The sequence below is a fragment of the Salarias fasciatus genome, chromosome 4, assembly GCF_902148845.1.
Source record: "Salarias fasciatus chromosome 4, fSalaFa1.1, whole genome shotgun sequence".
NCBI classification, from domain to species: domain Eukaryota; kingdom Metazoa; phylum Chordata; class Actinopteri; order Blenniiformes; family Blenniidae; genus Salarias; species Salarias fasciatus.
The window spans coordinates 3607231-3668732 of record NC_043748.1 but is presented as its reverse complement, the minus strand read 5'-3'; the positions used below and the strand labels follow the sequence as shown (position 1 = coordinate 3668732).

At 46.9% G+C, this 61502-nt stretch overlaps 3 protein-coding genes and 1 pseudogene across 18 annotated transcripts; 3 read left to right on the top strand and 1 right to left on the bottom strand.

Annotated features, from left to right (window-relative positions):
• The first annotated feature begins 5326 nt into the window (after positions 1-5326).
• On the top strand, positions 5327-8855 carry gosr2 (golgi SNAP receptor complex member 2). Its single transcript, XM_030089656.1, has 6 exons — positions 5327-5498; positions 5722-5786; positions 6811-6919; positions 7362-7494; positions 7581-7721; positions 7993-8855. The coding sequence occupies exons 1-6, from the start codon at positions 5470-5472 to the stop codon at positions 8152-8154; spliced, it is 639 nt and encodes a 212-aa protein (XP_029945516.1). The 5' UTR covers positions 5327-5469; the 3' UTR covers positions 8155-8855.
• A 442-nt stretch (positions 8856-9297) lies between these two features.
• Positions 9298-35344, bottom strand: gpatch8 (G patch domain containing 8). 14 transcript variants are annotated; one of them, XM_030089649.1, is made up of 11 exons: positions 35240-35256; positions 31307-31384; positions 30382-30417; positions 27380-27398; positions 23847-23919; positions 18704-18745; positions 16067-16134; positions 15144-15230; positions 14892-15035; positions 14669-14799; positions 9298-14481 (listed from the first exon to the last, which is right to left on the bottom strand). In XM_030089649.1, exons 7-11 carry the CDS (start codon positions 16091-16093, stop codon positions 10587-10589), a joined length of 4284 nt encoding a protein of 1427 aa, XP_029945509.1. In that variant the 5' UTR covers positions 16094-16134; positions 18704-18745; positions 23847-23919; positions 27380-27398; positions 30382-30417; positions 31307-31384; positions 35240-35256; the 3' UTR covers positions 9298-10586. The 14 variants fall into 14 exon arrangements, with proteins under 14 accessions (XP_029945509.1, XP_029945508.1, XP_029945505.1 ...); XM_030089648.1 differs by having other exon boundaries at positions 30382-31384; positions 35240-35321; XM_030089645.1 differs by lacking the exon at positions 18704-18745.
• A 3448-nt stretch (positions 35345-38792) lies between these two features.
• map3k14a (mitogen-activated protein kinase kinase kinase 14a) lies at positions 38793-51708 on the top strand. Of its 3 annotated transcripts, none has more exons than XM_030089652.1 (16): positions 38793-38839; positions 45485-45751; positions 45843-45924; positions 46076-46301; positions 46526-46912; positions 46996-47130; positions 47219-47348; positions 47653-47781; positions 49400-49504; positions 49586-49743; positions 49842-49992; positions 50333-50626; positions 50709-50818; positions 50918-51056; positions 51143-51243; positions 51330-51708. In XM_030089652.1, the coding sequence occupies exons 2-16, from the start codon at positions 45499-45501 to the stop codon at positions 51546-51548; spliced, it is 2619 nt and encodes an 872-aa protein (XP_029945512.1). In that variant the 5' UTR covers positions 38793-38839; positions 45485-45498; the 3' UTR covers positions 51549-51708. The 3 variants fall into 3 exon arrangements, with proteins under 3 accessions (XP_029945512.1, XP_029945513.1, XP_029945511.1); XM_030089653.1 differs by lacking the exon at positions 38793-38839 and adding an exon at positions 44363-44517 and having other exon boundaries at positions 46529-46912; XM_030089651.1 differs by lacking the exon at positions 38793-38839 and adding an exon at positions 44364-44517.
• A 7940-nt stretch (positions 51709-59648) lies between these two features.
• On the top strand, positions 59649-60589 carry LOC115386663 (ATP-sensitive inward rectifier potassium channel 15-like; annotated as a pseudogene).
• Positions 60590-61502: the final 913 nt, after the last annotated feature.

Here is a 61502-nt window from a genome sequence, read left to right as displayed (position 1 = left end):
CCCGGCTCATTGACACGTACGGCTTAATCACGGTTTGGGATTGGGCGCATGACTGTGGCTCGAAGGCTCCCGGGCAGTGGGGAAGCACCGAGGCCTGGCTCTCCGTGCCGTCGGTGTTTACGCTCCCCGCCGAGCCGTCATCCAGCCACAGGGGTGGACGGCGTCTCTCATCCTCTCAGGCCTGGGTACGGCAGGTGGTGTGTCCGCGGGGAAGAGTGTGTGAGCGCTGGCAGCTGCACGGTGGCTTTGCTCGGCATGCGGTCAAAAAGAAATAAACCAGGACGAAAACAAGAGGCTGGAACAATGAAAAGACACAGAAGTAGGGCAGGTTTTCATCTCCGGACCAGGTAAAATGGAATCATAGCACACGATCAGAGATGATGAGAGAGCGCGTTGCCAAAGATTTACACGAACGAGTTCCGATGTCTGCAGTTTGTTCTGTTCTAATGTCATAAATGAACTGCAGATGAAGAGATGTGGACACTGCTGGATGTTAAAAGAATGAATAAACAGCTGTTTGTTGGAGCGGCTCTCAGCCTGCAGCCATAAACCGATTACGAAACGACGGACATCTGCTGGTCTGCGCCTCGTCACGGTCCTTCTTTATCCGTGCCGCACCTTGTATCCAGTTATTTTATCAATTACAGCAACAGCCACCGGACTGCCCGTCGCCCCCGGACTCCGGTCAGACCAGACCACCCCTCTGGAGCCGGGCCCGGACCCCCGCTTCCCACCGGAGACCCGGGGAGACTGTTCTGAGCTTATGAGTTTCTCCTGTCATCTCTGACAGGCCTTAATTTGCTTTCATTCAGCGTCTCATCACCGCTTCAAAGCCGAAGTGGCTCATCTCCCTCAGGGGAGGAGCGAGAAGATCAGTGTGCCTTCAAAAAATGACTGGTATCCAAAAATTGTTGACCCAAGGGCAATTCTGCTCCTCCATAATTGGCTTCTTCACTCCGTCTGTCTGTCTTGGGCAATCATTGCAAAGTTATGATGCATTTTGCTGCCTGGAAAACATCATTAAATACATTGTGCTCAAGCGGTTCGATAACGTATCATTTTCCTCTGATGAGCAAACACAGAGCTGTCGTGGGGCGGTGGGAGGCTGGTTGGAGGTGGTCTGGGAGAACACTGAGTGCTCTCTTCAAGCTGCAGAACAAAAACCCTGCAGGCATGTCGGACTGATCCAGGTTTAGGTTTGGTTTGGTTCCAGTGAGTCCAGGGCATTCTGGGACGATTCCCTTTAAATCAGCGATCACAGATCTGTTTTTAATAACATTTGTCAGCATTTTGAGAAAAGACCTGGATGATTCAGCTCGGCATTAACGTGTGACTAGCAGGAGAAGACGGTACGGGGTTCTGCTCGGGATCAGATCTGCGTCAGTCCCATCATTCTAGTCCAGTCTGATTCCAATTAGAACAGCAGGAAGATGAAGATCTTCTCCACGGCTGCCTGTACAGCTCATTATTCATACATAGCTCAGCTTTCAAATACTTTGCATATACATCAAGCTCCATCCAGAGCAATGCAGGGTTCAGTGTCTTGCTCAAGGACACCTTAATCCAAGCAAGATAGAGGGCTCCAAACAGGAGCATTGCGATTGATTGTAAGATGTTCGGACAAACAATGCTCTAGCCATAGTTTCAACGATTTGACATGAAAAACTGATCTGTTTTCCAAGGGAAGTAGAAATACAGGTGAACAGAAGGGTCTAGAACTGAACCCTGCATCGTGAATTCAAATCCTGCAAAAAGCTGCAGATTCCCTTTCTCTTACATTACGTCCTTTTTAAGCTCTTTTATTGGGTAAGTCAAGATTCATGACTTCGATTATCTTTATATTTGTCTTTGAGGCATTTAGACTTAAACAATATTGTTTGCTAACCCTGGGAAAACTCTACAATGTGTGACAGAATCCTAACTATGCCCTACAAATTCATGCATGACGGTGACGTCCGTGGACTGACCGACCGACCGAACGGCGTCGTGCGATATCTCGGTCCGTCGGAGTGGCGTGATGGAGCTCCACACCTGGAGTCTGGATTCCAGTTTGTGCCTGTGGTGCTCAGGTGCGGCGGGAAACCAGTAAGCTCATCTCATCCTTTCCTCAGGGCTCGAACATAAAGGACAGACGGAGAGAACCCCACGACCTCCGGGGAGCGGCGGAGGGAGGCAGGGCGCCTCACGTAGGGCTCAGAAATGCTTTCAGGAGGGACTAACTCACTCTCTCTCTCTCTCTCTCTCTCTCTCTCTCTCTCTCTCTGCACATCCAACTGCTGCCCTGGAGTTATGTTATGACAACCAGAAACGGTGAGCAGCCAGAGCAAGAAGTGGCATGAACGGATCTCGAGGCTTCTGACATGTGGGGGTGGGTGGAACAGGACCTCTGCTGAGAAGTCTCTAGCCTGAAGATACAACCATCACCTCTCGCTGCGAGCCGTCTGGGGCCAGCCGGCTTCTGATCGCTCAGTCCCAACAAACTGGAGCGTGTAACTCCTGAGAATTTCCTCCCCGATCATTTTTAAATGAGTAAACAGCACCGGAATGGAGATGACTGAGATCAATCTTCTAATGTAAAATATCTCCTCGTCCTTCTGGGAAGTCCAATCACGCCACTTTTTTTCCCTCCTCTTCTTATCTCACCTGACAGCTAAATCTTTGATACTGTTAGTTTTGGTGTGTCTAACAGCTGGCGGCGAAAAGAAGCATCTGGATGGACAAACAGGGATATCCTGACACCTCTCTGCGGAAAAAAAAAGAAGAAGAGGAAGATGGCCTAATTAGACGGAGTCAGGAGGAGCTGACACAAGCTGGCCTCAGGACATGTTCCTCAGAGTCTTTCCTGTCACACGTCGACATGTCAACAGATTACGTCGTTCGCTCTCCGAGCTCGTCTCGGGAGGAAAAGAGATCCCTGACAGCTCTTAGATGTAAAATAATATCAAATGTAATGGAAAGAGTAGCCTACAGCTCAGATTTAGATGGAGCAAGTTCAGCATCAAGTGTACCACCTGCAGAAAACAGTGATTTATAAGCAGTTTTGAAGCAGTATTCAGTGTCTTACTGACATTTAACTTAAGATCTAGTGTCGTTTTCACCTCAGTGGTTTGTTAAAGTGCTTAGAAATAGAGGAAAATGGGTCAATTATAAAGTAATAGGAACAAAGCACCAAACTTTTTGAACAAGTCTCTTAAATGAAGGTACTCGTGTTGTTAGAAATGTACTTAGGAGTGAATAAATTGTTCAGAAATTATTCACATATTTGTGCTAAACTTAATTTTCTACCTCAGAGATTTTTAAGGTGTGGTTCCTGTGCATTTCTCACAGAGACAATAAGTCTTTTTTTTAGTGACTGCTTTCCTTATTGCTAATATTATCATAGGATCATATTTATAACAACAGTCACTGAAAATCATGATTCTTTTACTGCTTATCACACATTTTTCGTGGAAATATTTTGAAAGTTTTATTCCATAAATAGGCCTCTTTGTCATGCTAATGATTGTAGATGGAAGTTGTTTTTTTCGATTAAGTCGATATTCCATGTATTTTTCTTATCAAGTTTTCTTAAAAAACAAAACAAAAAAAAAACAACAACAGCTGAAAAAAGGGTTAAAAAAGCATGCTGGGAAATGGTAAACACCAGCAGGTAGATTTGTCCTGCTCTGGCACACCCCAAAGGAAGGTCCAGTCCACATTTTGTAAAAGCACTGTCCTGTTCTCTTGATGCAGGACATCAGATTAATGTGTATGAGTATGTGAGCGATTGTGTGTGTCAGCATTATGACGGACTCTCCGAGGAATGACCAGTTCGCCTCATCTGACCTGATGTTGCTGGAAAATCCAGCAACATCAGGTCATGTAGAAAATCCAAGTTACAAGATGGCATAATGTCATCTGGTTTTTTTCCAGGTAAATACCACCAGGCTGACCCACATTTCCTTGACTGCTCATTGTACCCAGTCATTTTTACATTTAACCTCTGCATTTTTGGACATACCATGTTTACACAGATCAACATGTTGTGCTAAAGTACATATTGTCAGTCAATCACAAGACTGACAATAGTTGGTTTTACAAGAAAAAAGAACCAAACCAAAAACATCAAACAAAACAGACAAAACAACAAAAAAACAGCATTTGAAGATTAGCTCCAAACTGCAAATTTAATATCAAACTGATGAAATTAAATTAAAAAAACAAATCGCATCAACAGTAAAAATATTGAAAGGGCATCATGTTTTTCAGTCTATGCAGGAAGATCTCAACTGTCAACATTTAGCGATGCATGCAGCCAGGCTGCTCTCAGACCACCATGGAGGTGGAGATGCTGGATGTGGAGGTGCTGGGCTGGTGAGGCCAGGTGGACATACTACTGCTAAACTTTCTAAACACACCTTTGGATGGAGCTTATGGTGGAGAAATGAGCATTCAATTCACAGGCAACAGCTCTGATAGACATTCCTGCCATCAGCATACCAACTGCACACTCCTTCAAAACTTGCACCATGTGTAGCATTGTACTGTGTGGTAAACAGCACAATTAGAGAGTCTTTTATTGTTGCAAGCCCAAGACACACCTGAGCAATAACCCTGCTGTCTAATCAGCATCTTAATAAGACACACCTGTGAGGTGAAGGGATTATTGGGCAATGGAGACACGCTCACATACCATTTTAGACACATTTGTGAATATTTTAGAAAAATAGGCCCTTAGTGTACATAGAAAACATGTTAGAACTTTGACTTCAGCCCTCTTGTTAATGAATTTATATAAATAAATAAAAACTGTATTTATACACAAAATGAATAAATCTGTACTCAATATACACATGCCTAACTAGACATACATACGAATATACTTTTATAGAAATAAACATGTATATCTGGTTTAACTTGTCTGAAAAAGTTTGTGGGGATGTAAAACTTATTTGAAATGAATTTTACTCCTTTGAAATGAAAATAAACTGTTTATATAAATAGAAATCTGCCATATAGAACAAACCTAGAGTTTGAAATCTCGACCAAAAAAAATCATAAATGTCGCTGATTTTAATAGTATTTACTGAAATGGACCAAACCACTGTGGGGTGTGGGGGGATTGCCATCTCCTTTTTTCTTTTTTAAATAAATGTTATTTAAAATTAAATAGTTGAATATCGACAACTGTTCGGTCAGTATTACCTGTAAATTCCCGCCTTTCCTCAATCTGAGTTTGGAACTACAACAGTATCAAAGACCGCTGCGGAGTGAGCCCTCCTGATTTCCCTCTCCCCTCTCTGCTGGATGATGACGTCGCGTCACTTCCGCTTTCCTATTTCCGTACACAACCGGCTGTTGATGACGTGTAGCTAGCCTGCTAGCCTAGCCACCTGGCTGGATAAAGGTGTCACAGTAGGCTCAGTAAAGGACCATAAAGCCCGGTTACAGAGCGCAGCGGCGCGGGGCGGCACCGTTACACCGACAGACATGGAGACGCTTTACCACCAGACCAACAAGTGAGTGAGAGAGAGTGGAACTGTCTGAGCCCAGCTAATGTTAGCATGTAAAGTTGTTCTATAACTACAGCAAAACTGTTATAATCTGATTGATATAACATGTGGGATTTCACCTGTGGGGTATTTAGTCTACAGATTATGTTGATTCATGGAGGTGGAGGAACGTGAATTTCATTCATTGCTGCTGCTGCTGCTCGGTAACGGTTTGTCTCCTGTGGATCAGACACATCCAGGAGGTTCAGCATCTGATGGGGAACCTGGAGAAGACAGACCGGGAGTCGGTGCACTGTGAGTGGACTGATCTCAACCAGAGCTCCTCCGCGGATCTGACCACACGCTTTAAACTCATGTCTGCTTCTTATTGTTGTGGCTGTTCGCCTGGCTCACTCTGGGATGTATTGACAGAAGGGGAAGCAGGGCTGCTGTCTCCCTGCAGGGTTGTTATGGTGCCAGGGCAGGAAGCGGGAGGGTGGGAGCAGTGACAGAAACTGGGAGGGCTTCTCTCAGATAATGGTGGGAGCCAAACCAGCCTCTTACACCCACTCCGAGAATATGACATCAACTCGTATTTTGACCCCAGAGGAAGGTGATGTAAGGCCACACAGCTGAAAGTGAGATAAGATGCTGGCCAGGCCCACAGGAACAGAGAAAGCTCTGCGATGCATCTTCAGTGATCATGGCAGGGAAATAAAAAAGACTTTTAATAGCTATTGTTCTAAAAAAACTATAGCAAAGGGGAAACATCTTAAGATATTTTAAGGACATTCTGTATGAGGTTTCTCAGTGACGAATGTGAGCATGTTTTTGGATACTCAGGTTTTACTTTTACACAGAACGCAGAGGGAGCTGGTTAATCATTGGACTGAGACTCACACTTTCACATTTGGACCTACCTCCCATTTTAAAGTCACTTAACACATGTTTTTAGACTGAAGAAGCTGAAGTACCCAGAGAAGATCCGCACGCGTACAGGGAGAACATGCAAACTGCACACAGAAACCCAGGCACAGCATGAACACAGTGCCTCCTCTCTTCATGACCTTTGAACTCAAAGTGAGCATTTTGTCACTGTGAAGTGAGAGGATTGACCTCTAACTTGTTTTTTTTTTTCACTTTCTGCTTGTGAGTATGAAACATTTAAGGTTGTGTACAGAATAAGTTCAGTCAGTAAGGACTACGGTCTGTATTTGGGTGGTCAGGATTTGATGTTTCTCAGAGATCTAAAATGAAAACAATTCATTTTGAGTTTTGGATTTTGGGAATAAACCCCTAATCGTTTCTCTGTTTTCTTTTCCCGCCTTCCTCCCCTCAGTGTTGGAGAACGAACTGCAGGCCAGAATCGACCAGATCTTCACTCACTTGGAGCGCCTGGAGATCCTCGCCGGCAAGGAGCCGCCGAACCGCCGGCAGAACGCCAAACTGTGAGTTTTGATGGAGAACCGCATCCCATAACGATCCAGACAGAGGAGGGAGGGGGGAGGTGGGGGGTGAGACAGGCAGCCTCGTCCTGCCCTGTGGCGACGCCGCTCTGTGAAAACATCTCCTCAGAAGCGCCGTCATCGCCGGCATTCCTGCCGCATCGGGCGAAGATTCATTTCTGAGCCGGATAAACCGACCCTAGGGGATGCGGCGTAACCCCCCCCCCCCCCCCTTTCAGCCATGATCTCAGCGGGTGAAGCTGAGGGGCGAGGGCTAAATGTGAGACGCCTCAGCCACAACATGAGGTCAACACGAAACTGTAATCACTTATCAGTGTGTGATGAGGTGTGGTTCAATAATGACGGATGAAAGTTACCACGATTGTGAAGCATTTTTACAGCGGCTGTAAGTGTCTGGTGCTCTCCGCTCTCTCTCTCCTCTCAGACGAGTGGATCAGCTCAAGTACGACGTGCAGCACCTCCGCACCGCCCTGCAGAACTTCCAGCACCGCCGCTACGCCCGGGAGGCCCAGGAGAGGGAGCGGGAGGAGCTGATGAGCCGCACCTTCACCACCAACGTGAGCCACTCCGCCGTCTGTCGCCGGATGCTCCCACTGCACCGCCGCTGCTGAATAACCCCCCCCATCTGCGCCCCCCTCATCAGGACGCAGACACCTCCATCCCCATCGACGAGACCCTGCAGCTGAACTCCAGCCTGCACAGCGCCCACAGAGGCATGGACGACCTGCTGGGCAGCGGCAGCAGCATCCTGAACGGACTGCGAGACCAGAGGTCGACGCTGAAGGTGCGCTCTGATTGGGGGGTGGAATCCGCTGTCTGCGCTGGACGAGGGCGGCGGCTCCTCGTTTCCAGGGTGGAGATGGGCTTCCTGGTTCGACTCCGGCCGTCTCTTATCAGGGCGGTCGTCTTTCCCTCCCCCTCCCCCCCACCCCCACCGTGAGAACCTTGCAGGGAGGGCGTCGGCTCTCTGAAACTCCAGACAGATTGAACAGTGGCTAATCAACGCTCTGTGTGTGTGTGTGTGTGTGTGTGTGCGTGCGTGCGCCGCCCTGCAGGGGACCCACAAGAAGATGCTGGACGTGGCCAACATGCTGGGCCTGTCCAACACGGTGATGAGGCTCATCGAGAGGCGCGCCACGCAGGACAAGTTCATCATGATCGGCGGCATGCTGCTCACCTGCGTCTTCATGTTCCTGGTGATCCGGTACCTCGGCTGACCCCCCCGTCCCCCCTCCCCCACCGGATCCTGGACATTTCTGCGTCACGTCATCCCTCATCATATGAATCTTTTTATAAATCGTGCCATTGCACTTAATTTCTCTTCAAACGGTTCTCAACTGTTTTTTTTTTTTTTTTTATTGCGGGCACTTGTGAAAGATTTAGGACTGACAGGAACTTCAGTAGGGAACAGTGTTCGAGTCCGCCTGAACTTGAACTGGAGGTGGGGGGGCTGATGATCACTGCCACACATCCACTTCTACCAAAACCACTGCAGAGTGAACGGCCTCCTCCTTTTGTCTTGTATTTTTCTGTCAAAGTGTCTTTTTGCATTGTTCTTTACGAATAGTAGAGAAACTCTTGTTCAAAAGGCTTTTACCGCTCAGTGTTTTCGTCACAGGAGAATCTCCTGCACTCTGTTATTGGGCCGACTGGGTCAATAAAAAAATAACAGGCGTCTTTCATCCGGCACAACGCTCCTGATCCTCTCGCCGAATCCTCCCAAAGCATGAAAACGTGCAGCGGGCGGCCTCCAGGAGAATCCAGTCGCGGTAATTTTCATCAAATACAAAAGTAGAGAGGCTGCATCGGCTCCAGCGGAACAAGCAGCAGAAGCAGCGGCTCTTTTCTAAACTGTGTTCGCCCTCTTGTCTCACTGTGTGAGTGATTTCTGAGAAAAATAAAATGTATCATTTCCTTAACAATCTGCGTTTTTCTATTTCATTCAGAGAACTAATAGTTTTAAAAGTAGCACTGGTCACATGAAATCAGTTTTAAGTTGATGTTAGAACTTACTACAGCGCCCTCTGCTGTTTCATTATCTTTTTTTTGTCATTTAAGTATGCCAGTTGAGTTGAAATCAGTGGTGGAAGTAATAGATTATAAATAGATCACTATAATCTGGGTACTTTCAAGACTTTTTGTATTAGTATAATTTTCCTTATAGATCGGTACGTCATTGATATGAAAAGGGTGCTTATTGTATGAATAACAGCTTCAAAGTTTTAAAATATCTACATCACGCTGATGTAGAAAACTTATCAAAGTCAATTCAGGCAAATGAAATGAAATCGTAAGAGTTTTCGGCTCTTTCCACTTTAAATTTCAGCGCTTGTTAGTTTTCACAGCTATAAAATCACAAGTGCGAGATACAAAACGTGGTTTATTAAGCTCATATTTACAAGTTACTGAGCAGAATACAGCACACTGGTGTACCATCCACAGTCCTCTCATCAAATCTAATCCAGGTTCATGAAATCCAACCCGTTAGATAAAGTACCTCGATGTTTCTTTGATCGCCATGTGGGGGAAACAAAGAAAAAAAAATCATGAATTCACGGTTTTATTGGCTGAAACAGAGTTTAGGGTTTTTGAAAAATACAGAGTTGCTCCTTTTGTTGACAGATCGTTACTGTTTTCAGTCTCAGGAGAGACGATTTAGGAACAACTCTGACAAAACACATCATGTGTCCACCCCCCCATCCGATAGTGTGACTCCTCTCCAATGTTAAGGTTAATCTACAGCAGATTTATTTACAAAAATACACAAAAGCCAAAACACCGCCCTTCTCCTGAAGAGCATCTTTTGGAAAATAATTTAAAAACAGAAAAATACAATTATTGCAGTATACTACAATCTTATTGTTAAACGATGCTGAAAGCACCATCTGGATGTACGTAGTTCAGTGCAATTCATTCAGAGGTACCCTCACCGCCGGGAACGCTCACACCCCCAACGTCACATGACCCCCCCCTCGTTCAGGCGGCTGTAATTCTCTCGGATGGTCGCGGGTGGGATTCTTCACATTACACACTGATATATGTACAACTTTACTGCATTACAAACTATTTCGAGACCAATAAAGAGCGAGTAGTCATATGAGAACATAAAGAGAGTATCAGTACAGTTAACGTCACACAGTCCAAACTCTTCATCGCTACAGCGAAAAAAAAAAACCCCAAAAAAACAAACACGTTTTCCTCCTTCACTAACGTGATACATAATTCCTTCTCTCTCCGCTTTGCGTCTCTTTGGCTGCCAGAATGAGCAGAAACTGTAACAATATCATTTCCATGAAGAAATGAGAGGAAAAATAGGGCTCCAGTGCTTCTCTAGACTTCTCTGGCGAGAGGAATATCGAGAGGAAGTCTCTTTAAATCTACACCCTGTTTGAAAAAATTCAGCAAAAACAAAAAACAAAACCTCATCAACTAGAAGAAAACGTTAGTGTCAACTGTGACGCTGGCGCAGGCCGCGGCGCCCTGTGGCTCCGCCTCTCTGCGCCGGGCAGGCTGGGAGGGCGGAGCTGAGGCTTCCCGCCTCGCTGCCCGCGTGCCGCAAAGGCTCCGCCCGAAAGCCCGAACCCGGCAGGTGGAGTCCTTCTTTTCCGGTGGCTGCGCGCTGTGAACTCGTCCTCGTCGCCGCCGCCGCTCAGGATCCGTGGTTCGGCGGATGCTGGAGGTCCTGCCCTGAGAAGATCGGGTGGAGGAGGGGGTGGAGCTGGAGGGCCGCCGCCGCCGCCGCCTGCGAGGGCCGGGGCGTGAAGAGGGTGGGGTAGAGCGCCGTGTGGGGGACGTGGTGGAGGGCGAGCGGCGTGTGGTGCAGCGCGGAGGCGGGGATGATGTGTATGGGCTGGCCGGACAGGAAGGCGGTGGGGTGGGCGGGGATCAGCCCGGCGTGGCCCAGGGAGTGTCCCAGAGAGTGGCCCAGCGACGGGCCCAGCGGCGACAGCGAGATGGGGGTGAGGTGGTGCTGGGGGATGTGGTGCACCTGGGCCAGCTGGGCGTGCGCGGGGTGCGGGTGGTGGGGGTGCGCCGGGTGGATGCCCATGGCGGCGGCGGTGGCGGCGTGGTGCTGGAGGATGGCGTGCTGCACCGTGGTGATGGACGTGCCCGACGCCACCGACACGGTGGGCTGCTGGATGTGGATCTGCTGCAGGGCCGGCGGGGGCGGCGCCGGGGCCAGGTTGGCCGCCGCCGCGGCAGCAGCGGCGGCGGCGGCGGCGGCCGAGGGGAACGTCTTGACCTGCTTGGCCAGGAGCTGCTGCTGGATGTGCTGCTGCGCCGCCTGCTGCAGCTTGCTGTACTTCTCCATCTCCTCGGGGGTGAAGGTGATGGGCTGGCTCTCCAGAGGCGCCAGGCCGTCCTCCTCCGCCTCCAGGCCGTCCTCCTCCATGCTGGGAGGCGGGTAGGCGGGGTAGGCGTGCATCGGGGGCTGCTGCTGCATGTCGGGCATGAGCGGCTCCATCATGGGGTTCTGGGTGGGGTCCTGCCCCGGCTCTCCCTGGTACTGGGGCATCATGATGGCGGGCTCCTGCTCGAACAGAGGCCGGGGTTCTGGGTGCGCCTGCTCCTCCGGGGCGGGCTGCTGCGTCTCCTCGGGGGCCGCCGCGCTCTGAGGGGCCTCCTCCACCTTCTGCACCGGCGGCGCCGGGGGCGGCGGAGGAGGGGGGAACTCCCGGATGGGTTCCACCAGGATGACCTCTCCGTCGGCCTCCGAGTCTTTCCCCGCTCCGGACTTCTCCCCGTCGTCGGGTCTGGTCAGCGGGATCACCGGTTTCTTTCCCGCCTGCAGCTTTCCAAAAAGCGGCAGCATGGCTTTGCTTCCCAGCGCCGGAGGAAGTTTGGGCCCAAAATATCCCTGCGGTGGGTCCTTGATCTTGATCCCGGATTTGCTCCCTGTGCCGGAATCGTCGGAAGTCTTTTTAGACTGAACCCTCTCCAGCAGCTGGCGAGCCGTGAGCGAGTTCTTCTGCTCGCCGGCGTCCCGGGAGCCGCCCGGCCTCAGGCCCAGCGAGCCGGACGAGTGCGCGTTCCGGTTCAGGCCTCGGGACGAGGAGGAGCGCGGCGACTGGGAGCGGTAGATGCGCGAGCGGTTGAAGTCTCTGCGGTGGGCGTCGCCGTCCCCCCGGCTCCGGGGGATCCGGCGGTGGGGGGAGCCCTTGTTGGAGCTGGACGAGCGGCTGGCGGAGCTGTGGCTCCGGCTGTAGCTGCGCCTCCAGGACCGGGCGCTGGTGCTGCGGCTCCAGCTGCTGGAGCTCCGCGAGCTGCTGCGGTGGTGCCGCCGGTGCCGCTTCCTGCGGCTGTAGCTGCGGGACCGGGACCGCGAGTCTTCCGAGGAGGAGGAGGAGTACTGGTGCCTCCTGGACCGCCGGCGGCTCCGGCTGCCCCGCCGCTCGTACTCGGAGTCCGACGAGCGCTTGGAGTGCCGCCGCCGCCGGCCCTCGGTGCTGTAGTCGCTGTAGCTGTCGGAGTAGCTGCGGCTGCGGTGGCTGTAGGCGCTGCTGCCCGCCGACGAGCGCTCCGAGCTGCTGGAGTAGGAGCGGCTGCGGGAGTTCTGGCCCCGGTGGTGGTGGCGGCGGCGGCTGCTCCCCCGCCGCTCCCCCCGCCTGGACGAGCGGCTGCAGGAGCGCCGGGACTCCTCGCTGTGGTGGCGCCGCTGCTCCCGCGGACTGGAGCGGTGGTGGCGGGAGCGCTGCGTGCTGGAGCCCCCTTCCTCTTCGCTCTCGCTGCTGGGGGGCCGGCCCGGGCCGGGGCTCTTCTGGGCCGAGGTGGAGCAGGAGGCACTTTGGGACGCGTTGGAGTCGTTCTTCGGCCGTTTCGGCCCGCTGTGCTCCTCCGACGAGTTGGCTTTATCTGCACTTTTTCCACTTCCTCCTTCCTCCGCTGTGGACTTGCAAGGCACTTCCTTGGCGGGACGCTTCCTCTTCCCCAGCTCTGTCCCCGTGCTGGCGGGGGCTCCGCCTCCTCCACCCGTCAGCTGGACGGAGGAAGCAGCTGCTTTATCTTCTGACTTTGGTTTGGCTTTGTCTTTATCTTCCCCCGTCGCCTCCTCTTGATCTGGAGCCTTGTTTTTGCTCTTCTTTCGTTTGTGTTTCTTCTTCTTCTTGGGTTTTTCCTGTGTCACCGCCGGCTCTCCTTCAGCAGCTTCCTCTCCTGCTGCTGCTTTTTCTTTTCCTTTGCGCTTTGAGTGCTTTGCGGACTTTTTGTGCTTCTTCTTCTTCTTTTTCTTCTTGGCACTGCTCCCAGTTGTGGCCTTCTGCTCCTCGCCCTCGTTCTTGCCGGGCTCTCCTTTCGGCGTTGCTTTGTCTTGGTCGGTGCTGGTTCCCGGTTTGGAGGCAGAATCCGCCTCAGCTGTGGGAACAGTTCCTTCTCTTCCCTTCTCGTCGGACTCTTCTCCGGCCTTCAGAGACTTTGCAGCTCTCCCGCCGCGCGCTCCTTTATTGCGGGACAGCTTGAAGTCAAAGTAGAGGGGATTGCAGCTGTAGGAGAGCGAGGGCTGAGCTTTAGTGAACTCGAGGAGCTCGGAGGGCCACTGCAGGGTGGTGCTCTCGTCTTTACTCAGGACGGGAAAGAAGGGGCCTGTGGGGATCTTAGGGCCGCTGTTTGAATCCACAGCATCTTGTGTGCTCTCTGCTTTAGGAGGGGATGAAACAGGTGCGTTAGAAGCTGCGTCTGTCGCACATGTCGAGGCCGCCTCCTCCTGCTCCTCCTCCTCCTCCACCTCCTCTGTTTTCACTTGAGGTGAAGGAGTCGTCGTCGTCGTCGTCGTCTCTGGCTCAGCGGTTGATGGGCCTTCTTCTTTTTCCGCCTTCGACTCCGCCTCGTTGGTTTCCATCAGTTCCGAGCTCTCTTCGGCCTTCTTCTCCTCGGGCGCCTCCTCCTCGTCCTCGTCGTCCTTGCTCTGGCACTGCTCCGACGCCTTCATGAACAGCAGAAACTGAAAGTGCGGCTTCACCCGGCAGTGGGCTGGAGGTATGTAGTGGTAGTACTGAGGCTCCTGGCCGGCATAGCCTTCCTCCTTTTTCATCATCATCTTCAGTTTGTTGAGCGTGGATGCCAGCGAGCCGCCGTCATCGGGCTGCTGCGTCTCCTCCGTCGCTGCCGCCACGCCGCCCGGCTCTCCTGCTTCGCTTCCTGCCGATGCTGCCTTCGGGCTGTCGGTGCCACAGATGGCTGTTTCCTCCTGGCCCGCAGGCTTCTCTCCCTCTTGGCCTTCCTCTTCCTCCATGGCCTCCTCTCCGTGGTCTGCGAACACGGCGGCCGCCGTCTCCAGCTTCACGGGGGCTTTCTTGGCGAACGAGAAGGACACGCTGACTTTGGACGCGGCGCTGGCGGTCGGAGACGACGAGGGGTTCTTCCCCAGGGAGAAGCTAATGGTCGGGCCGGGCTTTGGGGAGGATTGACCGCTTCTGTCTGCCAGCGATCCTTCCAGGACGCCATCTGTCAGCGCGGGACTCTCCAGGGTCACGCCGTCTATGTCCTCTGCTTTCTCCCCGTCCACGGCCACTGTGGTGGTTTTGAACATCGGTCCACTACCAGGGGTCCTGAAACACAAAGGAATTGTTTGTTTTTTCAACTGAAGCACTTTAACAGGAAAAACGATCGATGTGGTCCAAAATAAATCCCTTCATATCATCAAATAAATGAATGACCTTTCCAAACGCAGGAGCCAATAGCCAGTAAGTGCTGACTCTGTCCAGCAGAGGGCACTCCAGGAGTAAATTCTCTCACCGATCCTGTTGTTTCCTCTGCTCAGCCAGCTCGTGCAGCCGCCGCAGCATCTTTTCTTGCTTCTTCCCACCTTTCCGGGAACGGGACGACACGTTGCGGGCGAACTCTCTCTGCTTCAGCTCTTTCAGCCTCTGCATCACGAGAGGGAGAGACCGGATCAGTGTTTCAATACCCCTCTCGTCATTTTTCTATCACAGCTGGTGCTCGTCCAGAGCAGGAGTACCTGTTTGTGAGCGTGGTCGTAGGAGTTGATGTGGTTGTCAAACTCCTGGTGTTTGGTGTACTGTTTGTCACACAGCTCACAGTAGAAATTAGCCCGCAGGTCTTCCAGGGCCTTTGCAATGGCTTTCTCCTTTTCCATCTGGTCCTATTGTGAGAAACGGAAGTGAAAATGTAAGAAAAGAAGAGTGCGAGAAGCGTGTTGCCTTCAACGTCTTGATGACAGCGTTTCCCCGGTACAAACTGAAAGCCTCACCTTGTATTTCTGCCGCAGTTCCTCTGTGTCCTCCTTCTCGACCTCGAGCACTCTCCTCTTCTCTGTGGCATCCTCTGCATAGTCCAGCTGAAAAAGGACAAACACAGCAGTTAAAAACTCCGGCGCAACACACTCCTGAATAAACAAGAGCGGCTCAAATTCATCTAACATGACATTCAAAACGTTAACCCGTTGAAACCCGCGGTGACATTTGTGGCGTTTCCCCCTGTGGAGCCTGATGAGATGTGAGCGCACGTTTGATGATACAAAGCTGTGGAAAATTAAACGTTATCATGGTCCGTGACACTATGAAAGAGCAGGGGGAAGCATGTCTTACTAGACAAGAGAATAATTACTTTCAGTCTAATAAAATTACTCACAAAGTAGAAAGAAAAAAAAACTTTTAATGGAAGGAAAATCTAAACTTTGCAGTGTGAGCTCCTTCCCCATAGCCTGAATGTATCCACACTGACAGACTTGCATGTGGTGCGAGTCATGATGTGTTATCCTGGCATAACAATGTGTCAGCAGCTGCTGAAGCGTGACCGATAACCCCGGCCCGTGTTGAACAGCCCACAGAACAATGCTGCCGAGCTTTACATGGCTCGGGCTGAAACCTGGCACGGCGCACAGCGCGCCGGGTCGCTCAGGCGTACGGTTTCTGCCCGTGTACATCGATTTGATGCTCCCGGTGATTCTTCAAGAGGCTGTCTGGCTGGCAGCCACGGAGACCAGAAGATGAAGGATTGTTTTTCTCTTGAGCAGGAGACCGAGTGTAGCCAACTGGCACACGTCTTCACAGATGAACTGTGTCTTATATGTTATTTCCACTGAGCAATTATTGTGTTGAACGACGAGAAACCGACTTATTTTGCTGATACACTAGAAACAGAAGGTGATAACAGATGATGTCGGCCTCTTACCTCCATCTCCATCCGTCCCATCCCCATAACATCATACTTAAGGATGATGGGCACAGGGTCGGTGCGTCCTGAGGGGAAAGAGACAGAGAGAGGCCGAGGTGACTTTTTGAAACGGGGACCGAGGACCGACTCGGAGACAGCCTGCTTTTAGAGCATAGGGTGCTGGGGTTAGAGAATTTTTGCCTTGAAGTGCAAAGAGACCAGAAAGCTACAGTGAACCAAACGTCAGCCATTCTCACAGCTTACTGCGGCCACCAGCTACGGACCAACGGTTTCGGTTTCGGTTTGACGTGGCCGCTGCTCTGCATGCTGAATGAGTCGAATTTGCCGCTCTCTAATCCTGGTGAATTGAATGAAGATAAGGGCAGCAGGACGTTCGAGTCGTAGGTGTTACTACTGGGAGATAAATATGCCAGAAAACAAGCTTTGAGCTCGGTCTGTTTCTGTGTGCTTCGAGTGTCGTCGTGTCGCCCTTCCTTCATCTGTTCACGGCAGAATCCTGTTAAACCAGAATGCCAAGTTTATCAAGGACGCCACAGCTTGAGGGACTGTGTGTGGTGTTTGCGCATGTTGTGTGTGTGTGTGTGTGTGTTTGAGTGAGGAGAGTTGCACGAGGCCTGCGCAGCTGCACACTGATCCACTGCGACATCATCCTCCGTGAGGGGGGGGAGACAGATAATATTGGGAGGCGCATTGCATCATTTCATACTGTCTGCTCGCCGCCTGACCTTTTGCAAGTCCCCACTCACTGGCCTGAGGTCCACATGTGCTCCCTCGTCCCGGGCCCCTTTCCTCATCACCACTGCAAGCTCAAATATTTTCTTCCCATCTACTTTAAGCTCTTGTTACGTAAGCTGTGAAAAGGGCTGGATCAGAAGGAAATTAACTGTAGAAAAAAAAAATAAACAAACCAAAGACAACCAAAACAAAAAAAAAAAATAAAGAATGAAACATTAAAGATATATAAAAAAATATATATAAATCATAACTACTTTGGAGATTGACAAAGAATTGCTTAATCCACTCATAATCAGCCAAACAAAGCAGAGAGAAAGAGTCAAATCAAAAAAAGGACACAAGCACTGAACTACAGCGGAGTGACGTCACAGGCCAGGTATCGCCATGGTGACAGTGCAGGGATGGGGATACTTACCTGGTAAAACATGGGTATGAGTAGGAGGAGGAGGAGGAGGAGGAGGAGGAGGGGGAGGACAGACAGGTAGGTAGATAGAGAGAGATAGACAGGGGAATCTCAAAACAAAAAGGCATAAAGAAAAGAATTTGGACTAGTCTGCTGCTCCTGATGCCAGCCAGATACAAGAATCCATCTTACTGATAGTGATTATCAATTCAGTTTGTTTTCAGTTTTTTTTTTTTCCCCCCCCCTCCCACGTAGAAAACATTTGATCTGCTTTTGAATTTTCTCTGTATACCTTTGGGCGTATGGGAAAACTGCAGCACTGGGCTGAGACAGATCAGACAAATGGTTGTGATAGCTGCATCAAACGGTCAGTGGTTTAGATTGATTTTTAGCTCTTGTGTCTTTCAGCTCAAAAAACAAAAATGATAAGAGGTGCACCTTCCAATGCAGAGTCACAAGGCCGATTCTTTACAAATAAATCATCTAAGTCAGTTAATTTTTAAGACAGCACTTGGCTTGGTCCTTTTACAGGAGTTGCCAGTTAAGTCTGTGCATCTCAGCTGTTCCTCAGTCAACACTGAAACTAAACCGATTACAGTGTTTTGGTTTTGATGAGAAAGGGACTACCATAGCTGGTCTCGTGGAAACACTCGTCTAAAGCGTACGGCTGAATGCTCAAAAATCAAACGTAAGCACTCTTCTCAGATTCAAAACTTCATGGAAATAGGAATTCAAGAAGATTGTTCATGCAAATGCGCCGTCTTTGATTAACTGAGTCATCACAGCCCAGCGACGTGGAATCACGGCGGCGGCGGCGCTGCCTGGACTCTCAGTCCCACTGCAGTGTCTGTCAGCTGGGCAGGCCGGTTACTCAGTACCTAACCCTGACTGCGAGACTGAGCAAGAAAACCACTGATAGTGTGATTCCGGCATCACAGAGGTCGACTGCTGCACGTGTGCTTTTGTGGTCTTTTGTCAAAAAGCGGCAGAGGAGTAAAAGAAAACAGAAATAATAATAATAATAATAATAATAATAATGGTTTTGGTTTGTTAGCCAGCCACTGCAGTGGTCTGTCTGAATGGAGTCACGAGCCAGGCCCAGAATTAAAGATTAATGAACAATTACAGTCATCCCAAACTATCACCAATCTTTAGACACAGTGACAATACTTCCACATTACCCATTCCAGTGGAAAAGAAAGGGACCAGACAAAAAAACGGATGTGCATCTAAATCACAGGGTGTGAATCACAAGGTTTAAAAAAAAAAAACAAAAAAAAAACTGAAAGCAAACAAAATGACAATGTTCTAAGAGTAATACATATGCATGGTAATATACAAGCAGCAGAATGAGGACTAATACAGAGAATTTAAAGCCTATGTAGCATTGGTGCTCTGATGAGAGGAAAACAAAAACAAAACAAAAAAAAAAACAAAAAATGGGAGAAAATAAAAGAAACAAAAACAATTCAATTGGGGGATAAAATAACATTTACCACTAAGTTTACCATCAGCACAACATGGGCAGGATCAAATCGCTGTAAAAAAGAAACACCAATTGGTTAAGCAGGAAGATTGAGGCACATAGAGAAGGGAGGGTGGGGTTTGGGGGTGTGGTTGTGGGGTTTGGGGGGGGGGGCGGTCATTACCAGAGGGGCCGCCATGTGTCACCCCCTCCCCCTCCTCCACCCCCCTCATCCCTTCATTCAGGGCTAGGTGCTTACAGGGATTTCCTCTCACCGCTCCAACCCAACCACTGGTCCCAGTCCCCAGGCCCCTGAGCCTGGCATCGCCTTGCTTTCATGCCCCCCGAGGAACCGGACTGTCACCCCCTCCACACGCACGCCTTTTCCACTGCAGGAACTTAGAACCCGGGAGCTCGGCTCGCAGCCGTTACTGCAGGACCTGCCTCCGTTTCCACTGTCGACCCACAAAAACAGGAGAGGAGGAAAACGCAAGGCTGAACGTTGGCATCCCTATGGTGCTGCAGCAAGTGAAGAGGGGGGGGGGGTGTGCACTCAGCTCTGTTGCACGTGATTTATGCAAAGGTCAATAATAATGAGGATTACGAAAACCTGCAACTAAATACACACTGCGGCTGAACCTCTCGAAATCCTTTAACTCCCCAAATATCAACACTTCTATGCTATCGTGCGCTGAAAAGTCTGATTAAGGCGAGACTCAAGCGTAGCTTCTACATAGATTGAGATCTGTTCACATTCAGTTAACTAAGACTGGATTCTGAAGGTCAATAAGGTTGATTAAACCTCATTCTGAACACACCTAAAACTGCTGTGTGTGTGTGTCAAGTAGACAAAGCAAAGCTTTGCCCTACAAGTTCTCATAAGTTTCAAGTTCTGGGTGGCGCTCCGGGCTGCGGGTCATTAAGTTCCTGCAGTGTAAAAGCAGCTCAAGTACGGCGAACATAATGGACTCTCATATCAGTGAAAACCCCGCAATCTTTCACAATTTACCCGGGGCAGGCAAGAAGAAGAAGAAATAAAAAAAGAAATCCCATCTGATAAGGACTTTTGGAGGAGCTGGAGTGGGTGAGGGAATGACCAAAAACAGCCAAGTTTCTGATGGTATGTCGGCTCCGACAGGTGGCCAGTAAAAGGAGGCGTACTGTCTGAAAAATTCATGAATCTAGAGTTGGATTTTAACTACCCCCACCCCCCACCCCCCATCACTGCAAAAATACGCAGTCCGAGTGGATCGATGCCTCCAGGAACGACCACCATTTTCCCCCCTGTGAGCCTTTTGCCTCGCAGACGCTTGTCAGCCCAGTTAGCAAATCTCCCTGAGATTCTTTCATTTCCTCACTAGCCTGCAGCCAGCAAGCTCATTTTGGGATGTGCTTAACCCCAGAACAAGTGAACACAAGACACACACAAAATGTACCTGAGGGAAGAGCCAGCAAGGCTTTGAGCAGTGCTTAGAGTGGGTCGTGTGCAGCCGTCGCAAGTGCAATCTCGACTTGAAGTGCAATTGAATATGTGACGCTGAGCGGGGCATTAAATTTCCCTGTCAGGTGAGAGTTGCGTGCGCTACCTCCAACACTGCTTAAAGCCCCAGGTGATTGACAGTTTGAGGCAGGCAGGAGTGCACTTCTGGGACAAACATGCTGTGCAGTAGGGGCAAAGAAACGAGGGGAGGATGGGAGCCTGTAACCATGGGGACAGAGACACTCGGGGTGTAAAAGGGTGGAGAGGCTGTCCCTGTAAGTTGACTGTATGGCCCGGTCAGTAGCACACACACACACACGCACGCGCACGCACACGCACACGTGTCTCAGTCCCACATAATGACCACACACACATACACACACAAGTTTCACAGGTTTGGAGGTAGAAACAGGCAAACAAGCAAAGGGGAGAAAACTTGGTCTACTCTGCAAGCCATTCAAAGACTGAGCCGTGGTTACAGCCAATCAGATTACCCGACAGCAGCCACGGAAACTCAAAGAGAGAAAAAAAACCAACAAAAAAACAAAAAAACAAATCTAAAATATGTAGAGATGATGATTCTAAGACGGGATGAAATCATGGCTTCTAAATCTACCTTGATTTCAATGGATCTTTGTTCTTTGTTCAAATCGAAGCACTTTGCTCTTAAAGCGTATTGAAATAAAGGTTTAGTGATTATGAAGCAAAGAGGAGGAAGCTGACAGAGGCCATTAGCCTATGATACACTGTAAAAGGGGTGTTACACTGAGGTCAACTGCAGACTGGGAGAAAGAAAACGCACCCGCGCGCGCACACACACACACACACGCGCACACACACACTGACATACAGAGGGGATCCAACAAACCTTACCTAAAAGGGGCAAAAGGGACAAAAGAAGAATAAGAACAAAGTCAATACAGTGAAAAACTTAAAAAGGGGACACAATGCTTTCACTTCAAATATCTTCTTGTAAGGAGGACAGGAAAGGAGAGGAAGATTACAATGATTATCCAGCAGACTTCGACAGGAGGGTTGCTGTGGTGCAGTGGTGTTTGTGAGCGGACGCCTGTGTGCGCGCGTCCAAATTTGAGCGGAGATAGCGGGGCTCCAACACTGGGCCATTAATTCCTACACAACAACTGGACACAATTTGCCGCAGTCTCATCTGCCCACAAAGCAGGATTGCTTATGTAACCACATGAGTGGTGCCAGCGGCAAAAACAAGAGCACAGTCAGCCCCTGCTACTTGTTCTCTCCTCCGCACAAAGCACACACATCCTTATCGCATCAAATAGATCCGCCATTCAGCTGTTCGAGGCCACGTGGAAAACAAAAAGACAGCAGCGACGGACACCGAATGCTAAGCCGGGAATCTTTTGGCCGCGTCTTAAAAGTGGACGGCCTTCCCATGGTCGGCTCCGGTCCCTGGCTACAGCGGAGCTGAGAATACCTACGAGACGACGCGGGGGAACCAACGCCTTATATGTGCATGAAAGAGAGGTGCTGGAGCAGCGACCGCACGGCTCAGGAAGCAGAATGTCCCTGCAGGATCACCCGTTCACACGCCGGAGAGACGAGGCACGCTCACCTGATAACCAAACGTTATTCTACTTCACTGCTGTAAACCACAACCACAAGTTTCTGGTGTCTGATATGTCACATTGCTGAGAATGTCCAGGTCCAGAACAACAAACAGGTTACGCACATGGCAGACTTTCCATAATCTAACTATGCTCTCGACAAATCCAGTTAGGCAGCATCCATCTGGACACGCATTTCTCTATCTCTTGCCGTTCAAGCTGTACATTTCTGCAATTACTGCAAGTGCCGTACAACCCCCCCCCCCACCACCACCAACACCACCTCCATGCGTGGGGCTGCAATGTGTGCGTAGCATGTGCTGGATATACAGCACTGCAGAGGGAGCAGTCAGGTTCTCATTAAAACGCTGATATTGAGAACAGATGCCACTGCCGGGGCTGAAAGGGAGAGCAGTGCACTTGAGCAAGATCTGCTAGTGAGCAACAAAGAGAGAGCGAGAGACAAATAGATCCAAATGGCAAGAATGCTACGGATGCAGAGGGCAGAAATGTCCACGTTAAGCCAGCCTAAATGCAGAAGGTTATGCAGAGAAACTGGTTCCATGTTTGAAGCGGACCCTGCCAGTCGTGATATCACTTGCGGACAATGCTTTACGTCATGCGCTCTGGACGGAGTTCACGGATGGGCGAGGCTCCAGGGAGAGGCGGAGGAAGAGTCAGAAAGTCAGAGAAAAAACGGAGATAGTGATGGGAACAGGAAACCCAGCGAGGGGACAGGAAGGAGCTGCGTGGAAACATGCCAAGGCTCTGCACCACAGCCTCGGAGCCAATGAGCACAGCAGGGTTGAGCTAATGAGGCGCAAACGTCAGCCAAGGCCGACCCACACACTCAGCTGTGCTCAGTCTTGTACCTCTCGGAGCGCGTCAATATCACCCGGGCCATTCAGTTTGAGAGAAAAGCCGAGAGGACGTCACGTCTTAAAGGAATAATTGAATTTGCAGAGCTTACATTACAGCCGTGCACTAAAAAACACTAAATCTTACCCTGGAGGAGAAAATTCTTGGAAAAAACAGCATATGGAGGTTTTCCAGCGCTTTGGATGATAGATGGGACTTGGACCACAAGCAATTCTAGGTTAAATCACCATTCAGGTGATTTCTTACGCACTGGTAGCACAGTAAGACAAAACATGTTTAAAGACCTATCAGACACCAAATTGCTGCATCATCACTGATCACTAAACCTGATTTTGGGTGAACAGGACTCGCGCTGTGTCCGCGGCGACGGTAATTTATCGGGAATGTGCAGCGAACGCGAAGTGATTGTCAAACGCGGCGTCTGCCCAGGGGACGCCGTGTGGCGCCGCACGCCAAATTCAAAACAACAAGAATTAAACCAGGTTTAAGTCTGTTACCGGATGATGCAAATGAAAAAAAAAAAAAAAAACAACAAATTTACACTGACTCCACAAAAACTTTGAGTAAACAGCCGTTCGAATCCAGACCAGACCTGAGAACTACCGGCTGATCGGAGCGCTTTACGCACAGCCATGTTGGAACGTCGTGCCTGAGGGCGTTTTCAGAGTTAACCTTCATTAGGCGCTTCAGCGCCCGCCCAGAAAAAAAGAAAAACACGCTACTATTCCAACTAAAAGGGCATTTTGCTTCCTGTAACCAAGACATAAAGCCAAACATGTAAACTGATCGGATTGTTATCGGTCGGGGACTCAGGATGACGTCCGGAGAAGAAACAACCAACAGCGAGCCCTCGGGGCAACAAGCAGACCGCCACAGCGTGCTCATAACCACACGGATCCCGTTCCCTTTCATCTACCCAGCCCCGGGGTCGTTCCTCCCAGGAACACTTTCTCGAGTTTTCAAGTTGGAGGGAAGAGCAGCAGAAGGACAACAAGAAGAAATGGTATGACCTTTAAATAATAGTCCATTTTATCCAGCAACAGACACAAAGGAAGAGGTCAGAAAAAGTATGTGGAGAGAACAGGATATCTGCTAGTACACAGAAAAAAAAAAAGAAAAAGAAAAGAAAAAAAAAATTAGAAATGGGAAGGGGAAAGAAAATGGCATACGGTAGAGTCTGAGTTTCAACAGCATCAATTCAACAAGAGGGGCGCGACAGAGAGCGTCCTTACCCTGCATGGTTTTGCCAAGGCCTTGCCCCAACTTCCAGCCATGTTTCTGAAGCAGCCGGTGCCCGATGTTATCCTGGCAGAGAGAACAGAGGAGAAAAAAACCAAAAATATTCCAATAATAAGAGGAGCTTTACCCCGTGGGCACGGGTCAAAGTGACAAGACAAACAAACAAAATAAAACACTCAGATCACGCTATCGTCATAAGCACAACCACCACCACCATCACCATCGTCATTATCGTCATCACCTACAGCGTGTAACAATCAGTGTCTTCCAGCACAAGGAAGTGATAAGGGCGGCTGGGGAGGGGCGGGGCGGGAGGGAGACTCGGAGGGAGGGGAGGATTGCCGCTATGATAAATACATGAGGCGCTATGTGGCTTGTAAACTAGCAGATATCCTTCTACAGGAGGAGTGAAGTTGAAATACCTATATTTTCCAGGCAAGAGCAATCCTAAATGTTTCTGATGGTACAAAAGAGTGCACACTGATTTACATCTGCAGTCTAAGTTAGGAGGAGGAGGAGGAGGAAGACGAGGAGGAGGAAGAGGGCAATATATGTATCACACACATACATATATGAACTACTGAAGAGCAAGGTCGTAGTACACAAATAAAAGTGACACAGAACAGGTATGGAAATCTAGCATTAACGAAAAAAATAAAACAAAGACCAGAAACTCCAAGCTTGCTGTGATTCCGTAACCATGACGAGGGGGGAGCACCATGAAGCATACGCAACTGTCACAAAATTATATAGCGAGAGGAAGAGACAGACGTGGAGCTGGTGGGCCTTGGATTACCATTACAAGGCCCAGGGTGAACGGAGAATGCATGTGTGAGGAGGAGGGGGGGAGGTATGTGGGTGTGCAGGTGAAGAGAGGGACACAGTGTGTGCATGTAGCCCCAGGAGAGATGCTAAAAATAGCTGCTGTGAATGTTTTTGGACGCCTCCAGCCTCTCTGATCTGCTGTCGCTTGTCAGATCCCAATCATGTTCACACTTTTTATTTTAAAACCTGATTAGACATGTGGGGTTTTTTTTTTTATTTAAATCTTACAGATGACCGTAGCATTACGAAGACACGCTTTACAGACTAGATGGCTTTTCTGTTGTTTATGACATTACTGTTCTTAAACAGTCACTGTACACGAGGCTCTGTTCTGTCACACTAAAATACATGAGAATAAAACAAATACTTCCAGCAGGGTGAGACTAGTGCAAAGTTTCCATGGTGTATTCAGGCTCAATATGGTGCATTAGCTTCCGGAAGCCTTTATCTTCAGCAGTGCTAAATGGGAAGCAGGTTATTGCAAGTCATTGTCTTTATAGGCAGGGTTATCTTCTCAGATTGGGCATGATCGCTGCATTTCCAGGTAAATGCAGTCAAATTGGCTTGAGCATGGCTAATAGCTCCAACAGCAGCAGCTGTCATTCAGTGCAGGCTAATATCCAGATGAAACCTTTTTTTTTTTTTCCTAACGAAGCTTAAAATATACCTCGTTCTGATTTCCTGACAAGATGCTTTGGTTTTACAAGACTACAGAATGCAGTCCACTGTAGCCTTGACTAGTACTAGTTAAGTAGACCTGACAGCTGCAATTAGGCCATCTACTTTAAGAAGTTGTTTTTTTTTTTTTTTTATAAATTACGTGATCAACAATGCAGACAAGATCCGGCCATTAACAAATAACCCAAGAAAGCATGAGAGGAGTGCAAGAACATACACAGCAGAGATCCCGAGCACACTGTGGGGCTAAATGTGCATGTCGGAGACCATTATATCACTAGTATGAGTCAGCAAGGAAACGAAAACATTAAGTGAAATGCAAGACCGTCCCACCACTACACACTACAGTACATCCTCAGGCACGAATAAACAGGAAACGATGAGATTTCTTAATAAGCAGTGTTGTTCTGTTGTGATTATAACTATTCCAGGCTTTGTCTAACATTCACCAGAGTGCTGCATTCTACAAAAAAAAAATAAAGAGAGACCATACAAACCAAACAAAAAGGATATTTATAATCACAAAGAGATTGACATCAACTTTCACAAACAGAAGGTGAAGGGGTTGGAACCAAAAAAAAAGAAGAAAAAAAAAAACCAGCATGCAGCTTTTTGTTAAAGAGTTTTAACAAAAAGGGTCGTCGGTGTTAGTAGCGCACTGTGAATGGCACACATACAGAGGGGGTGTTGGGGGTGGGGGGGCTGTGGGTTGGTGGTGGTGGGGGGGGGGGTGGAGGGCGGGTTAACACAACTGCAACTGGTGTTAGTCTCAGGTGGATCAGGCACAGAGAGGAAGGTGATGGCTCAACAGGGCTCGATTAGCTTCTCTTTGACAAGAGGAAGGTTGGGAGGAGAGGGGCAGGACGGAGCAGGCTGAGCCATGGTGAGGGCGAGGTTTTTTTTTTTGGGGGGGAGCGGGGGTGTGGAGGTGAGCTGAGCTTGTATGGGTTAGTGCATGTGAAGGGGAATGGTAGTCTCACACACACAGCATACACACTGCATCTCCGCCCATCAGGTTGCAATTGGAATGGATTTATTTCTTTATTTTTTTTTTTACAGAGTTGGTATTTCGACGCAAACTGTTGCCTCCCTTTGCCCTATTTTACTTTCCTGGAAGAATAAACTATGTCAGCTGTAAACACATTGAAAGGCCACTTCACCACCATGTTGACTAAAGAAATTTATTCAAATTATCTGGCTGGCATTTTCCTCCGGCTCTCTGAAAAGAGGTGGAGGCGCCCTGCTTCCAGCCTCTCTCTCTCTTTTTTTTTTTTTTTTTGTATTTACTTCTTGCGTGTTTGAGCTGCTGAGCCGTCTCTGTGCGACTGCCAGATCCTCTCCGCTGTGGGATGATACCAGACAGGAATCTAAGCTGAGCCTCACGTGTTCGGAGACGACATCGACGGATCCCTGCACATCACTCTGAGTAACTTGTTGCTCGTCATATTTAAGAGGGCATTTCTTCTTTATCTGGCACATGCGGCGCCCTCCCCAACTTTAGCGTGTAGGGGGGAGCGCTGCAGAATCTGCTGCAGTGAAGCGCCACTGCTGGCACTGACATTGGGCTTCATTCTGTCCTTTGCAGCAGGATTATGCTGCAATGAAGCTCCGCACATGAGCACCTATCGATTTGGGAGAATTAGCCGATCTGTGAGGCTGGAAGATAGAAGAAGAAACTCCTCCTGTTTGCTGGCTTGTTTATTTATTTTTTTTTCCCCCAGCAAAGTCAGGCCAAGGACAACATAAGTATAAACCTCTGCAAGGTTGCAAGATTCAGGCCCTGGATTAAAAAAAGTTCTCATGCTTTTCTGAGCTTTCCAAACAGGAAGGCGAGGCTGGACGAGGCAACAGTTGCAGCAGTTCAGAGATGGGCTCAGTGGAGGTCAGAGGGCGGAGATGAGGCGCAGGCTGAGTGTCGAACGACAGATGGGTGCACCAAAAAGAATAGACAGACGGACGGATGAAAGCAACGACGGCGAGTCCAACAGCAGTGCAAGTGGAGTGAAGGCATTTCCATACGAACCTGGCTTTAAAATACTGGGCTGTCAAAAAAACAGTCACACGTGACACAACGTAAGAAACCGGCCAAACGCTTTCAACTGCAATTCTGCTAGCTTCTCTAGATCTTAAAAAAACACAAAATCTCTTTCTGCTCTTAAACAAACATAACACTGTGTACAAACAGAAAAGGTAGGCATTTCAATAAAATCCACCAACTGACTGTTAATACAAGAGAAAGAAAAAAAAAAATAGAAAATGTTAACCAAACAAAAGAGATTTACAAGAGGGGGTGGGGTTTTCTTTTTTTACAAGGTGTGCAATGTGCAGCCATTGGCACAATGCATGGTAAAAGATATGGAGAAGGAAAGTGATATGCAGGGGACCCCACCTAGAGACCTCAGAGGATTCGGTATTATTGATCTCGTCTGTGAAAACCTTTAACGGCGCTGGATGCATGTTTGTTTGTCCCTGTCTGGACTCACTCAGACGACTCCGTGCAACGGCAAATCCTGAATTTACTTTAAGTTTGTGTAAGTCCGCACATTTTGCTGACTATTTTCCACCCTGAAAAACATAAAGGTCATTCTGCAGAGTCTTGGCGGATGTGCAGAACGACAGCTGCTCCCATATTTTAGCAGCTCTGTGCATTCCTGCAGTGCATAGCCACTGCAAGTGAAAACAACTCCCTTGGTTCCTCAAAAGATAAACGCCAGAAAGGGGGAAAAAAAAGGCCCTTTTATTACCCCTCGTGCATGACAGCAGGTGTTGATGTGTCAGATTAAATGTGGAGGATTTGAAGGCTTTAATAGGTACGAGATGGTTTAAAAAAAAAAAAAAGAAGAGAGAGAGAGAAAATTAAAAAAATGAATCACAGAGAGGCAAATTCTGATTATTTGCTGAAACTTCATACAACAATACAAAAATACTTACCTCCTCTTTCTGAAGCCCCATTTCAAGGACTGGAAATTTAGCAAAGTGTCGTTAAGTGAGATGATCAATCTACTTCTCCATATTATTCCTACCAGTTAGATTTTAATCACTCCAGCCAATTCAAAAATCCCACTAAGATTTTTACCAACACTCCATCTTACAACGCTTCGAAATAAATGTCCCATGAGATGTTTAAGAAATTCTATGGATCTCCTTACCAACTGCAAGATGACAGCTGTAACTGTGAGATTTCATCCAAAAGGAGCGGCTGTTTTTCCTAAAATATCCTTTCAGGTTTTGGATATTGCATCAATAATAATCACATGTGAATATTAGATTTCTGAAAATACACAACAGCCTTGAGGTTTGTGCGTTTCTCAGATTAGTGGTGTGTTTATGTGGTTTCTGTGGCTCTGAGGCTGCCCGCTGCATATCGCTCTGGCACTGGGTCAGGTAAGGAGGAGGGGGAGGGGAGGGGGGAGGTAGGATGGAAGGTTTGAGGGGACCAGAGAGGGACAACAGAAGTCGGGAGGAATGAGTCTGGGAGAAACAACTGCAGTAGTGATTAAGACAGAGAGTGTTTAGAGGAAATCGTACTGAATGCTACCAAGTTAACACATGCAATGCAAAAAACAGTGTTAAGAGAGAAAAACAGCAGAGACCAAAAGGGGAAAGACAGGAAGAGAAAAAAGATCCCAATAAAGTACCACAGACCTCTAGCTGCCTATAGATCACACACAGTAAGTGGCAGGGGAGGGGGTCCGAGAGGCTGGGCCGAAGCACTGAAGCGCTGGTGGACAGCTGCCGCAAACCCCGCCACCTCAGAGGTCTGCACTGGGGTGACGGGGACAGACTGAAAACACGGTGACTGGATTCAACATGTCATGTGACACCGAGTAAACAGCTTGACATAAGTTGGTTGTGATTGGAATTCCATCACTTGATATTAAACCTGCTGTCAAGTGTTTGTAGCACTAAGCTGCTGATTGCCTGCTTTTAAACTTCAATGCTGGCATATCTAAAGGTTATCACAGCTCTTCAGAATGTAAAATGTTAGCGGTAATTCATGTCTGCTGCCTTGTGAATAATAATTTTTTAAAAAAAAGTCAGGCGTCTTCATTTTTATGTTCTGAAAACCATCATTGAGATTTTTGACGTGATGCGGTTGCTTCTTTTTCCACGGGCGTCTGGACTGGGATGCTGCAGCGCAGCCCTCGACACCCCTCCACAGATAATAGCGCAGGAGCAACGTCGCCGCTCAAGCCAGGTGAGAAGGCCGCCTCTCTCTTACTGCTCTCCCTCTCCACTGCCCAGGCACACGGGGAACTTCAAGGATATATTCATGTTCAGGGTTAAGGGAATCATAGCTTTGACATTAAAAAAATAGAAACATCAGGGTACAAATACAAGTGCATGTAAATGTCACTTAGTTGACTGAACTTCCTCTTACTGTTTAAAACATCTTAACATCCATTCATAGCTCCCATCTTCACTGGTTTAAGTAATAAAGTAGCTATCAAAGTTAATTTATCCTTTTAGATGTGATTTTAAATACATTTAATAGCCTTTATTTATTTTACAAATTACTCACCGCCATTTAAAACCACTTATTGTTCCAATAAACGACCTAAAATTCGCGCGCTGCTCTTTAACCTGCCTGCTTTGCAAAAGGCGTCCTGACAACGCTAAAAGGAGAGGTGGCTTGACAGTGTGGAGCTGAGAGGAGCTGGGGCCTGCTCACCGCACGGCTTCAGAGACTGAACGAGAGGGGGGAAGAGACAGACGGAAGAGAGCTGCCTGCGCTATTATCCATGTGCCTCTTCAGCAAAAAATGCAGTCCCAGTTGCACAAGCACCATGCCAGCACAGAATGACAGAGGGTACTGTACACCGAATCACTGTGTAGTAGGGAGGGAGCGAGAGAAATAGAGGTAGATGGAAAGTGTGACAAGAGAGAGAGAGAGGGAGAGAGAGAGAGAGAGAGGAAGAGAGAGAGAAAATGAGAGAGAGAGAGAGAGAGAGAGAGAGAGAGAGTCAGAAGCGTTACAAGGACCCTAAAGATAGGAGTAAGAAAGCAGAGCGTGCAAATACAAACCGGGTCATTGCTGCTTAGCTAATAGGGGCCAATTCGCTGCAGGAGAGAAATGTCGAACACCCCAAGTTGTGTACAATAAGATAACTGTCCTATAGACACAAACACTAAACACTAACACAGAAATTCTAAAGCTACATAGACACACACGCGCGCACGCAAACGCACTCAAACACAAATGTAACCATTCACACCATCTGATGTGCTCTAGCTTGTTTGCTAAATGGGGTGGAATAAGCACTGCCCTGCTTCACATAAACAGCTGCAAAATAATCAGATACCTGAATGTAAACTCTTTCTAATCTGCATGTTTTCAATCACTTAATAACTTTCATTTTCCCAGCATGAGTCTACATGATTTCATGAATGATAAAGAAAGTTCACTGAATACCATCAGAGAAAGACTGAAGGTTGCACAATGTCTGTGCGGTGTCCTCGCTCTAGACAGCTGTTTCAAAAAGAGATAAAGCTTTTCGTGTTTTCTTTGAATGAGATTAAAACTGGATGGACGGCTCGGCGATTTGGATGACAGTGCTTCGTCCACCCCATGCTTTTTAAAAGTCATCTTGTCTCACAGTGCTATGATGGCTAACAATGGCTCATGACAGGCTGATACAGACATCTGACGTTTATCTATGAGCTCTTCATCAAACACAAACATCTAGCATTTACTTGATAATTTTAACTAATCACACGGGAGATGGAGTAGGCAGAGGACATGGGGAGTTGGAGGGACTTAAAGGGTATTAATGGACATGAGACAGGTGATTCTACAGGTTAGGTGGCAAGTGTGTTCAAGAAAACACTGGATGCGTCTACACGGACAGTATGAATGGAGTCAAAAGGTGTGGTTCTTATTCCTCCCTGGACCAATCATATCCACTCTCACAGCTGGTCCAATGGTGCAGATTGATGGATGCGGCCTTACCGATTCGATGGGCTTGTCCAGGGACGCCTGCTCCAGCTCCAACTGGCCCTCTTCATACTGGTCAAAGTGATTCCCACCCTGCGAGACACGGTTCAGCGTTTATTCAGGGAGCGGTGCCAACTGAAACAACACTACTCTGATAAGCCCTGAATGGAATGCAAAAACAATAATTGGTAGTGTTGAAGTAATCACTTTCTGCTCTAATTGACATCCATCCTTGGGGGAAAAAAAAATGTGAAGAATTATAATGAGCACAAGAAACATTGACTTTTTAGAATGAGACACTGATTGGCTTCATTTTCAAAACAATGAGGCAGCGCTGTATGAGGAGGAGGATGACCTGCCTGTCATCTGCACTGAATGACAGCCAATCACACATAATGAACAGAACGACCCAGAACAGAGTCATGTTCACAGAGAGACGTCACCATCTCTACTGGACAAGAGGGGCGTCTTATGTCTAGCCATCCATCTACGATGCTTCTTCATCCCGCTCGGGGTGACCAAGCGGTGGGATCGATCCCATCGTTCAGTCAGTAAAGGCAAGTTACAATCTGGATGGGTCACTAATCCACTGGCCAAACTCAGACATACTAACAGCACTAATATAAGGCCATCCTGTCACATCATGGATAAATTATCACAACATACAATGAGATATAAAGAATAATCAATATTTCAAGAAATATAAAGAAAAATCCACAATGCAACTATGCAGTTCTTCACTCCTTTCACATTTTCATTTATTCCGATGAGGATTTGAAGCCGTCATGACAAAAACATAAGTTGGCAGTGCGGACTTCTTTCTGTTTATTTGTTCCAACAGTGAATGCAGACTTCCTCGGGATATTTATTGTCCCAAATTGCAGCACAAACTGAGCATTTATATTGAAGCCCACGTCCTGGGTGGGATGGAGTGTGAGTAATGGGATCACTGATCTGACCGAAGGTGGGAGTTGAGGGAACAGTTTCAGCTCTGTGACAGATGGCTTCCTCTCTTCGGCAGCAGAGGAGAGACGAAGGTCATGTTTGTGATGCTTTCTACTAACCCGCACACAAGCAGAAATCTCTCACTTCATTCAAATATATTGCATCGTGTTACATTATTTACTTGACACTAGCTGCTATTTTTGCACACCTACAAACGAGTTTACAGAGTGGGGCATTTGCATTGAATTGATTTTTTTCTTAAAGTTTGCTGTACATTCAGGGTAATCTTGGGAATTGTAATGTAAAGCATTTTTGAAAAAGACAATGCTTAAGTGCTCTGACAATACAGTGGCATTAGCTTTACCCATGCAGTAGCTTTAACCGCTGCACTCTCTGGGGAATCTGGTTTCGCAAAGATAAGCAATTGTTCACATGGGCCCACCATAATGAGGTGATTTGATGCCACACTGGCAGTCATTAATTCCGATGAAACAGGACCCTGCATCAGCATGAGTGAAGCCGGGGATTATGAGGAGGGGAGCTGCTGGGGGAAGAGCAATGCATTTATTTATGGGCAAATCGATGGCTCCCTTCTCCTCCGCCCTCATCTCTTCTCCTCCTGACTTTCTGCTCAGACCACTTAATGTGCTTTCAGCACCGCTCCGGCCCACCACTGTGACTTCTTATTTCCCCTCATACCTCAGACTGCACAAACGCCTTAAAAATGCTGCATAGAAATGATCCCTGCACTATCTTTTTCCAATTGCCATTTGTGCTACATCAGCTGAGAGGAGCCCATGTACCACATTAAGAAACCAGAGAGCTAGTGCTTGTCTGCAGGTGCTCATAAATGGCTTTGTATTTTCCTACATCTGAGAACATACCAGAGCTTCAACAACAAAGTGAATCAATAAAGGGGGACTGCACTGTGTGGCTGCATGTGCCTTGGATATTACCTAGACCATCTGTGGGTGTTTCCTGAGCTCTGTTGCTTGGCTGCCAGCTCAAATCCATGGTGTCAGAGAGAAACTTTCTGAATACTGAGCATATGAATGCCTTCACAGCCGATCTCACACACAAGAGCTCCACTGTGCTGAATTGGAGCTCCTTGCAACACACTCATTCAGACCACACAGTGATTTAGCTCTCACTGGCAAAACAGCTGAAAACAGAATTCCCCGGGCAACAGCAAGAAATTTCACCAACTGCTTGCCATTCACACTGTTAAAACTTCAATGTGTGTCACTGCATGTGTGGAAACTTTTCCTGAAAACATCGGACACTTTAGATACAGCTACAAAATTGACAAAGTTGAACACTGTTCTTTAAGAGCCCATCTTGAACAAACCATAAAGCACATTCTTATGGAAAAGCACTTACACATCTGTTGCTGGGTGCATAAGGGAAAGGGCACTATATCACTGAGATGTAAGGCATAGGAATGAAGCAAATAAAGTCAGGCATTTCCCTCAGGATACCCATTCAAATTCCTAATCTTTAGTAGGCTGAGCGTGACCACTGACACAACAACTCTTTTTCTTTGCTACAATATGTTGGGAAGACAACAAGAAGCAATGTCTTTTACATTGACACACATTTTGGCCATCAAATATGCTTGCAGTTTCCAAATTTAAATTTGTGTTGACGTTTGCGCGGCACAGTATCATCACTCCTCTAAACAGACAATGCAATGTGCGAAAAGCTGCTTCCTCGATTCACAGTTTGGCAGCGATTTTGAAGTCACACACCAGCCTGTACTGTATTCAAGAATGGAAGGAGAGTTGTAACTTTTGGAGGACACTATGTGACAGACAGCATGTGCGGCAGGATGACATCTGAGGTGCGAATTATCACATTGCAGCTCGAGTATCCCCAAACCAGACATCAATTCACAATTACAATGACGGCTGCTGAACCAGTTCTGTCAGTTCTGTTTCAATGGCGGATGACTACACAGGCCAACGAGGAAAGCAAGGGTTAAGAACCAGTCTGGGGGCTTTAGAGAATCAAAGGTTGCTGAACACAGAGAGGAAGCATGATGTCAACTGTTTAACTTAACACAAACTACTTAAGATAAATGTGAGTGTGTTTACATTTGCAATCACACTACCGACTATCCACTTAGGAATAAGTTTATTCTACAGTCTAGTCAGTTATAGTGGGATTTACTGGGTGCGGTCTGTAGATCACAGATAAGAAAAAAAAAAGTAGTGAAATTGAGTCACTCAGCTCAAAAACTACAGCAAAAGGGCCGCATCACAAAACAAGGCTATTGCTATTTAATTATCCAACGGTGGTTACATTAATACAAATTATGAGTGACTTGAAATGTTGCAAAACATTTGATTTCTTGTCATCTCATAGCTGATTCGGTTTAAAACAATGCACTGCAAGACAACCACAACAATAACGCGTGGTCCAAACAAGCATTTGGAAAATGGGGGAAAAGGCACATTTAGTGCAATTTAAAGCAAACAGCGATCAACAAAATAACTGACCAAGGCAACACTTTCTGTGCTTTGCAGCAGATAGAATAAGTGTCAGAAATGTCACTGTCACTGCTAATATCAACATGCTAAGTAGCTTTTGAGCTGTCAAAATGATGCAGCCATTTCTGCGAGTTAATGTGCGCACAGGCTAAGCTACATGCTAGCCCGCTATCCATCGTTAGCATATGTCGATAAATAACGAGTAAACCCAAGGTCACAAGCCAGCGCGTTTCACGGTGGACTCGGTTAAGCTGCCGCGTGCTTATGAAGGCCACGGTAACCGGAGCGGGTTGTTATTGAAGCTGGCGGCCGGTGACATGAGTCAAATATAGGACGTTAGGGAAGTTCATCTGAAAAGAGCCGCAGTTAGCATAGTTAGCTTGCAGTGCTAGCTAGCGGAGCTAACCCCAAATGCGGCCGGCGGTTAGCTCCAAACTCAGGCTCCGCGCGCGGCGTTCAAACATCCCGGCGCGTGAGAATAAGTTGAAATGACCGGACGTTTAAGATGCATTACCTGGAAATCACGCTCTTCGTTGAACCTAGAAAATCTGTCGGCCATTTTCTGAAGGCAGCAGCAGCTTCTGTGCTCGCTCCGTGTGTGTGAGTGTGTGTGTGTGTGTGTGAGTGTGTGTGTGTGTGTGTGTGTGTGTGTGTGTGTGTGAGTCCGTCAGAGGAGCGCGGTGAACGGGAGACAGGAGACGCGCGCCCCGCACCGAGCGGCGCACAGCCGCACACTCCACCACCGACTCTTCATCACCATTTACACACAACATTTAGCAAACAGTAATACAATGTTAATTAATGAAACAAAATATTAGATGCGTGGTAAAATGTTACACTTTTTTTAATTGTAAAACTATCATCAAAACATAATGTATGATTTACAATTATGTATTTTTTTTTATTATAAACGTCGACGTCCCCAGGTGTGTGATTGTCTGTTTCTGTGTGTTTGTCGTGTGATGGACTGATGGCCTCTCTAATGTGTATCCTGGATTAAAAAGTATTGAAGCTGGATGAATATTTAAGCTGCATGTATTAGCTTTTTTTATTCCATTAAGGAACATTTGAAAGCTGAGAATAGGTTGCACAAATTTTCAACAAATTAATTTCTGCTGCTCATTCCATAAAGATGTTATTAAGTTCAGAAAGTGAAATATCCTCTCGTTTCCGCATTCTCCTCATTTGTTATTCTGAATAACATCACTCTTAGAAATAGAATTCTTGATTAATCTAATTATCATTTTCAGTGCTGTAACCATCAAGGCAGAAGTCCATCACATTGCAAAGAGATTTAAAAAAACCAATGCATGCAGGAAATTTAGAAACACCTCCTCAAATACTTCAGCATGCACTGAGAACATCCAAACTACAGGACTCAAACTGTAGATAATCTCACAGTGAAATGAGACTGTGCTCTTAACTAACTGTTAGTTGTATTGTGCTGTTAGAGGTTGCCACAGCATTCCTACAACTTTATGGTATTTATATTTATTTATTTATGTATTTATTTATTTATTTATTTATTTGGTTGTTTTAAGTTATTGATCATATGTGATTAATGTGATAAATGCCACTCATTTTTTAAGATGGAAACAGTTCATCTTGTCTGAATGTATTCATCCCAATGGACAAATGACAGGTTACAAGCTCATTGCACAATGGATCAATGTACAGATCCTGCTGAAGACTTTCATTTACTGTTTTAACCATTTCTTTAACAATCAGACTCAAAATGTTGCTCTTTCCAAGTCGCTTAAAACCATTCCAACTGTCAATAGCACACCACATTTCCCTAAAATATTCCCAGCTTCCTGAATCTCCTTCTTGTGTGTTTTTCAATATATGAAAATAAGCTGCAAATCACTTTCTCATTGCAGATGATCATCTTTCTTTTTTTTTTTCCTGTTTGGAAAATTAATCCTAACTAATCTGTTGGTAGCACTGTCATCTCACGATGAGATTTTCTTTTTTCTGCAGGTCATCCACCTTTGACCTAAAGTCCCAAAACAAACATTTCAGGCTATTTGTTGACTTTAAAATTGCCTGTAGGCATGAATGTGAGAGCGTTGTTGTTTCTCTTTCTGTTTGGATTGTGATGGATTGTTAACCGGTCCAGGGTGTATCCTGCCTTCACAGGAGTTTGGTCCCAAAAACCATGAGTTGGATAAAGCTGTGATGTGTGTATGATGAAACTGCACTTGTGTGTGAATGGAGGCAAAAATCCATCATGTTGAAACAAGCAAATGAATAATGGAGATCTATGTTAATACTTTATCCCTCATCATTCGTCATAATAGCCGAAGAGATGTTGTGTTCAGCCTTCATCTTGAAAAAAAGCCATCTCCCATTTTCTAAAATATAAAATGTGTTTTCATTTCAAGCTTGATTGAAACAAAGCCACAAAAGGAGCAGTGGTTTCACAGTGGTATATGAGAAAAGAATGAAGCTGTTGTGGCTTTTAGGTTTCATTTATTAATACAGACACAGCCTGAAGAGAAGCACCTGCCGTTTCTCTTTCCACTGGAACTTATTGCATCATTGTGTCGTCAGTCTATCTGACAACCGTGCATAAATCCAAACTGGAAAAATAACAGAGATTGATGTTTTTGTTCCTGACAAAAGCTTGTTGAGAGCCAGAAGAAAAATGATTCTCCTGATTGCTTTGTTTAAGTAAAATCATTCACAAAATCCACTCGGAGAGAGTAATAAATCTATGTGAAATTCATCAACCCACACTGCATGCCACATGAACATAAATATCCAAATGAATGTCTGTCCTAATGAGGAGCTCATGGCATTGTACTTCAAAGAAAAAATCCCATAACAACAAGCTGTTCTGGCATGAATGATCACTACCTTGGCTTGCTCAATACTGGAAACTTTTGGTCATATAATTCCACCTAATTACAGAGTATCAGCATGGGCGCTATTAAACCCAAGGCCTGATTGAGATGTTTATAAAATTATTGAGCATGAAAGACACTGATGTTTAGTAGTCCAAGGTAATTACATTGAATTATATTAAACAGGTCATTAACTGGGGCAGAGCATCAGGTTGAATCTAATATTGCATGTAAACAGACTGTAATGTGGTCTGTAGGAAACAGACTTGCCTGATTGCTTTTGGTCAGTGGACTATGGCCTCACCTAGTGGCAAGTAAATGTAAATACAGTTAAATGTGTGAAATAAATTGGATTGGAAATACAGTACAAACTGTATCAATTAATTGCAATTAAGTATATAATGATAAACACTAAGGAAACTTGGAATAAAAAGGCTTAAAACATCGTAGTGAGCTTTTGTGTGATTACTGCTGTACAAACAAGACACACTGTCTAACTGAAGTTTTCATATCGCTTGTTCTCCTATGGTGTTGACATTTAGCAGCAACAACTATATAAAAAAGTAAAGAATATGGGCAAAATATACCAATCAAATTAGAACGAAATCATGAAGATAGAAAACACAGGCAAAAAAGAATGCAACAAGATTTTAAAATAGAATATAAAAAAAGTGAAATGAGCACTAGCCGAAGCAATATAACATGAACATTTGCAATATATGAGAAAATGTTCCTCTGAAAATGTGGAATATAAAATACAGTAGGTATAGCTTTGGAATAGTGGTAACTGTCCAAGGATACGGAGTGTGTCATGAAATATTAAAAATATAAACGTATCAGAATTTAAAACATACTCATTACTAATCAAATAAAATCAAAGTTTATTCGAGGTTTCATGCACGAAATGCTACTTACAGTTTTTATCACTCTGAAAAGATTTTAGCTTGTTTCGCGGACATTTTTTTTTTTTTTTACTCAAATTAAAAACCAGCACATGTAATGATGATCTTTGACTACCAAAATAAATGATCACTTCCGGTTACATTCAAAAGCTCTTGCTGGAGCACAGAGACCTGCTTGTTTTTTTCAATCCACTCAATTTTATGAATGAGAGCAGCAGATGTTTGTATTTTTTGGTCTTATTACTTGCATTTATTTTCAATGAGAACGAATAATTTTTGATATATTCTGAAAGTACCCGGAAATCAATATCTATGTAGTGAGAGGAGAAAATTGACATCGGTCGACGCCTACCGCCTGGGAGAACGGTAAGGGAGGAATTTACTCTTTTTACTTTATATTACAGAAAACGGACAAACTATCGGGGACTTCGGAGATATCCTAAGTATTGGGAAATACGTTTTCCCACTTCAGAAGTGTGACTTTTCGAAGAATAGCGCCAACTGTTGTGACAAAGTTTTGAGTGAAATGGCGCTTACTGTGCAAGAGAAGGAAGTTATGATGCTGGTACAGTGAGGAGGAGTAGCCAGGGCTTCACGAAGCTAAAACAAAGAAAAGATACAGCATTGACAATAACCTAATACGTCTCATTCAGATCGAAGAGGACCGTGACAGTAATTTCAGAGAAAACTTGTCTTTTTTACGCCTTTTGTGGAGCAGATGTGTCCGATTAACATCCGCTTTTACCATCGTTTTAATCCGACAAATAAACATTTTCAGGCTCTTATAAGCTTTTAATAAATTTGAAATTATATGATTAAATATTTTGCAAGATACAAAGAGCTTTAATAAACCTCTATTGTATAGTATTTTTTGGCGTATTAGGTACAATACAGTGGTAACTACTATGCTGTCCAGTGTATTTAACGTGGGGTGTACATGGTTGACATGAGAGACATCAGGCCGCTGTTAGCTGACATCTACCAGATTGGATTGTTTACATGAGTCACCAGGGCAGGCATTGTTTGTCAGCTCCGAGCTGTGCTTGCCTCTTCAGCCCGAGCTCAAATGCAAACCAGGGACCATTCGCATGGCCCTGACTCAAACTCCTGGTCTGCATTTACAGCCTTGGCCTGCATCCATGTTTAAAACAAAACCTGACAGTCCAAATGTCTTATTCTCTCATGCCCTTTATAAAATGGCAAAGAAGTGCAGATAAGGCTTTACTCTCATTGTACACAGGATACACAGGGTTTTGAACAATGCACCCAAGGTTTATAGATATTATAAAGATGTTTGGTTGAGTTATATTTTCGGGAAGTCATCATTGATCTACCCACTCAGACTGGTATCTGTCAGACCGGATATGAAACGGTAAAGAAAGTCTACACACTGTGAACCACTGAGGGACAGAAACTGGTTTATTTACCATTTTGTGACTTCAGCTTTGCAGGACCGCATACAATAGTAGGTCATTTTGATGTTTCTCTTGATCGTTGTCTTGTCATTGACCTTTAAGCTACGTTAGTACCCGTCAACATCAATTTCCTTTTCTCTTCCTGTAAAAGGATGTCAAATTTTTGATGACTCATTCTGCATTTGCAGAAATTCACTTTCTCTGTCCAAATTCAGCTTAAAGGTGCTGTAGGCGGGATTTTGCTATTCAATGCTAATTTTTCTGTGTTTTCTTTGGATTAAATGTTAGAGTACCCATTGATAATCCTTGAGGAGTGTAGCATAATTGCACTACCGCGAGGGCGCAGCGTTTCCATCTGTCTCTGTTCTGAGCTGAAAAGGAATCTCCACAGCTCCAGGTATCTTTGACCAATCAGAAGAGCCCCTGAGGCTCTAACTGTGATTGGTCGAGGGGCGTTTGTCGCACGTTCTTGTGGGAGGGGCTTAACTTGCGTAAGGGCGTGATGTCAGAGAAAACAGGACAGGATTGGCTGTGCTGGGTTTCAAATCGCCATCTTAGATGGGTCAAATCGCCATCTTGCTTAGGTAACCCTAAGCAAGATGGCGGAGATGCAGAATCCTGCCTACAGCACCTTTAACAGGAGTCTTCTGCGCATCAACAGCAGAGCTTTGGATAATTTCTCAAACTGAATGGTGATTGAGAAAATGAATTCATGTTATGTGTTTATAACAACGTATTGCAGGAGGAAATTAACTTTACAGTATGACTCCATGTAACTAGAAGTAACTTCAAGGTGAAGTTTTAATTTTTTCTTTTGTCAGGATCAACAGTTTTGAAACATGTTCATCTTAAAAGAAACATAAAACCGAGAATGGCAAACTTGGATAATGACATCTCATGGTTTTTCTTAACTAAACTATGATTGTGCTGCGACATGACAACCATTCAAATCTCCACAATGAATGAACAAGTCATCGTGCCATCAGGTGAATTGAAATAGTTTTCAGCCTGGACTCTGCATGCATGCAAGGGTATCTTTCTTCATAATATTAATCCACAGTGATGAAGTGGCTGCAAAGAGCCAAGTGGCTGTTGACAGAGTAGTTGGGCCATGCAGGCTGTTTCTGAGGACGTCTGAACATGTGCCGTCCAGGTTGGGATTTGGACATTTTTCCTGAGAAGCAGCAGATCCCTTGAGTTGAACTTGGCTGGATGTTTTCTGTGTCCCACTCCAGGTTGAGCGCTTTTCCCTGTTCTTACTAAATGCTTTGGAATTTCATTAATCTGTGTGAGTGTGCAGCTGAGGTTGGCTCAACATGGCCACAGCCTGTATGCAGAGTTGGTCTAGTTTTAACCTTTTATTAGGTTGTGCTGTTGTTATTCACAGTTTCAGATCTATGTCTGTTATAACCCAATAAAACATAAAATTTACTTTGGTTTAAGCCTGTCGTTACTTTGTAACATCATAACACCACACAGTCAAACAAAGCAAGTTAAACAAAGCTAATCATCCTCTGAGTAACTTCACAAAAAGTCTCTTCTTGCGCCACACATCAATAGAAGCTTCCTCTCTAACACTTCACGGCTTTTTGATGAGTTTTCAACAGTTCACTTACTCCTCAATAGTGCCTGTGTTTTTGTTTATTATAAGATTCTGATATTAACGGTATTTTAATTACGCTTTTCATACAGTTGCTGATTAGAGCCTGCCCTTTTAGCAACCCTGGAAGATAGAGGTATTGGCTAACCCTCCACTCCCTGATGAGGGGTTGGGATTGATGTGTTGCCTTATCAGTGTGAAAATGGATTCACAGTAAAGATTCATGAACAGTCTCATACAACAAGCAGAGGCCGGTGTGCAGATTTCCCCTGGTTGCAGCCAGTCAGGGTTTACATGAAGAGACTTGTCCTGTCTAAACTGTCTGGAGTTATAGAAGAGCCGAGATGAGTCCTCCAACATGCTTGCGAAGTATCTCATGTATTTCTGAAGTTATTTTAGATAAACCAAATATCCTTCAGTGTAAAACATACTAGCAGAACATCTTCTGCGTTATTTGATTACTTGATGTTCAAGATGAGAAAGAGTGTCTTTTTTAATTTGCTTAATTCTATTTATCTGTTGAGGAGGCGTTTTCGTACAGAGAGACTGACCTCTGTGTTTTTTTTTTTTTTTCATTTAAGATGTGAGAAACATTTGCCCTTCAGATTATTTGACCTGATGAAAAGCATTTGCAGCATATGAACTCTTTGACTAACAGTGTGTCAAAAGCCAACCCTTGCCACATATGACAATGTTCACACAGCAGAGAGTTGTTTGATGATACTGTTGTCATGGCAGCCGGTTGTGTTATCACTCAGCGCGCAGCGCCAAATCGCTTTAAGCCTTTCATTTATGGCTTCTCGTGTATGTCGTGCATGACAAAGCCTCTGAAATGATATTCAGACCATTCTGTGCTCTGCTGCAGTTTTCGAATGAGAATGTTGCAGGGTTGACTGTGGTGGAATGGTTAACACTGTCACCTCACAATGAGAAGGTCATGGGTTTGAGGTCTGTCTGTGTTTAGGGCTTGTATGTTCTCTCTTTGTGTGTGGTTTTCTCTGGGTAGTCCAGTTTCCTCTTGCTGTTAAAAACACCATGCACATTCAATTCAGCTTTATCTATATACCGGTAGCCCTTCTTAGAAAATGGTCATCTCATCGTGCTTTTACTGAGAAAAACCCGGAAAATCCACGCGAGCTGGCATAGCTGGAGGTAGACAGCAGGAGCTCTCTTACAAGGAGGAACTTCTGCAGAACAACACGCGGAAGTAGCAACTGTCGCCTGTTCTGGTTAGGTGCATGTCAGTGCATGTGAGATTAGTTAGTGCCTGCTGCCTATAGGTGTGAACGTGAGTGTGATTGTCTGTTTCTCCTTTTGCCTTTGACGGACCTGAACCATCCAGGTTCTATCCTAACCTGCTCCAGTGGATAATTTCTTGCATTTTAATTTTATTAGAATTTAACCGTTGTTCGTAAACATTTTGGTAAACCGGTCCCACTCCACACATCTCTCTCCCAGATTCTTCAGGTGTTTTTTTCAGATCTAAACATTGCAGTGAAGCCAAACACAAACTTTCCTGACCACAGGTCAGCCAAAGCCCATTATCATGATTTCAAACACTTTCAACCCACACAATTCCTGTCACCTGTTCAGTGTGTAAATAATTAATACTGCTTCAAAAGGATAAATGATGAGGAAGTGTAAACTACAGTGTCTGAAAGAGGGATCAAACACACTGAACAGAGGTTCAGATGAATAAATAAAGGTAGTTTTTTTTTTTTTTTTAAATAAACGTGGTTGTAACATATGAAGCTGATGGCCGTCCGCTCTGTGCCAGCCTTATGCAGGAGAAGAAACACCGGGGTCTGAATGTAAACAGTTTCTGGAGATTGCTGTTGTGCGTTGCTTTTTGCAGTTATAGTTCGCTGAAGAGGCTCTTTGTTCACAGCACTTTATGGCATTGGGTTAACAACTTACGCAGGGCAGTGAACATCAGTAGAGGTTTGTTGTCGAACAATATTTTACCTTTATTATTCATACATGTTAGCTGCATGGCAGCAAGGGGTTAATCTTGTGCGTCGGGTTTGAAACCAAAGTCTTTCCAATCGGGCGGTGTGATGTTTTTCCTTCGGCGCACCGTTCACCTCCTGCTGATGGGTATCAGCGATCGCACAGGGTGACGACAGGACGATGTGATTTATCGCAAGATCAGCCTTAATTAATACTTGGCTTTCTTTCATCTCTATCCAACCCATTTAGTCGGCACCAGGATGTAGATCCGCCCTCATTCAACTATCAAAATCACTATCAGATTTTCAATCAGTGATGGAAAACATTTGGTTCCTACAACCTGTGAATGCAGACTGCTGCTCCGCTCTTGACAAATATTTACAATATAGGTGCAGTTATCAGATTGCCAGCTCTTCTTTTGTTCCTTGACATTTGAATTATTAAACATATAGCGTGGAGTGTGTGTGGGCACACAAATATCAGCTGGCTATAGACTGCATGCACATTAATATCAGCACACGCAAAAAGGTCAAAAAACTCTTCACATTTTGATCAGTGTGGAGCTCAGAAGTTCATAGCCTCAAGTAATTAATTCGTACGTTACATGTGTTCACAACTGTATGCATTTAACCGATGTTGTGCTTTGCTGATAATATCCATTTATCAACTTCATTTATTGTTGAAGGCGTTTGGAGCAAAGAGCTGATCTTATTATTTTAATCACAGTTAAACATCAGGTCTATAATCAAACATGCTATCCTCCAAACTGCAGCAGTTAGTGATAAGAGAGAGAGAGAGAGAGAGAGAGAGAGCCGGCCCCGTTGCAGGGAGGGGGGAATATGGGGAAGTGGAGAAGCATTTCCGATAAGTCACCATCAGCCGGCTCCTCCCCCGGGCTGGCAGCCAGCCAGCGCTCAGCGGCTCAGCCAGCAGAGTGGCAGAGACCGAGCCGAGACGCTACTGAAGAACTCGCCATGAAGGACGAGGCTGACAAGCACAGCGCGTAATATACGTAGATGTCAGGTTATTCGCCGGCGACACACAAGGGGAGAGAGAGCAGCTCAGCGTGGCATTCAGCGGTACGTCTACATACTACTCTGTCACACACACTCTGTTTTTGTGTTTGTTAAACTGCATTTCTCTCTTCAGCAAACAGGAGGATATCCCTAAAAAGCTCGTACAGCTTTATTGTATCCGTCGATGAATCGATGTCAGTTTCCCTGCTGTATTGCATGTATACGATTAGTTTATTCAGCAGCTTTGCTGTTGTTTCATATAAGATTTCAGGACTGGTTTTTCGGTGATAAGCTGCATTCAGGTGTACATTACGATCTGATGCAACTGGCTGTAACAATCGTCCTTGTGTTCTCCATCCAGGCTGCATAAGCAGTGCTGAGAAGGGCTTTGTGTCTATATTTGTCGGGTTTGTGATGGCAGATCGGACCTACAGGTGGGAAACCCAACATGCGACCGGCCTTTGTTCGTAAATTCAGCTCTGCCTCGTTTACTTCCGCTCCCTGAAACGGAGCGCTCGCATTCGACGATTCAGTTGCATCTGTCAAAACAAGGCCAGGGTTGGATTTCCTGTCTCATCTGCCCACCACACACTTTCAAAAGTTTCGGTTTAGCTCAACGATCGAGTGATCGTCATGCCCTGGGGCGTGTACGGCATAGTTTACTGGGTTCAACTTCAAACAAGCTCATAACGAGCAAATTAGAAGCCATTGTTGCTCCAAATGCGCGCGCGTGTGTGTGTGTGTGTGTGTGTGTTAGATTGAGTCATGGTTTTGAGCCTGTCTGTTTTGATTGGTTACAACTATGTTATGGCGCTAACAACATGAACTGGTTAATCCTGGTACTAGCAAAACAGAGAGGTATGAGGAACTGAGTTAAAAATATAACCATAAGCAAACAAATGAGGTCTAAAGGTTTGGATTTGACGCTCTTGGGTGGAAAGTCAAATCACATGAAAACTTCCTTTAACAAAGGATTATATCAAGGCTGTTATTTGACCTATCCATTTCATACGATGTGCTCTCTCTCCAGATCCAGTAGACGAAATGGCGGTGAGTCAAAGGGTTTTCAACTCGACGGCGCCATTCGTCGATTTGCCCAAAGCCAAGCTGAAGGACTCGTGCCCGTCGAGCTCCAGCACGGAGCAGGAGGCAGAGGAGGAGGAGGAGGAAGGAAAGGACAGCAAAATGGTCCTCATTGCTGAAAATCCGACACTTAGCAAACTCCTGACGCGTGGGACCGCAGAACAAGTGGGAGAAATGCCCTTTAAGACCTCAACGATCGTCGCTCAGGCAGAATGTAAATATGTCACTTTGTTAATTACTTTATACATTATAAGATATGGAGTAGTTCTGCTTGAAATGATCGTAATACAAACACTTCCCTGCAGGTGAAACCCAGGACTCCCAGGCATTCAGTCCCTCCTGTTCTGAACGAAGCTTTCCGGGCTTCTCTCCTAATTGCTACAGCAGGTATGGCATTGCTTCACCACCTGGATGTTGATATCAGTGAGACAGAAACATAAACTGTGTAAACAAAATGACTTTTCTGTGTTGCAGTATCACAGAATATAGCAGTATGTATTGAACTGAAAAACCATGCTCTGGACTCTTTCTGCTCCAGTACTTCATACGAGCAAAACAACGTGGCGTGCCTGACGCCGGCCTCCGTCCAGGAGCCGAGCGGCGCACCGGCGCTCCTCACCCCGAGGAAGAAGACTCGAAGGAGACTGAAGCGCAAAGGGAAGAGGAAGAAGGTGGAGAAGCCGCCGGTAAAGCAGCGGCAGAGACACAAGACGTCCTCCGGCGTGCCCGAGCAGGAGAGCGGGAGGTCTATGGTCCAGATCGTGGTGAGGGCCCACAGTCTTTTAGCGAATGGCAGCCTGTATGTGCGGTGATGTCTTATTAGACGGGCTGAGCGGTGTTTTCACTGTGAATCATCTTCACTGATAAGTTGCTTCATTTTTTGGCAAGTCAATAGCCGAATCTTTTGATACTCCCATGCAAACATGAGCCGTTTGTAAAAGTGAAACCCAGGTTTTAGAAAGCATCGTATTTCGTTTGTCTTTGCAAGGAGCCGTCAGTTGGGGTGAGAAGCGGCCTCAGCACTTCCTGCAGCAGCAGCATCGAGAGCTCGGAGGAGCGGGACCGGGGCCTTCCTCCGTACAGCCAGCAGGTCTCCACCTTCACGGGCTCCAGCTGCGCCCCCCTCGACTGGTCCTATCAGGGGGCGAGCCTCCCCTCCGGCCTCCAGTCCTACGAGCGGAGCTGCAGCTCGGACTCCCTCAGCAGCGTGGGAGACTGCCCGCTGGCCGTGGCCGGCCTCCGGGGCAGCGTCAGTCAGGGTGACCGGTGCTACGCCAGACCCCTTTTCAAAGCCGTGGAGAGGGAGTTCAGGGAGGAGGATGAGCTCTGCAGAGCGGACTCCGTCAAAAACGAGGGACTTATCTTTTACATCGAGGTAACGTCTGCCATGCCTCAGTCTGCGTTCTCACTTTTGAAGCGTGCTTCAGCTGAACACCCCTCTTGCTCTTCTCCTGGCAGAATATTCAGCTTGTGGACTCTGAATACAGGGAAGGCCGAGAGTATGTGCTCTCAAAGTTTATCAAGCAAGGTTCGTTCGGTGAAGTACACAGTGCTCAAGATGTCAACACAGGATTCAAATTCGCTGTCAAAAAGGTAATAAAGAAACCTTGTCGTCTTTGAAGCAGCCCCCCTGCGTAGCGTGACTTTTTAAAAAGACTTTCGTGTGACTGTTTTCTCACAGATTGACCTGAAGAAGTTCAGCAGTGAGGAGGTGGGTGCGTGGAGTACCTGCAAATCTCCTCGAGTGGTGAAACTCTTAGGAGTGGTCAGAGAGGGGCCCAGCATTTCTCTCTTCATGGACCAGAAATCTGGTGAGGAAACGTGATTTCATCTCAACCTCTTCTTTTTTCTTTTAGCAGATTTTGTTACCACTAAGATCCAACATCTGATTTTCATCGCTCCAAAATCCCAGCTTTGGATGTTAAATAAAAGACTATCAGGTTTTCCTCAAAGTGTCGTCAAGTGTCCCGACATGTTCCCTCAGTGGTCACAAAGACGCCACACTCGCTTCCTTTATCAGAAAAATTCAGCAATAAAATAACACATCAAATCAGATTCCCTTATCTGTAAAAATGACCAGTGCTGAGCTTTTTGTGACTCTGTCTGTTGTTGCAGAGTCTCTGGGTCAGCTGATAGTGAAGCGCGGCCGGCTGCCCGAGGATTTAAGTCTCCACTACCACTCTCAAGTCTCCACCGCGCTGGAGTACTTGGCGAAGAAAAGAGTGGCTCATCTGGATATTAAAGGTACGTTGAGCAGCTGTGTATTGAAATTGTTATGAAATAAAATGCGTCTCGATGGCAACGGGAAAACATACATGAACTCCTGAAGGTCAAACACTGTTAATCTATGACGAATGAAAGATAAGGACGAAGATATTTTTATTTGATGCATTTATAGGGTATAAAATGATATACTTGAAAATCATCAACTCAATTATGTCATTTAAGGTGTTTAAAATATAATATTATCATACATTACGTTATTATTATACTACGTTTATTAAAGGAATCATTAACCTGACCAAACTCACACATCTCATAAAGTACAGCCTAAAGATTTTTTGGAATTTGATAGTATTTTTCACTGCATTTCAGTTGAAAGCTTGAGTTCTGCTATCTTATAAACAGAATGTGGAATTTGTACCCTGAAAGTGACTGACTGGCAGCATGAAGTAGACTCAATAAAAACTCTCAGGTTTATTGGATTTATGCTTCATTTACAGTGTGCTTGAATGTGAAGCATTTGTGGTGAATATAAAGCAGAAGTGTTGGACTTTTTTTTTCCCTCTCAAATTCTAGAGATCTCACAAAAGCAGAAGCTCCTCTCACGTTCTGACACATCTTTTATTCAATGATTGTCATCAGTGCAGCAGCGTTAGGCTGAAAGAAACAGGAAGAAACACGCCGGCTACCAAATATGGTCACTTTGAAAAGAATCAGACCGGTAAAATTAAAAGACGGTTTTCATTCATTCTTGTTCGTCGATGATCGTCTGCCTCAGCGAACAGGTTACGAGAGTCGGAAGCGTGTCTGGTTTAGAAGAGTAGCAGCGTAGTGAGAAGGGTGAAACAAATGTGTCAGGTCGACTTTCACTTGTTCTGATCACCTGAGTGAAACACAAACAGGCAGAAAGGATAAGTGGGATGTCTAACTAGTTCCCATCGGAGGGATTTCGAGCCTCAGTGCAGCTGCTACGTGGAATGAAGATGTTAATAAAGATACGTGCTACAATTGATCTTCAGGCACCTGTGTTTTGAAACCAGACTGCCACAAGGCGGGCTGGGAATTTCCCACAGTGTGACTCACCGCCGCTCTTCAGAGACGGCGCATGTGCGGCGGGTCAGGAGAGCGAGCGAGGCAGAAATGGGAGAACGAGCTGGGGGTGGGGGGGGGGGGTGGGGGGGGGGGTTGGGGGGGGGGAGGGCAGCAGGAAGTTGAGAGAGAGAGAGAAGGAGAGAAAGAGAAGAAAAGTTCAAGCACGCAAAGGGGACAGGATAAAAAAAAAACGTTTAGAAAAAGAAGGCAAGTGAAAAAGTGAAGAGGAACTGAGTGAGAAAAGAAAAGCTGGGCCAGTAGGAAAAACTTCTTTTTTTTCTTTTTATGCTGTAGTGTGAGTCAAGCGCCACCTGGTGTCCACAATGCCTCTGGAAAACAAGCAGCAGGCATCTCTGTCCGCTCGGTTCCCAGTTTCCACGCCGAAGCAGCTGTCCTGCTCTGACTCCATGTTTCCCCCTCTCGTTCGGATCCTTTGTCTCTGGCCTGCGTTCTGCCCTCTTTTCTGATTATGTCATCCGCAAACCGAGCGCCGCGGAGAGCGGCAGATTAACGCCGAAGATCACTGACGCTGCCCGTTTCCCCACAGCTGACAACGTGTTGCTGTCGGAGGACGGGAGAGACACCTTCCTGTGTGACTTCGGACACGCAGAGAGACTGGACACCCAGGGACAGAGCCTCAGTCGGTCCAAAGGTGAACGCTTTCTCCATCGATTCACTCTGAGATCGTTTCCCCGCGTCCCGTGTCTCACGTGGTCAGTGTGACCGGTTGCAGAGCTGAAGGGCACGGAGACCCACATGGCCCCTGAGGTGGTGAGGGGGGAGCCCCGCGGAGCCAAAGCAGATGTGTGGAGCAGCTGCTGTATGTTACTGCACATGCTCAATGGGTGTCAGCCCTGGACCAGATACTACACCTGCAGACTCTACCTGAAGGTGCTCCTCCTCACACACACAGAACCATGAACATGCGTTTGACCCTCCAAGGATCCACAGCAGGGTCTGACTGGGTCTGCTCTGTCTGACGGTTGCAGATTGCCAACGAGCCCCCGCCCCTGAGAGAGATCCCCCCCGACTGCAGCCCCCTCACAGTGGAAGTGATCAAGGCGGGACTCCAGAAGGACCCGGTCAAGAGATCGTCAGCGTCGGATCTCAGAGAGAAAACGGACAGAGCTCTGAGAGAAGGTGAAGCTTTTCAGAAGTAATCCGTTTTGACAGGAAAAGTGTTTTCCATGTAACTGTATGGATTTAGTTTCCTGTAGAGGTTTTTGAAGTGTGAGCTCTCCCTGTCAGAGTTGAAACCACATGGCAGCCCCCCAAGTCTCACACCACATGTGCTTCTTCTCACACCAACTCACAATTCCTCCGATGTTTTTCACATTATGAGGTTTTGCTAAGTGCTGTTGGGTTCCTAGACAGTGGAATTCTCTCGTGTAGCTTCATATCCTACCTGTTGCTCGTGGTTTGGCACGGCTGATTTTCATGCGTTGCAGGAGATAATGTGATGTGGTCTGTTTGGTTGCAGTGGGCGGGCTCAGCAACCCTGTGCGGGGTCCCTACACAGAGCCCCTCTACACGCCCAGCAAGCCTCCGGACTGCCTGGAGCTCCTTCAGACCCCCTTCGAGGATGAACGCCGGGAGTCTGGGAACAGAGTGTCGACGGCAGGGAGGCTGATGAAGAAGCTGGACCATGAGGAAAACGCCGAGACGAAGCAGAACCCGCCTCCCGGTCCACAGATGCTGATCTCTGAGCCGAACTGCAAGAGGAGCAACAAGGTCAGCACGGTGCCTGAACTGGAGCTGCGCAAACTGGAACGAGGTGAGCTGTTTTTCTTTTTTCTACATATTGACGTGGGGTGAAGGTGAGTCGTATTTTGAACCCGCTCACCGCTCTCCTGCAGATTTCTACCTGAGCAGTCTGTCGCAGCTTCATTCAGCGGAGATGCAGGAGCAGCTCCTGTCCTGTCTCAGCAGCGATCCGTATTCCAACTGGGAGCCATGGGACAAGAAGGTACTGAGAGCGTCACGTGAATCCACGGCACGGGAAAAATAATCAGCTGTTAGGTCTGACCATAACCAGTCTGGTGTTTGGTTTTGTCCCCGCCCGCAGGACTCCGGCCGCTGGTCCCTGAGCCTCGGAGACGACCTCAGCTCCGGCGTCTTCTCCTCCAACAGTCAGCCGGACGCGCCGGTGTTCAGCGTGGATCTGCTGGGCCACACTCAAGTGCCGCCGCCCTGCTGCTTTGAAGGTGCCATGTCAGACATGAGCACACATCAAACTGTGTTCCCAAACGGTGGATCTCTGACGTGTCTGCTGTGTGTCTCGGCGGCTCAGGTGTGGACGTCTGCATCCGAGACTTCAGCCGGAGGAGCATTCGCATCAGAGAGGCCCGGCGGGTGAAGGTGGGCCACATCGCCACAGGAATCAGCGATCAGGTGAGGACCGGCAGCGTCACGCAACTCGCGTCTCGCCGAATCAGTCAGCAGAGGTCAGAGGTCACTCGTGCGTTTCTCCTGTTCAGATCTCGGAGAGGGTGTTCACGCTGCAGACCCCGCACGGCTGGCACGTGGCGCACGACGACGAGGTGCAGGACTCTGGCGTGGAGCTGTGCTGCGTCTCCGCCCCAGACTCCAGCCACAGCTGGAGGTGGAGGATCAGAGACGGGGTGCTGGAGACCAGGTCCAGCCAGCAGCTCTGCTCTCCGCCCGGCAGCGGCCTCAGATCAGCCATTGAGGTGTGACCTTCATCTCTGGTGCCCTGCGCTCTCATTCGGGCTGTTCAGCCAACATTTGCTGTTACATTTCAGCTTTCAGTGTCATGGTGGATTTTCTTCCACAGATGTTTACATGTTGTGCTTTTTTATGTCATGTTTACATGAACTCAATAAACATTGAACTGTGCACAGCGAGTGGAGGATTTCTTTCTGCTCATCGTTATTACAGTTAAAATGACTTGATCATCCTGTTTTACAACTTAATGAATATTTAATAAGTCTCCGAGACTTAAATAAATTACACCATAGACAAGCAATCTGTATAAGTAGCGATTGTCTCTCAGTTTGTGGCTGTATCTTGTCGTTTTCTGACAAGTTTTATCAGCTAAAGTTGGCTTAGCAACAGAGGCTAACTGTTAGCTCCGTGGTTAGCATGCACTTACTCTGCATTTTTCCCTGTTAGCTATGCTAATTGATTTAGCTGAACACACTTAGACTGAAGTTTTGTAGTTTTCTTTTCATGCCAGAGTACTGAGAAGAATGTCCCAAGTGTTGTGAGCACAGATTATCAGTCCAAAAATTGAACACAAAGTAATATTTTGCCTCTGATGTGGAATACCACTAATATATTTCTATCTCATTGATTGAAATGTAACAAGCTTCTCCACTTCAAATACCTCTGCTACAATGAAGAGCTTTAAGAACATTTCGGAGGTTAAGAGTCAACTGAAAGTCAAAAAATTGTTCAGAAGTTTTCTGTTCAGAAAACTTGTACTATCTTCATACATTCTAAATCTTTTTTTTTTTTAGTTCCCGCTGCTTGTTCCTTTGAATTTTTTTTTTTTTTTTATTGAATGTGATGTCTGTCGGTGCTCATCTTTGGTCTTCTTTCCTCTTCGGTGCTCTTCCAGATGTCACTTGTGAACATCTGGGAACAGACAAGCACATTCAACAGTGAGACCATGGCTGGATTCGAACTCGTGTATTGAAGTTGTGACCTACCTCGTGCCAATGTACTATACCATTGAACCACCCCTCCTGGGGCGTTATTATAGCGTTAACTGCTGTATTTAATGCTTAATCACAAGTAGTGGTTGCCATGGATCAGTCATCACTCGTGGATGCTCGCTGCACACTACTGAGTGTTGACACTAGATGGCGCCTTTACTGTATAGAACAGCAGTTTTCAAAGTGTGAGGCCGCCTCCCCTGGGCCTCCCCCTCTTGTTGAAGACGTCCGCACTTGGTTCCTGCTCCTGCTGTTGTGTAGCTCCTGGGCTGTATTTCTGTTGCTTAAAATGTGCGTTTTTGCTTTTGCCTCTGATGTGGAATACCAATAATATATTTCTACCTCATTGATTGAAATGATGTAACAACCTTCTCCACTTCAAATACCTCTGCTACAATGAAGAGCTGTAAGAATATTCCAGAGGCCCGATATACAGGTGATCATCGAGCGCCTGGAGGCAGCAGCACGAGCAGCAGCTCGCCCCGCACCTCCAGCCCCGCCGTGAGCCGCCGCCGCAGCGCCGTCGCTCCTCGGACCAGCGGCGTCCAGCCCCTTGGAGCACCCCGGCACCTGGACAGACCGGACCGTCTTCCCGCGGCGCCGATCAACCCAGACGGTCCCGCGCTCCTGAGACACGGAGCGCCCCGTCCGCTCGAACCGCACCTGCCAGCAAACATGCAAATAAAGGCCGTCAGGCCCGTTACATCTTCCAAAGAGCAGCAGTCCCTCCTCTCCCCCGTTTCAGCACCCCGCAAACGCTCCAGGCTGCACTCTCCACCGGCTTCGGCTCGAGTGAGCATTTCTCTCCGTCCCGGCCCGGCTCCCCGCCGTGGGGTGTCCCGGCCCCGGCCGCACCCATAGCGCTCTCAGCAGCGTTTGTCCGCCGGCCATATCAGAGCGGCGGTGCCGTTACGCCCCGGGCTGCCGACATGCAGCGCCCCAGCCCCGGCGCCACTCATGCCGCTCCCAGCGGAGTTTCTCCGCCGAGCGGCGGACTCACGCCGGCCCGGGTGTCCACCGTAAAGCGTCCCGACCCCGGCCTTATTCGTGTTGCTCCCGGCAGCGCTCCCTCGGCTTCCCCGTGTGTTGACACGGCGGAGCCTCGGAGCAGCGGAGCTCTGCCGTCCCGGCTCCGGCTTCAGCACCACGGCCAGCGACCCGGAAGGCTCAGACTTCAGCACCGAGGACAGCGACCCGGAAAACTCCGGGATCGCGCTGCCTCTGCTCGGGTTGTCCCCAGCAAAGCGCCGGTCCGCGGCCCCCTGGCGGCCGCCCGCACTCATTCAGGGGACGCCCGCTCCACAGCCCTTTCGCCGGGGCCCCCCGTCTCCCGAGGCCGGGAGGACGGGTGGGCCGTCCCCTCAGGCCGTGGTACAGCCACTCACGCTCCGGTTTCACACGTGGCGTGTTATGTTGGGACCGCTTTCTCCCTGGCTGTCCAGGACACTGAGAAACGGTTATGCCCTGCAGTTCGCCTGTTGTCCACCTCTCTTCAACGGCATCCTCCGAAGTAGCCTCACTCCTCCGCTCACCGAGCTGAGCGCGACAGAGGCGCACTCGGGCTTTTATTCCCCCTACTTCTTGGTCCCCAAGAAAAGCGGGGGGGGGGGGGGGGGGGGGGGGGGGGGGTAAGACCCATTCTGGACCTGAGGGTCCTCAACACTCACATAGCCACCAGGAGGTTCTGCATGCTGACGATCAAACACAAATTCTACATATTGACGTGGGGTGAAGGTGGGTCGTATTTTGAACCCGCTCACCGCTCTCCTGCAGATTTCTGGCTGGTTTTCTTGCTGCTTTCTGACTTTGTTTCTCAGTGTTTCATTGAATGTCTGCTCATCCTGGACTTCATGTGTCTGTGACACAGAAAGAGAGCTGTGTCAAGAGTCACTTTGTCCTGTCGGGATGTGGACGCCGTGACGGCTCTGTGCAAAAATTGATCCACCAATTCTGTATTTTCATACAACAACTTCATTCAACTCTTCATATTTCCAGAAGATCTGAAGGTAGTCCTAGTTTCAAGGTGGACTGCAGTCAGTATACACTTTGGTCTTCCTTGATTGTGCAATTTTGGCACAATAACAAACGACGTAACAGTAATAAAGACTAATGTGTGATAAAACGGTCATTAAATCAGATTATCAGTGGAAAATTCAACTCTCAGGGTTGGAGGACGTCTTTTCCTGTCAGAACTTCTTGTTATTTAATTACTGATTAATGATCAGGATCAAAAAAAGGTCATTTTGTTAAAAAACACATTTTAGAACAGAATTTCCTGTGATTGCAGTGGAGACAAACTAAATGGAGAAAATATGCTTCAGTGTTATAATAAACACTAATATTAAAGCATCTGAAAAACATTTGTTTATTTGGCACGAGACAGAGCAGGTGTGGAGTTGGTCAAGCTGTTTGAGGGTGGAGGAACTTCCTCCCGAAGACCCTCGATTAGATCGTCTCTGGAACACCCAGCTCATGAGATCAGTTTAGAAGAAGGAAATACTGTCCAAATGGTGACTGATGTGGAATAATGCTTTGTTTTCAAAGTTCTCAGGAACACAGTGTGAAGGCCGCTCTGTTTTGTCTGAAGTCACTTGGAAACAGCGTCTGCTAGTCTCGTGAGATCTAGCTATATGAGATGGCATGGCCGGAAGTCATGCAAGAGTTGGGTTGGATTCTTCCCGGAGCAACAGCCTTGCTCTCAATCAGCTGATTTATGTGTGCTTCGCCTGCAATCCTCAATAAATCCTCCTTGTGCAGCGTCAACACCTTGACTCATCATCTTTGGCTCTGATTCACCAAAAATTCCACAACAGTTTGGGGGCTCGTCCGGGATCTAAATACAACATAAACGAGGTGAGTGCAAATGTTTCCTCTGTTAAATATTTCACTCAGGAAGTAATGCCTTACCTGTGGGAATGTTTGACTAGATAAAAGAACTATTTCATAGTTGATTGGAATTGTAAAAGCAAATTTCTAAACATAAAGAGCCAAAGATGTCCCAAAATATTTGATTGATTCTTATCAATCAATTGCTAATGATTAGTAACAATTGGGTTGTAATAATAATTTAATTCTAACTTGGAACTGTGGCTGAGAGAGCTTAGGAAGAGTTTCTAGACTTGGAGTCTGGACGGCCCTGGGGGCCACTGGCGTGGAAGGGCTGAGTCCCTGAAGCGACTTTGTTTTCACTCGGATTGGATCCGATCCGAGATTGACGCACCGCAGAGCTTGGGGGGTATCTTAATATAGCCTCTTCACCAGGGCGGGCCTGGTGCATGTAACAGAAGGGTTGATGATTTCCCTAACGGGCTGACCTGCACTGTTGCAACTGTGGGTGGCGTCGCGTGTGGAAGTTTCTACTGGTGAGACTTTTTGAAAACTGGGTGAGTGTGATTCTGCAGGTCACCTCGCGGCTCTGACTCTCTCTTTCACGTTAAAAGAAAAAGGAGGTAAATAGAGAACAAGGTCATGATGCTGGGAGGTTGTTTAGGTTTGTAGAGGACATGTGTTGCTGTTTGTTTTGCTGTTTTGTTTGCAGCTATTGTTTGTGCTAATCTGTTTGGTAAACACCAAAGTGTTAAACATAGGAAAAGAAGAGACGAGAAGTAGAACAGCACGGCGTGGTCTGATCCTGTTGAGAGTTTTCAGAAACTATTCGATGAGTTCACACCAGTCGGGGTGGTCGGCAGGACCAAGTTATTGGAATGTTTAGAAGAATCACAATCTATGGCCCGAGCGATGATTTCTGGCTGGTTACGCAGACAACCGAGTGATCTGAGACCGCCGAGAGAATTAAAGTTTACTTTAATGCATGGTGGTTTTGCATTTGCTGGTTCTGTGTTAAAAACTGATTGAGACTCCTCACTGGTGACACAAAACCGGTTGTTGAAGAGAAGCGTAAGGATAGACACGCTGAAGAGAGAGTGAGAGGCAGAGACAGGGCAGAGTGAGAGAGAAAGAGAGAGACAGAGAGAGAGAGAGACAGAGAGAGAGAGGCAGAGAGAGAGAGACAGACAGAGAGAGAGAGGCAGAGCAGGGAGAGAGAGACAGAGAGAGAGGCAGAGCAGGGAGAGAGAGACAGAGAGAGAGAGGCAGAGAAGGTAGAGAGAGACAGAGAGAGAGAGAGGCAGAGCAGGTAGAGAGAGACAGAGAGAGAGAGAGGCAGAGCAGGTAGAGAGAGACAGAGAGAGAGAGAGGCAGAGAGAGAGAGAGAGAGGCAGAGAGAGAGCGGCAAAGTGAAGTGAAGAGATGAAGGGTTTGATGAACAGGGAGGAAGAACAGGAAGTTAAGAAAAATAAGCAGGGTTTTATCCAAAGGGAAAGGTTTTCAACCTGTTCGTTTTGTTTCCTGTTTTTTTTACATGTTTAAGATAAGGAATCCATCAACGAGTCAACAAATTTGCTTGTTGAACATGTAATCTACTCCACTATTTTTAACCTGAAGTCTACTGAGGACACCCAAGATTTGAATTTATATTCAAATCTTTCAATCTAATAGCCTGTCTGATCACGACGGGGTTGATTAATCTATGATGTGATTGATGATTGGTTCTTTGAGAGAGATTCGCTCTGCAATCTTAAAAATTGATTAATCTAAAAATCGAATTCATCTGCAGATTAAACCAAAATAAAGGAAAAACAGTAACCTTTTCCGAAAGAGAGGGAATACAATAGAAATAGATTCCTGCTTATATCTACATTTGGTCACAAGACAAGCTGTCTTGACATAGTTTTTCATTATTCCTCTGAGGAACAAACTTTGAATGCAGTATTTTATCAGAAGAATCAAATAAGATGTCTGCTACTGACAACACAAATCATCCATTGGTTAAAAGCAATAATACTCTGAGCAGTTTGTCTAGAGACATGCTTTGCACTCATAAGTATTTTTCTGACACCAGTACTTTTACGTGTAATTGAGCATTAATCAGTGTAGCAGTATCTGTACTTCACGACGAAATTTTCAGAAACCTCCACCTCTGGAAATTTGTCAACATAAATTTATTTTTTCCATCTTCAGTAGGTGGGCAGAGGCCAGAAGTTCCACCTGTGAACCGTTTCCTGGATAATGCTGTAAAGCTTGTGATTCAGGCCTGTTTGAGAGAAAACTGATTTCTCCAAGACTGCCAGCTGTGTGCAGGGTCAGAGGTCACTGCTTGAGCCATTGACAGGTTTGAGGATGGTTCCCTGAGGACAAACTCTCAGGATGATTATTCATGATTGTGTTAAAGAGAAAAGACAACCTGAATTTGCTGAATTTGAGAGGCAGTCTATTTTCTTTGACAAAATTTCCACATCAATCCCTCCTGTGGGAGGCCACCGAGCATCCTGAGCCCAGCTGCAGCTGAAAGTGACGTTCCTTGGACACGTTCTGGAGGAGAGGATCTGGAGGACCGGTCCTGGTCTTCGGGAAGACCTGAACTGTGGTCTAATCTGCCACTACAGACTAAAAGAAGAGACGTTGTCTTTTCTAGGTCTGGCAGAATGCTGTCGTCACTGGACTTTTGGTTTGCAGCTGTAGACTCTGTGTTTTGAACAACCACACAAGGATGTTTCTGCAGGACTGGAGTGAACAGAGACAATGTCACAGGAGGGTCAACATCTGAAGGAAGACTAAACATCGGCCTCTGGTCTGGGATTACCTGGCTACAGACTGCCCTGTCATCTCTATTCCAAGAGAAGGGACGGTTCTCTACAGGTATTCTGGTTCAGATCATGGATCACGGTTTCACCCTGATGCTTATTTCTCTTGCAGACTCCTGACTGTGATCCTGGGCTCCTAAATAGTCTGTGAGCAGCTGATGCTCCAGCAGAGATTATCACTGCAGCAGGTTTTGGTTCGGGGCAACGGATGCATGGTACATGTGTCACATTCTGCTGCTGGTGAATAAAGCACAGAGTGCCTGTCAGCAGGGAGGTCGGGTTATGAAGCCATGTTCTGTGTTTTTACTTTTACCTTGGAAATATCTGCTCAACTGAATATGGATGAATGTGACTGTGTGAAGACTGACAAACTAACTTACTAACAAACTAACATTGACATTGATGACTGACGTTGAGAACAACCAGATGTTCAGTGTTTTATTGTTGTGTTCAATGTTTTTGCTGATTTTAAGGGTTTTTCTTTCTTTTCTTAGTTTAGCTTGATTGGACACATCGCAGCCACTGATTGTCTTTTGCCTTCCTGGTTGATTGGCCTGGGCCAGGATTGATTGTTTGGCATGAAGGTATTTCCAGCTGTCACTGTCCCATGGGTTGCTGATTTGTTTAAATTGTGCATCCATGACTGAGTGCTGCTTGGTGTTTTTGTGACAGTGGATCAGTTGGAAATGGTCGTTGAAACATAGGTAACTTAGGACATATAAAATAAAAATGACAATGCACTTGGAGGAACTGATCTCATTGATGTTTATGGAGAGCATTAATATTGACGTGTGATGCAAATGAAAAGTGGTTTTACTTTGTCTGGCTTTACTATCTCCGATAGTGAGCTAGATTACTGTTAAAATTTGAATTTATTTTGTGTCTGGTTTTGTTTAAATTGGAATTTAACAACAGGAGGGATTGATGTGGAATAATGCTTTGTTTTCAAAGTTCTCAGGAACACAGTGTGAAGGCCGCTCTGTTTTGTCTGAAGTCACTTGGAAACAGCGTCTGCTAGTCTCGTGAGATCTAGCTATATGAGATGGCATGGCCGGAAGTCATGCCAGAGTTGGGTTGGATTCTCCCCGGAGCAACAGCCTTGCTCTCAATCAGCTGATTTATGTGTGAATCCTCTGCAATCCTCAATAAATCCTCCTTGTGCAGCGTCAACACCTTGACTCGTCATCTTTGGCTCTGATTCACCAAAAATTCCACAACAGTGACCTTCACATTTACTTGAATGCATTTTATAGAAACAATATTTCTTTGTCGCTTTGTAACTGAGACGTGCCTTTCATATTAAATTCAACAGCTTGGTGAGGAATTCTAAACCTATTCCTGTTCAGATTTTAAGCTTGTGTGCATCATTCAAACGAAGGTCCAACGCTCCTCCTCCTCTTCTTGCTCCGTCAGCTCGTCTGTGGCTGAAGCCGAAGCCAAACCTCCGTTCATTCATCTTCCTCTGACTGGGAGCAGCATGGCAGGCAGGAAGTCGGCGGTCCTGAGGAGGATCGTCAACAAGGACGGCCACAACAACGTGCGCATCGACAACGTGGAGGGCATGGTGAAGCTGTACCTGCACGACATCTGGACCACGGCGGTGGACATGAAGTGGCGCTACAAGCTCACCCTGTTCGCCTCCACCTTTATGATGACCTGGTTCATCTTCGGGGTCATCTTCTACTTCATCGGCATGGGGAACGGCGACTTCGAGCTGGGCCTGAGCTCCAACCACACGCCCTGCGTTCTGAATGTGGAGACGCTGACGGGGGCCTTCCTCTTCTCGCTGGAGTCTCAGACCACCATCGACTACGGTTTCCGCTGCATCTCCGAGGAATGCCCGCTGGCCATCTTCACCCCGGTGGCCCAGCTCGTCATCATCGGCCTGGCCGAGATCTTCATCACCAGCGCCTTCCTGGCCAAGCTGGCGCGGCCCAAGAAGCGGGCGGAGGCCATCAAGTTCAGCCAGTCGGCGGTGGTGTGCCGGCGCCGGGGCCAGCTGTGCCTGATGCTGAGGGTGGCCAACATGAGTTAGAGCCTGCTCATCCAGTGCCAGCTGACGGGGAAGCTGTTCCAGTCCAACGTGACGGAGGAGGAGAGCTCGGTGGACTTCCACATGGACTCCAGCGGCGAGAGCCCGTTCCTCATCCTGCCTCTCACCTTCTACCACGTCCTGGACGAGCGCAGACCCCTGTCCGGCCTGACGGCGGAGAACCTGCTCACCCGCGACTTCGAGCTGCTCGAGCTGCACAGGAGATCCTGTGAGGCGACGAGTTCAAGCCGGTGCTGTTCAGCACGCCCAGCGGCCGCTACGTGGCCGACTTCAAGTTCTTCGACAAAGTGCAGGCGAGCAACGACCCGGCGTTCATCAGCAACAACACGGAGAAGCTGAAACTGGAGGACTACAAGAAGGAGTAAACTGTTTATCAGGAATATCAGGCAATGAAATATTTTTTAGGTAACAAAGAGACTGAATAGAAAACGTAAAATACAGGAGAAATTCGTAGCAGCTTGACCAGTGAAATGTGATTTGTAGTTGAAAGGGATCTAAAAGATAAAGTGATCTAAAACTACAAAACAGCGTCAGTGGAGTTCACAGAATAGCATCCCGTTGGACGTTTCTCTGCAGAAGAAGACATAGATGTGAAAGGGAATGTATTTAATGTGTTCAGCAACTTTAATCATTGCAAAAACCACAAAAATGTACACACCTTTACCACAAAATGTCACGCCCTGTGCCCCTGCACCCATGTGGGGGCGCTCGGGTCCTGTTTTGTGTTGGTCTGCCCTCATGTTCTCCTGCCTGGTCACCTGCCTGCTCCTCTTGTTCTCCCGTCTGGTCTGTCTCGTTATCTCCCTAATGTGCTCCACCTGTCCTGCCCCCCTATTTAAGTCCTGCTCTCCTGGTGCGTCTTGTCGGCTCCTTGTGCGTCTGTCTTCCTGCGTCCGTGTCCCTGCCTGCACCTCAGCTCTGTTTGCCTTTTCCTGATTTCCTGACCTCCTGAGTTTTTGGAATAAAACACCCTTTCCAACCGTGCCTGCTGCCTGCGCCTGGGTCCTTCCACCCTGCACCCCTGACACAAAAATGTGTGAGAATTAGAAAAGTTTAAACTAATCCACCAGAGTTCACGTCTTAAATTTAAATCTCTGCATTTGTGTTTTTTTTCTACCTTGAAATTAAAACCCAGTTACAGTCTGATCCAGTCATTTCAGTTGATACCTGTTTCAGAATGTTGATCATCCTATCATTAAACGTGAAATCAATAATTCATGCGTATCTGTGAATTGGCTTGTGGACTCTTGAAAAATACACGAATGAAAAGTTAACTGA

Excerpts from the sequence above, each read along its gene's own strand:
- gosr2 (XM_030089656.1), top strand. The coding sequence starts at position 5,470 with ATGGAGACGCTTTACCACCAGACCAACAA. Across the intron at positions 5,787-6,810 it reads AGACCGGGAGTCGGTGCACT|TGTTGGAGAACGAACTGCAG; the intron begins GTGAGTGGACTG and ends TCCTCCCCTCAG. Across the intron at positions 7,722-7,992 it reads ACCAGAGGTCGACGCTGAAG|GGGACCCACAAGAAGATGCT; the intron begins GTGCGCTCTGAT and ends GCCGCCCTGCAG.
- gpatch8 (XM_030089636.1), bottom strand. The coding sequence starts at position 35,284 with ATGGCCGACAGATTTTCTAGGTTCAACGAAGAGCGTGATTTCCAG. Across the intron at positions 31,385-35,239 it reads ACGAAGAGCGTGATTTCCAG|GGTGGGAATCACTTTGACCA; the intron begins GTAATGCATCTT and ends CGTGTCTCGCAG. Across the intron at positions 16,135-23,846 it reads CCTTGGCAAAACCATGCAGG|GACGCACCGACCCTGTGCCC; the intron begins GTAAGGACGCTC and ends CTTTCCCCTCAG.
- map3k14a (XM_030089652.1), top strand. The coding sequence starts at position 45,499 with ATGGCGGTGAGTCAAAGGGTTTTCAACTCGACGGCGCCATTCGTCGAT. Across the intron at positions 47,349-47,652 it reads CTTCATGGACCAGAAATCTG|AGTCTCTGGGTCAGCTGATA; the intron begins GTGAGGAAACGT and ends CTGTTGTTGCAG. Across the intron at positions 49,505-49,585 it reads GAGCCTCAGTCGGTCCAAAG|AGCTGAAGGGCACGGAGACC; the intron begins GTGAACGCTTTC and ends GACCGGTTGCAG.